General features: G+C 35.8%; 2 protein-coding genes and 1 long non-coding RNA gene across 4 annotated transcripts; all 3 read left to right on the top strand.

Annotated features, from left to right (window-relative positions):
- Nucleotides 1-19,812: 19,812 nt before the first annotated feature.
- Nucleotides 19,813-28,206, top strand: LOC133315475 (uncharacterized). Of its 2 annotated transcripts, none has more exons than XR_009752093.1 (5): nucleotides 19,813-20,272; nucleotides 20,382-20,532; nucleotides 20,962-21,017; nucleotides 21,116-21,636; nucleotides 27,657-28,206. It is a non-coding gene; the product is annotated as an uncharacterized LOC133315475 (long non-coding RNA). The 2 variants fall into 2 exon arrangements; XR_009752092.1 differs by lacking the exon at nucleotides 27,657-28,206 and adding an exon at nucleotides 23,218-23,539.
- Nucleotides 28,207-29,205: 999 nt separating this feature from the next.
- Nucleotides 29,206-35,784, top strand: LOC133315464 (protein STRICTOSIDINE SYNTHASE-LIKE 6-like). The gene is made up of 4 exons (XM_061517091.1): nucleotides 29,206-29,696; nucleotides 31,676-31,983; nucleotides 33,965-34,097; nucleotides 35,506-35,784. Exons 1-4 carry the CDS (start codon nucleotides 29,220-29,222, stop codon nucleotides 35,782-35,784), a joined length of 1,197 nt encoding a protein of 398 aa, XP_061373075.1. The 5' UTR covers nucleotides 29,206-29,219.
- A 26,398-nt stretch (nucleotides 35,785-62,182) lies between these two features.
- Nucleotides 62,183-66,419, top strand: LOC133315465 (protein STRICTOSIDINE SYNTHASE-LIKE 5-like). The gene is made up of 4 exons (XM_061517092.1): nucleotides 62,183-62,617; nucleotides 65,248-65,555; nucleotides 65,743-65,872; nucleotides 66,123-66,419. The coding sequence occupies exons 1-4, from the start codon at nucleotides 62,183-62,185 to the stop codon at nucleotides 66,417-66,419; spliced, it is 1,170 nt and encodes a 389-aa protein (XP_061373076.1).
- The last annotated feature ends 5,670 nt before the right edge of the window (nucleotides 66,420-72,089 follow it).

The following is a 72,089-nucleotide window of genomic DNA, read 5'->3' on the forward strand; positions in this document are numbered from 1 at the left end:
TCAGTAATCCCCATAATTCTGCATCAAGAGGATTGCAGGAACCTAAATTACAATAGAAGCTTCCCAAAAAGGATCCATTGTGATCTCTTAATATACCACCACAACTAGCTTTTTTCATGCCACTAGAAGAAGCTCCATCACAATTCAACTTAACCCACCCTTGCTTGGGGGCTGTCCAAACGCTATCGTTGGAATCACCACGGCGCTGATAAATTCGGGCTTGCAGAATCTGTTGGACAAACATCCAAATTGAAGCTTGCGATTGCTCATCATGACAGAAATGATCTTCATGGATCTCCAAATTTCTCCACTCCCACAAAAACCAACAAGTAGTAAAGAAAATATCCCTCCAGTCCTTCACTTTATTGGAGGTCCACATGTTATCGATATTTAAAGTCAACCAATCCTGCAAATTCGAATTCATAAAGGAATTGGGTATCGAACCTGTAAACCAAGATTGCCAAATTTTCCTAGCATGTCTACAATCACGAAGAACATGAATAATAGTTTCCTCATGATTTGGACAACTTGGACAGACATTTGAACCTCCGCTCCACTTACTGGTTCTGCTGCGCACTGAAAGTTTAGCAAGCAAAGTCATCCACATAAACACTTTCACTCGTTCAGGTCCATTCCACGACCAAACTTTTTTCCATAAGCTAGTGTGAACATCTGCTGGGAAGTTCATAAGATTACAGTAAGCGACCTTAACCAAAGAAGTTGAGTGATGATTATTGATCCAAACTAATCTATCCTCCCCATTCCTTGGAATAAGCCCGAGATGATTTGTTACTGCATCAGCCAAATCTGACTCCAGAAATTGATGAACAACTTCAAGACGGAAACCATCATCCACCATGTAATCTGCAATTGATTTCTGACTCTCCTCCCACGGCACCTGATTGCTCGACAACTGCTGCAAATTTTCCTCCCATCCCAACCAGTTATCAGTCCAAAGCTTTACTTCAGAACCATCTGCTATTTCCCATCTAAGACCAGCAAGGAAATTACTCCAACATTTAGCAAGATCACGCCAAAGTTTAGAGTCATATGATTTTGCCTTTATACCTCTCCTTAAGTCTTGACCTCTACCATACTTGGCTACTAAAATCTTAACCCATAAATCATCTTTCTTAGTTAACACCTTCCACGCCAGTTTATGAATATAAGCTTCATTTTGGAGTCGAAGATTAATTATTCCCAAACCACCTCTATCTTTGGGTTTATACATTTGATCCCAAGCTACTAAATGAGCCCGCCTTCTGCTATCCTGATCTCCCCAAATGAAAGCCCTTTGTATCTGCTCAATTTCATCACAAAACGTTACTGGTAAAAGACCATTCTGCATATGGAAAGAAGGGATTGCAGCAATAACCGATTTCACCAAAGTAACTCGACCAGCAAAAGAAAGGCAATGGCTTTTCCAACCATCCAGTTTTGAACGTATCCTATCCTTGATAGCTCCATAGTCTGCTTTAATATATCTCCCTTGTTTAACAATAGAGCCTAAATATCTGCCAATACTAGAAGTGCGCTTAAAGCCCATTCTGTTGACAATCCTTGCAGCAACTTGAGTATCAGTATTCGGGGAAAAATAAATCAAAGATTTATTTGCACTAACACTTTGCCCCGACATCTCACAAAAGAGATTAATACAATCCATAATCACCTTAGCTTACTCCATATCTGCTTCCGCAAAGAGAATGATATCATCTGCAAATAAAAGGTGGGATACACTCGGCCCTATTCTGCAGACTCTAATAGGCTTCCACGAACCCATAGTCACTTTTTCAGCGATCAAGTGGGAAAGCTTCTCAACACACAACACAAAAATATAAGGAGAGATTGGATCCCCTTGACGAATTCCTCTCTGAGGAACTATGCAATCCGAAGCCACACCATTTATCAAGACCCTCGAACGATTAGAAGTTATAGAAGCCATTATAACACCAATCATCCAATCAGGAAACTGAACTTCAATAAGCACTTTATAGATAAAACTCCAACTGAGTTTATCATAAGCTTTTTCAAGGTCCAGTTTGATTGCCATTGTACCTTTCTTTCCTTTTACTCTCCCCATAGAATGAACCAGCTCCTTTGCTACTATAATATTATCCTGAAGCTGACGATTTGGCACGAAGCTAGCTTGGTAAGGAGAAACTAAATTCTCCATTGTAAGCTTAAGCCTATCCACAATGATCTTGCTCATACCCTTATAAATGACATTACACAAAGAAATAGGCCTGAATTGAGAAACATACATTGGCTTAGGAACTTTGGGGATCAAAGTGATCAGAGTGCCGTTGACTTCCTCAATGCTGGAAGGGTTTTCTGCGTAATACTTGATATCTCTCCAAATCTGTTCACCAATAAATTCCCAGTTCTTTTTGTAGAATGCTGCGGTATAGCCATCCTCCCCTGGAGCTTTCGAATCTTTCATAGAAAAGAAAGCTCGTCTGACTTCATCTTTTGAAATTGGAGCACCTAAGTTAACAGCAGTCTCATCGTCCACCTTTGGCCAAAGAGTCTGGACCCAAGGACGATCATGGTTTTTCTTCAGAAAATAGTTTAGAGAAGTAAGCATTTATTACCCGTGCAATGTTGTGATCTTCTCTAATCAAGTTTCCAGCATCATCTTTCAACTCCAAGATCTTGCTCCTTCTACGTCTAACAATTGTTTTTGTATGATAGTACTTTGTATTCCTATCTCCTTGAGCTATCCAAGTAGCACGAGACTTTTCAAACCACAAAAGTTCCTCCTGTTCTAAAACTTGTTCAAGTTCACCCCTTATCTTGCCTTCGATCTTTTCCAAATGGCTTTTATTCTGCTCAGAAATTGCCCTCTGGATACCTTCAAGCCTACCAATCAACCTGTTCTTCTTATGATGGATATTACCAAACACATCTTTATTCCACTGCTTAATAAGAGGAGTGAAATCACGAAGACTATCAACTGTTCTTTGATCCTGACGCCAGTTTTCCTTGATGAAATTGTTAAAAAATTGATGATCCAACCAAAAAGAATGAAAACGGAAAGGGCGTTCCACCCCATCAACTTTGCTTGGCTCTAAGGTGGGAAATTTATGATCCAACCATGAACTTTCCCTTTTCCTCAAGGATAATGCTAACATGAACTTTAAATATGCTAACATAGTAACATGAACTTTAAACTCATCAGGATTGCAAGGGCATAGAGATTCTTCGAAGTGCATTAAACAAACCGGATTCAAAGATATACTTTGTGTTCATAAGCATGGAAAAAAATTGATAAATTGAAATTGGTACAGCGATTTTTTATTTTTTTTGGAGTAGGCAAATAGGTACAGCGATTTATTTTTTTTGAAACTTAAGCATGGAAAAAAATTGATAAATTGAAATTGGTACAGCCAATTTTTATTTTTTTTGGGAGTAGGCAAATAGGTACAGCGATTTATATTATTTTGGAACTTATCAGGATTGCAAGGGCATAGCGATTCTTCGAAGCGCAGTAAACAAACTGGATTCAAAGATATACTTTGCGTTCATTAGCATGGAAAAAATTGATAAATTGAAATTGGGAATATATGTAATCAACCAAAAAAAATCGAAAAATCTTATAAGGATAGTTGGATTAGTTCCGCGAAAAAACCTGAAAGTTCAAAAAAAAAAAAAAAAAAGAAGCTACACTGCCGTGTGTTCACCTGGCGGCAGACATCAGCGATAAAGGTGGTGAAAAAAATAGGCATAGCGGAAAGGAAGAGAGAAAGGGTGTGGAAGAAATTGAAGAGAAAGAAAGGAAGAAAAATGTTTATTTTATTTTGCGAATATGGACCATTGGATTATATTATAATCGAACGATAATGAAAGAGGTAGGCAAAGGTAAGTAAAATGGAAGTAGGTCCCTTATATTTATCTCATTTTGCATGAGATAACTAAATTTCCTACACACACAAAAGATGAGTGAGTCCCACTTCTTTTTTCTCTCTCTCTTACTTATGGGTCCCACTTGCAATCTTGTTTCTATAATATAAGATAACTATTTTCCTACAACATAAGAAAATTATTTCCCAAAAATATATTAACTTTCTGTTTAAAACAAAGATGCCAAAGTTTCTAATTTTCGTAAATATAGATTAACGATCTTAAATTAGACCTCCAAATCTAATTCTTGGATGGTGTAATTTTTCTTTCTTTTTTTATTTGGCACATAGGACTGTGTAATATTTCTTATACCTTCTTTGAAATCTCGCAAAATTCGGAATTCACTAGCTATTTGATAATGTCGGTTAACAAAACTGATGTCGATTTTTGAGAAGCAACACTAAAGTCTGATTGGGTTTGTAGATTTTTTATTCTTTGTGACACAGTTGGTGCTTCAAATTGTAAATATGAATTTTTAGTGCATCAAATGGGTTTTTAGGTCCCAAGAAAACAGTTTCCAATATTCGATTAGGAGTTAGGACATTATGGTTTGTTTCTGAATTGAGCTGGTGGTTATGCACATAATGTGGCAAAGGGGTATGACATTGACAAGAGATGTATTCTGTTGTCTCTGTTTTCACGCTTTCTTGAACCATGAATAAGGTTTAGTGACGACAGTGTGGTTTTGTAAGAGACAAAGAGAGAGAAAATAGAATACATCTCTTATCATACCCCTTTGCATCTTATGTGGAATTACTGGTTTATTTGTAACGGAATCGTCTTTGTAAGCATAACCGATCTGCTCAATTCAAAAACAAACCACAATGTCCTAATCGAATATTGGAAGCTGTTTTCTTGGGACCTAAAAACCCATTTGATGCACTAACAATCCATATTTACAATTTGAAGTACCAACTCTGTCAAAAAGAATAAAAAATCTACAAACCCAATCAGACTTTAGCGTTGCTTCTCAAAATGACATCGATTTGTTAACCGACTCTATCAATCAGCTGATGAATTCTGAATTTTGCAAGATTCCAACTAAGGTTAGAAATATTACTCCATCCTATGTACCAAAAATAAGAAAAGAAAGAAAAATTACACCGTCCAAGAATTAGATTTGGAGGTCTTTTCCCTTAGCAATGCTGCAGAATCAGATTTAGTGCGGGTTGAACCTGGATTTCTCAACTCACTTTCCGGTCTAGCCCTCTTTTTGTATTATTTAATGCTTTTATTGAATGGTATGAATTATATGTGTGATTAACATGATATTTGCGATAACATGTCATATAGGACACGAAGGTGTCATATTGTTGCATGATCACATGTCATACGTGCATATTTACTATTATGTCATTACCGACTAGTGTGATAGTTTATGCGCGTAGTTTTTGATTTTAAATATTCTCGTAAAATAGAATTATGATTATTATGATTTTAGAAACAAAATCTAGATTAATGGTTATATTAATTTTGTAAATTAATTAATTATTATGATTTTGGTAAAATCTAGAATAATCAAATTGATTATTTTTGGAGTTTTAAAATCAAGCCAAATTAGTAAGAAAATTTCCTAAGAGAATTCTTTTATTTTGCGAGTAATTTATGGGTCTACTAGAATGGTCATGTGTTAAACACACGCTGCATACCACAATCATGTATCATGATTGTGTGAAGGACACGCTGCCTAACATGACCGGATTTTAGGACCTTAATGATTTCAAGATTCAGATAAGCTAAGTGATGCACGTTCATCGGCGCTCTTGCTTACATAGTTTTTGAAATCAAACAAATGATACTCTCAATTAAATAATTCTTGGAAATTAGGAAATATTGTGTATGTTGAATGGAAGGAGATTTAAATTAAGAAATTAATTTAACCTTCAAGCGCATTATAGGACCATTAATAAAATAATCATGTGAAGTCTCATCGAATAAGCATGATTGGATTTTATTAGATTGGACCTAAATAATTATGGGAGGAGATTTAAATTAAGAAATTAATTTAACCTCCAGGCGCATTGTAGGTCTATCAATAAAATAATCATGTGAGGCCCCAACAGATAAGTGTAACACCCCGTATATATTCGATAATATTATCATATCATCGTATTAAGCTACGCTTAATTAAAAATGCTAAATATCTTTTTCTTTTCATTTATGACGTCATTTTCATTACCAACTTGCTTAATTAATCATTTAAATAAAACCATGTCTGAATGTAAATTGCAAAAGACAGCTAACTGAAATACCTCATTAATTAAAATAACAGATATAAGTCTCTAGTCACGGAACTACAACACGTAGACCGGACAACCTACTAAGTTATACAGCTCAACTCAAAGTACTAACATAAAGTGGCATGGACAAACCCCATGCTCACCCAAATAAGGCACAAGCCCAACAGAAGTCTCAACATCAATAGCATAATAAAAGCAACCAAAAACATAACATCAGCAGAATATCCAGCATCTAACATGTCAGCATAATAAACAGCAATATCATCAACTAAGCTCTTGCCTCCTTCCGCTAGAGGCATCAGCCCCCATATTACCTGAACCTGAAATAAGTGTTCCCCAAACGTGGGGTGAGATCTCTAAACAAGAAATCTCAGTAAGACAAGGGGTCCTCAAGGATCTTCCACCCCAAGCTCACTTAAATGTGCAATATAAGTTCAAAAGCTTGTAACAGTATAAGTTCCAAAACTATGCAGTGCAACAGATATTCATGCCATGTGTGTTATAACTATTCTACTAGCCAGAGAAATGCAGGACGTACGTCTACAACCCCACAATAAGTACAAGGAACACCGCTTGCACCTCACTCACAGCCTCACCATCTTGTATGTACCACATACTCAGGCTTACCGTATAGGTGGAACACCACATGCATATCATAAAGGCACTCGCATATAACAGCTCAATCGCATTTATGAAAACAATACATGAAAACAACATCATGCATATAAACCACCCCCCATGGGACATGGTGGAACCAACAATGGCTAAACCGAGGACACGAAAGCTTACCTTGCAAGCTAACAATCCAATGCCAAGAGTCCACACAAGCTCAAAGCTCAAACACAGCAGTATCACAATCTGTTATGGACCAGTAATATATCAACAAACATACTCTACAAGCATACATCATAAAGACAACGCCTTTCCTTTACGTTTTACGTCTTAAGGCTTCTAAACAAGCCACAAGCCCTTAATCGCTTGATTCTGACTTAGTTCAATTATTACAGAAGTCCAACTTCATCAATCTAGGGTCCACAACCCCCAAGAGCCTACTGTATGAACAGTGCAGCTACTGTTCTTCGAAATCCCAGAATATCCGGATATTTGTCGGGGGCATATTCGGATATCAATATTCAGATATCTCTCTTCCAATATCTGGATATCAATATCCGGATATTCAGATCCCCATATACGGATATCAATATCCGGATATCATATCCGGATATCAATATCCATATCCGGACATTTCGGGACATAATGCAGTTCTGCATTTCGCGAGATATCCTTCTCAAAGGTGGTTCATTTCATGCATACAGAAGCTTAAACATGCGATTTAAGGTGTGTTTAACATTACCCAACCCCAAGTTATCAACTTTAGATCATAACATGCATCAAGGCTCTATTTTTAAGCATTAAAACTCATTATCATGGTTGGTACAACTTACCCAAGCTTCAAACAGAAGCACAAGGTGCTCTTGGAGCTCACTTGAAGCTCCCAAAGTCCAGCACACCCAAGGACACGAAAATGGTGCACACAGAAAGTCCTTTCTCTCCAAAGGTTGCTTCTTGAAGCAACAAAATGCCAACACCAAGCTCCCACAACCCAAACAACAAGGGTCAGCCCCTCAACTCAACACACAGCAACTGGACATCCAGAGAAAGGCTACCTCTCACCCTCACAAAGGTATCCATCACTCACACAAGTGTTTAGGATGAAGAAACAACCAAGAAATGGTCACAAGGTTGAGTTTTGGTCAAGAACAAGGGAAGATGGAAATGGAACAGTGCAAGAGTGCACTTCAGCCGCCCAAGCACGTAGGAAATATGTTATGGCCTAGGGTTTTGGGCCAACTAATGTATTTATAGTGTTTTAAGCCTTAAGCACATAGTATTAGCGCTAATTGCTACGCTTAGCATTTCAATCCCAAACTTTGGAATCTGAACCTACTCATTTTTCTAAGATTTATCATATTTTTATTTTATTTTTTGCAGCACCTTTCCGGTACGCGCTTTACATAGCCAGTATCAGATTCTGGCACCAGTTCTCATTATTTTAACTTGAAACTCGTTTTACAAGTCCTACATATTATTCTAGGAATATTCATGCACTTATTATAATTTTCCGGGATACTTCATCGGTACGCATTTATACCGAGTAGCAGAACCGGTATCTGCACTTTTCGTCCGAAAAGCGACTTTCAGCATTCTTAATCACTTTCTATATTTATTTAAGCCTTCTCATAATTATTAAGGTCAATTATGAAATTATTTCCTAATTTCACGCATTTAATTAATTATTTTCCTTAATTAACGGTGCAGGTTCTTACAATAAGCATGAATGGATTTTATTGGGCCTTAATAATTTCAAAATTTTAATAAAGTATTGTACGGTCCATTGTCGATAATACTAAGTTATTAAAGATAATTTTGAAATTAAACAATGAATTCGACAGGGCTTATGAAAATTCTCAAACAAAAATGTTGAATAGGTGAAGGTTTTAAAAATTAATTAATTTTAAAACCTGCGGGCTCTATTTGTGGGTTTATTAGAGAAATGGTTATCGCTGAAGCCCCATCGGATAAGGATAATCAGATTTCACTAGATTAAATCTTAATAATTTCAAAATTTTAGTAAAGTATTGTACGGCCCATCGTCGGCAATGCTTAGACACTAAGGATAATTTTGAAATTAAACAATGGTTAATTACATTCAACTTTGGTAAAATTGTTAACCCTCCCATCGAGACTCTGGCAATGGCACTGAAGGCCCAAATAACAATTTTGGTTTTTACAAGTGACTTGCTCATCGTAAGCCTTGTAAAGATAAACTGAAGGATTGTTAACAATAAACAAGAGTAGTTATGAGAATCTACTTGTACTTCGTTTGTTTATTGCATTATTTGTTTGTAATTGTGTGCTTTATATGTTTTTTCAGAAAATATCTTAGAAATGATTTTGAGTTAAAAACCTCTAAATGGTACCAACTATGAATAAGTGAAAAGCAAATTTTTGATATTGTTCTAAAACATGGAAGCTAAAATTTGTCCTGACAATGCAAGGGCCATAGCAACCTGCAGAGGATGTGTTTAAGGACGCAATACTCAGATTGGAAAAGGACAAATATAGTAGTTCGCTATTATATTTTTGTCAGTCTTTCCAAACACTTGCATAAGCAAATGCACATAGTTAAGAGTGGAGTAGAAATGCTTCGGACTCTTAATGACATGTTTGTTGTGTCTAGCAGCTTTGCTAGACAGAATGCAGTCAACGCGGGTTTTGCTAAAAGTCTTGTTAAATCCAAGGGAAAACCCAAGGGTGGTAACAAGAACAAAATAACTTGGTGATCAGTTGTCAAACCAGTTGCTATGAAAAATCCGCAAGGCAGGTGCTTCAAGAGCAGACTGAATGGACACTGAAAGAAAATTGCCCAGAGGTGATGAAAAGAACCAGACATGGGCATATCAAGGCCTGATCAGTGAATGAATTATTGATTCAGGAATCACTGATTATGTTTGTTACTCTTTGCAGTAGTTCAAACATGGCATACCTGTCAGCAATGGACATAGATATTTTAAGCTTGAAAATGGGAACTTGTGTCTGCATTTGCAGTAGGAAAAGTTATTTATAAGACTATGGTTTTGGGTGACTGTTTATTTGTTCCAGAACTCAAGAGAAATTCAATTATTGTTAGTTGTTTTGATTAAAACATGGGTTGACAATGCAATTGATTCCTCAGTTACATTTCGAAGTTCATCTTCATCTTGTTTGTTCTGGTACATTGTTTAAATAGTCTTTATTACCTTTGTCTTATACCCCCCTAAATTTTTGTGTTGAATGGAAATGATGATGAACAAGGATTTTCACCAAAGAAATAAAAGTTTCAAATGAAACATAACTTTGGCCTTTGTGATTGAGTCACATTATCTCAAGTAGGAAACATGTTTTAGTTAAAAGAAGGATTGAAAGTTCAAGAATCTTTTAACTAACAGCTACATGTTAGTCCTATTTAGAAGGTAAAATGACCAAGCAATCCTACAAGAGCCAAAAAGATTTGCGCAACTATTCAACTGGAACTAGTACATACTAATGTATGTGGACCAATTAGCGTTCAGACTAGAAGAGGTGATGAGTACTTCATTATATGAATGTTTACTCTGGATTTGGACAGATGAACTTAGTGCGCCATAAGTCTAAAGCTTTTGGAAAATTTCAAGAGTTTTAAGTTTGAGGCAGAAAAGCATCTAGGAGTTCAAATCAAACACTTTAGTCTACCTGTCTGGTAAGTTCAAGTCTTACCTGATTTAAGAGGGGATAATTTTATAACTGTCAACTCTAGGAATGCATTAGTTGAATGAAATTGCAGTATGCAAAAAATCAAACATTTCTAGACTTGGTGGAGATCATATTCAGGTATTCATCTTTGCCAATGTTGTTCAAGGGAGATGCCTAGGAGAAGAAAATGTACCTTCTTAACTTGGTTCCGTCAAAGTTTGTTGTAATGACACCTAAAGAATTATGGAAAGGGTGCAAGTCCAGATCAAACCATATTCGGATTTAGGGTGCTACGGCACACGTTCTACAACAGCAGTCAAATAAGATGGAATCTTGTATGAAAGAGTGCATATCTTTTGGCTACCCTAAGAGAACGAGTGATGATTTCTTATTTAGTCTTAAGGACAAGATAATCTAAGTGAGCACTCACATGATTTTCTTAAAGGAGGACTAGATGAGAAATTATAAGCTCTTAAGTAAGGTTATTCTTGATGAGATTTATCTCAGATCAAGAATTTCCAGAATCTCTAGAAGCTTCATCCACTGTTCCCTTGATTATTCAAGAGGGGATAGATATATCTCTAGGTGAACAAACAAGAGAACCGAAATTAGAAATTCAACATGATAATATATAGGTGAAACTAGTAGAAATATTAGTATCACATGTAAAAGAACAATATCAAGGATAAGCAGATCCTCAAGAAATTGAAGATCCATCATTTGACCCACTCTTTGTTTTACCTATAAATACACAAGGTCTAGTGCAGTACATTCGTAGTGGGAGAGAACCTTGTTAACTCTCAAGTTGTCTCTTGTTGAGTGACATTGATCCTACTAGTTACGATAATGCACTAGAAGATGTTGTTGATCAAGTGTTGCTCAAGCTATGAACAATGAGATGAAATACTCGTATTTCAACTCCGTTCGGTCCTAGTAAAAACACCAAGAGGGGTAAAACCCACAAGGTGCATGTGGACATAAAAGGCAAAGAGAGGATGGACAGGAAGGTGAAAACCTTCAAAGCTAGCTTGGAGGCATTTTTTGCCAGACGCTATGCTTGAGTCTATCCAGATTCTCTTGGTTGCTAAAAGTCTCAATTATGATATTTAATTTTGGGAGTTGGATGTCAGGATATCTGCATACAACAACCAAAAAGGGTTTATAGCAAATGGGTAGTAACACACGGTATGCAAGTTGTGAAAGTCTATTTCATAGACTTAAGCAAGCATCCAGGTCTTCGAACATCAGTTTTGATCAGGTTATCAAAATTTTGATTTTGAGAGAACCTTGATAAATGATGTGTATTTGTATGTAAAGGATCCAACGGAAGACAATAGTTTTTCTGGTACTTTATGTAGATGATATGCTCCTTATTGGAAACAATGTGGAGATAATATTGAGCATAAATAGTTGGTTAAGTTAGTGTTTTGGTATGGAAGTAATGGGAAAGCCAATTATATTCTTGGTATAAAACTCTTATGAGACCGGAAGAATAAGTTGTTGGCATCACTTCAGGCTACTTACATTGACAAAACTCTTGCCAAAATTCAACATGAGAATTCTAAGAGAAGAATTATAAATTCTCAGATGTTGAATTCATCTTCCTAAGGAGTAACCAAAGATACCTGAGAAGGAAGAATGCGTGAGCAGGATATCTTATGCTTTGGCAAACGTAGTCTCATGCATATCGTGTTGGGAATTAAACCAGACATCTGTCACGTAGTGGGAATAGTGAGATGGTACCATTTTGGATATTATGGAACACTAAGATTATTGTTAAGCATGTACTCAAGTATCTTTGGAGAACGAGAGATTATATGCTGGTATATTCTAGTGGGAGTCTTGAAAAGCTGAGTTTTCACAAATTCAGTTATTTCAAACGGATATTGACTCAAGAAAATCAACCTCGAGCTATGAGTTTTTCGCTAAACTCAGATAGCATTAGAGGTGGATCTTGCAGACCCAGTTACTAAGAGTTTGCCTGAACTTGTGTTCGAGAGGCATGTTACTTCTTTGGGTCTTAGGAGGATCCCAAACTTGCATTAAGCAAGTGACAGTTATTGGTTTCATTGTGCTCTTGGAGTAAGACGATGAAACAATTAAATCATTTTCTGAATTTCATAAATAAGATTTTATTTATTTATTTTGCGCACTATTTACAAACATCAAGGTCCGGATCAAATTGTGGAGTATATGATCATATGGATACGTTCATGGAGGACATGATCATAGGTTCTCACAATTGATGAATGGAGTCACAGCCGTTAAATAAAGTTGGGCACTTTATTTAGGCTGCAATATTTTATGAAATGATTTTGTCCGGATCATTATAAAATATTGGTGTGAATTAACATTCACATTGAAAGGATCAAGGAGAGATTTGATTAAGGTTGTTTTTCTGTCATAAGGTATCAAATCTCCAGTTAACTATAGTTATGTAATTGCTCTTAATCCTGAGTTTATTATAAATAGGTAATCAAATAGTTTTCATTCTTTGATTTACCAACGAGTGAGGTTCGATCTATTGACGGCCAATAACTCGGTATTTTGGGAGTGAGATTATTTGATTATCGGTATTTATGAGATAAACTACATGGAATTTGTAGTATATGTCCCCTTGATATGTTTCGGTACTTGGATATTAAAGACACTGGCCAGTGCATGTAATCCATTAGAGAAACTATCATAGTCAAGGGAATAAATAATTGATTGAGTTACATAAAACTTGTCAATCAATTATAGACATTCTACAAAGGGGCGATGCATATTCATGTTATAAAGGTCATTAATCTTGGAGTTCACGTTCGGGCTTTTAGTGGAGTAGCACCGAATTAGGTAATCTTTCAAAGATTATCAGGAGCCTTGATGAGTGACAAATGGTAGATCCCCAGGCTAGCTTGAGACAAGGGATAGGTTGTATAATCAGATGATGATGACTTATGGACTACATAGTCTTGGGTTTATGAACTCAAGTTTGTGTCCAAAAGAGCAAGTGGGAGATTGTTGGGTTTAGTATGCTCTTTTCACTTAAGCCCAATAGCTTTAGTGAGAGTGAGCCCAAAGTCCAATGTTAACCCATGAAGCTTAGGGTTAGTTTTGGATTGGGCAGAGTATATAAACTCTCTTTTCTCTCAAGTGCCTCCTAGGGTTATAGACATCAGAAACACACCTAAGAGGCAGACGTTCATCATCTGAACGGTTGCCCACACGACCACCTGATCCCCTTCAGTCAGCCTGGAAGATCAACCGTAGAGCGGAATTGCGACCGTTCGTGGTGCGTTGCTGCAGATCGTGAGGCTTGAGGAGGAGAACTGAACGTGAGAAATTGGCACGCTCGCTGCTTCATCTCATATAATCAAAGCGGTGTTCTTCATTCCTCATCGCATCGGTACGATGCGCTTTCGCGTTTCTGATGATATACCTTTAGCTTAACCAACTATTTATCAGGCTTTTTGACACTTTAGCACAACTTGCAAATAACAGGGTGTTTCAAGTTTGTTCAACACGACTCTTGTCTCCTTGCAGGGCTCATGATGCAGATGATTGTAGTTTTAGCATTGCCTCCTAATGAGGACTGCGGTATGCAGGTTAGCTTTGAATCTCTGAAAGGAACATGTCAATTTCTCCCCTTGCTGCTTACAGATTTAGTATTTTTAGATAAAAACGAGAGAAATGTTTCCGAAAAATGAGTATAAAATATTCCTAATATTCAAACATATTATATTTACACATTCAATGAGTTTGTGAAAAAATTACGATTGAGATTAAGAAAGTGTTAGGACCCATTTGCAAGGCACCAGACATTTACCCATTTGCAAGATTATTTGGCAAAAATTAAAAAATGTTATCCTATAATTTTAGGAGAAAGTTATACTTACAACCTATTTTTATTTATAACTTTTACAATCATATTTTAACCGTTAATTTTCGTCAATCAACGGTTATCATTCATTGCAAATTAAATATTAATTAATGAGTTTTATTTGCAAAAATTATAACCGTTGATTGACAGAAATCAACGGTTAACATATAGTAGTAAAAAGTTGTAACCAAAAATAAATTGTAAGTCTAAACTTCCCCATAATTTTATAGGAAAATTCTGTACGTAAATAAATACGCTTGTTTACAAAAAAAAATATAGCAAGAGTTAGAAAAAGAATTATAGCTAAAGTAAGAAAAATATCGAAATATACTATTTAAAACTATGTTGCATCGACATCGACACGAGACACGATACGACACTCCTACACATTAATTCTAAAAATTATTAGATTTTGACACGTTAGAATACGTCAGAACACGTTTTAATATTAAATAATATTTTTAATTTATGTAGTGTATATTATATTTAATATTCAATAATGTAACAAAAAAATAAAACTAAATTTATAATATCCATCAATTTTATAAAGAAACATAAGATGTAAATATTTACTATTATGTTTTCAAATTAAAAATTTTTAATACTCTCCAGTGAGATTTATTCGATATTCATTTTAAATTTGTATTATATCAGTTTGGTAAAACATCGACCAATTTTGATATTCGTAATGAAATTTCAAATATTACAAATGTCGGAGCGTGTTAGAATATTGGCGAGTGTTGGACACGACACGACACTTCAATGGTGCTACATAGATTCAAAATACCACTATTATTATCTACTTTGAAAAATATATAAAATCTTAACTATTATTTATAAGTACAAATTACATTTTTTTAATATAAAAGAGAATAATGTTTCGTGACACTTTGAAGTTGGCCTATATACGGGGATAAACCACTACAACTTATTTTCTATACGAATTTCCCGTGATTCCTAATTACTTCAGCCTCATCCTTATGTAGGTACCTCCACTTTCTTTCATTGTCACCACATATGATGCACGTACACTGACACGGGAGACGACACGACACGATACGTCGACACGTTAATTCTAAAATATGGCATATTTTGACACGTTGGGACATATTTTGATATTAAATAATATTTTTAATATACATAATATAATTTATATTTAATACATATAACAGTTCATAATAAGTCATATAACCAATCAAATATTCAAATTTAATAACATAAATATAAAAAAAATATAAAAAAAATCGTACCTTGTTAATTTTTTATATCAAATTTTATAACAAAAAAAATTGATTTATAAATACTTTTTATTTATTTTTAGTTAATAAAATAAAATTAAGACTAAAAAAAAGAACGTGTCCGAGGGTTGACCACGTGTCCCAAAAAGTTGACTGCAGACCAAAAAACGTGTCGGAGCGTGTCGGAGAGTTGATCACATGTCTTAAAATGTTGACAGTGTGTCGAACGCGTCTTCGAGCGTGTCGGAACGTATCCGTGTCGGAGACGTGTCCAACACGCATTTTTTTTAAAAAAATGGCGTGTCCGGGTATTGCAGGTCACCACTTACCAGTTACCACTGTATCATCATAAACCAAGCATATCGAAAAACTAGAGTAGCCGGTTATTCGGTCATTTCTAGATCTTCATTTCTTAGATCTAGAGCAAAATTGCATAACAATTATAATTAAGAAATACAATTGTTAAGTTGTTGAGAAATTAATTCTAAATATTATTTTTATAAATATATATTTATAGAGATATGTTATTCTACCTATTATTTTTTTTTGTCTATCTTTGCCTACCACTCTCCAACATCGTTAGATCAGAATCTCAATAGGAGACATAAATGATAAATGTAATTGAGATTCTAATCTAATGGTGTTGGAGATTGATAGACAGAGATAGGCAGAAAAAATAATAGATAAAATAATTTATCCCATATTTATATTATGCATAATGTATGAAAGAAAATTTAAAATTTTTATTTTCATTAAATTTATTTATATCATTTACAACAATTTTAATGCTAATCCATGTTCTATCATAGAATCCATATTTCAGGGTGATTTTAAATCAAATCATACCCTCCTAATTATATGTTTTGCATCTTCTTCTTTTTAAATTAATCTTAACCATGTGATTAAGGATGCAAATAAGACAAATAACCTATCAGGGCCTATTGCTAGCGGTGTAAATGAGCTGAACCGAGCCAAGTTTTAGTTTAAACAAGTCAAGCTTATAAAAAATATTTTGAGCTTGACTTGGCTCATTAATTTGGTACGAGCTAAATTCTAGGCTTGACTTTATAAAAAATTAAATGGTTGACTTGAGCTTGGCTTGGCTCATTTATAATTGTAAAATGTATTTTTTTCAAACTCATATACGTCCAAATGTTGAGACTATAAATGTATGAAATTATGTATTCTTTCGTCAGAGAAAAAATAATCATAGAACTCACATATATTTTAAGATCAAATAATGAGTTCCATAATTTTTTCTTGAACATTGATCTAGCTCATGAAATAGAGAATGTGAAGAAAGAATATTTTAAATATATATATATATAGGGGAGGGATCATTTGACTCCAGAGTAAGATTTAAAAGTCTTACTCTTCATCCCAGCCCTTGATTTCCGTTCATCCAACGGTTATCATTTAGTAATTTAATGCATTAATTAATTATTAATTTCAAATAAATTACTAAATGATAACCGTTGGATGAACGGAAATCAAGGGCTGGGATGAAGAGTAAGACTTTTAAATCTTACTCTGGAGTCAAATGATCCCTCCCCATATATATATATATGTATATATATAATATAATATAGACTAACCTTTAAATTATCATCATAAAAGTCAATCCTCACAAAACAAAATACTGGTATAGTGTCAGGGACATAGTGACTACATGCCATTAGATAGAATAGACTTGAAACTTGAAAGAAACCAATGCTTAATGAAGAGTATAAATTTGATCACTTACTAAACCAAGAGAATGTGTGATCGGGGCAGCTTGCAATGCAGAAACGAATACAAAAAAAAAAAAAAAAATATCGTGCGACAACTTCACTACCAATAGAATAAGTTGTCCAAACTCCAAAGTTTAATATATTATAATCTTCAAGAAGAATAAAGAAAGAGAACTTGATCGAGTTTGGTCAGTTGCTTGAGAAGTTAAAGACAATAGTAAAAAAATAGGGTTACAAAAATAAGATTAATGATTTAGTAAAATAAAAATATCTTATTTATTATAATAATATATCGTTTACTTGAGCTTGACTTGGTTCTTTATAATTGTAAAATGTATTTTTTTTCAAACTCATATACGTCCAAATGTTGAGACTATAAATGTATGAAATTATGTATTCTTTCGTCAGAGAAAAAATAATCATAGAACTCACATATATTTTAAGATCGAATAATGAGTTCTAGAATTTCTTCTTGAACATTGATCTAGCTCATAAAATAGAGAATGTGGAGAAAGAAAATTTTAAATATATATATATATATATATATATATATATATATATATATATATATATATATATATATATATAATATAATATAGACTAACCTTTAAATTATCATCGTAAAAGTCAATCCTCACAAAACAAAATACTGGTATAGTGTCAGGGACATAGTGACTACATGCCATTGGATAGAATAGACTTGAAACTTGAAAGAAACCAATGCTTAATGAATAGTATAAATTTGATCACTTAATAAACCAAGAGAATGTGTGATCGGGGCAGCTTGCAATGCAGAAAAGAATACAAAAAAAAAAAAAAAATGTGCGACGACTTCAGTACTACTAGAATAAGTTGTCCAAACTCCAAAGTTTATTATATTATAATCTTCAAGAAGAATAAAGAAAGAGAACTTGAGTTTGGTCAGTTGCTTAAAAAATAGGGTTACAAAAATAAGATTAATGATTTAGTAAAATAAAAATATCTTATTTATTATAATAATATATCGTTGGGCTCTCTCATGGGTTTTCAAGTCAAGACTCATTAAATTAGGTTTGACCTTGTTTGCTAAACAAACTTTTTTTAAAATTTGAGTCTATTCTATTTATTAAATAAGCTAGACCAAACCAAGCTTAAAACAAGTCAAGCCTTAGGCCCTTGACTAGCCGCTTGACTCATTTACACCCCTACCTATAGCCCAACCTATGTCAGGTCAACTTTGACCAAGTACATTTAGTAAAATAGAATAGACTTATGCCTTAAAAAAATTGTTCTAAAAACAAGTCGTACATCTCTTTTCACAAAGCATGACTTACAAGCCTATGGCAGTCTGTATCGTATTATTTATTTTAATTGAAATAAAAAAGATAATTATTTATATAATTTTCATTAATAAAAAATTTTATTTATATTTTTTCCACTTTTGATAATTATTGAAAGCTGATAGGCTTAAATAAATTAATAAACCTAGGTCAGACCTTTTAATTTTTAAATATTGGCTAAACCAAGTCTATAATATAGCCTACACTAAGCTAATAGGTAAAGTTATACTCAAAACATTTCACATATGCCTAACTTATTTAGATAAAATCTGAATTCGGTCCAACCCATTTATATCTCTATTAATTTGACTCTTATTAATTCACTGTTGTGAACATTGATATTTATCTATAGTGGCAGGATATACTTACCACCAAAAAAGTTTACAACATTTACAACCAACCTAATCACCGTTGATTTCCGTCAATCTAACGGTTATCATTTATTGAAATTAATAATTAATTAATAAATGCGACCCAATAATTTACAATAAATGATAACCGTTAGATTGACGGAAATCAATAGTGATTAGATTGGTGGTAAATGTTGTAAAAAAAATTTCCTTCCTTAAGTAAACATTATAGGTTCCTTATTCTCGATCATAAGTAACCACAGTACAAAAAATTGTCTTTTATTTTTTTTTTAAATAAAGAAACGAACCCATTTTCATTTTCTAATTTTCTTATTTAAAAAAAATAATACAAAAGAATATTTGCTAGTTTTTTATTTTATTTTTTTATCATATTATAAATAGATTTTATTATTCTCACCTTGCAGTAACTAAAATCAATATTTTAATAAAATGGGAAAAGTTCATCAATGCCCCTGTGATTTACTTCAGAATCACTTATGCCTCTTTGGTTTTTTTCTTATCACATATGCCCCTGTGGTTTGTAAAAGGGTATGTTTTTTATCACATATACCCATGTGGTTTCTTATTTTTTACAAAGCACAGGAGCATATGTGATAGAAAAAAAATCACAGGGGCATAAATGATTCTGAAGCAAACTACAGGAGCATTGACGAACTTTTCCCTCTAATAAAATAAAAGAAGTGAAATGAATTCAAAAATAATAATATAATATTATATTTATTATAATTTTTTTTTTTTTTTTGGAGATACAAGAAAAACTAAATGTTATGTTTACGTGTTCCAGGATGAGAGTAATAAACTCCCATCATAAATTGTATGTTTTTGTGGTCCAACTCCAACCATCGACACAGTGCTTAAAAAAAAATAAAGAAATTAAAGATCTTTACTCATGATTTCCACTGCAGGGTTTTACCCCTTGAAATCAACATTCAACAACGTCTGAAGGTGGTGGGGGAAAAGCTACTGATCGAGGGTTCCCGAAAATCCTACAGAAGAAGTATTGATCATGGTGATTGCTTCCGGTGTGTTTCCCTCCACTATAATCTTTCTAATTCCTAAATTCCATAGCTCCCCAAAAGCTCTGCATGTAGGGGTGTGCAATCCCCAATATGATACCAATAGCCCCCCAACCAATTTCCGGAAGGATGCCTCCACAGCCAGCACTATTAGTGTTGTTTTGTATTTATGAATAACTAATACAGGGTGATCATTATTTCTCCAAGACCAGAGGAACCAACTCCAGACAAAAAAGATGGAAATGGGATCATACCCGTCAAGGAATGACCAATTTCTAATCAGGCAGGCAGGCAGGACTTGAGCCAGTCTGAATCTTGAAGAAGGTAAAAATTAGAGTTTCCTAAATTTGGATTCCAGACATTCCATACTGTTTTTGCATACTTACAATCAATCTCTTAACACATACATGAATGAAAATTTCATTTTGGTCAGGACACCATTGGCAGTTAGCACTTCCTCCAGTCCAGATGGTTTATATGCGAGCTCTGGTAGGCAACCGATTAAGTAGCACTAACCAGATGAAAGTCTTTATTCTTTGTGGGGCCCCTTCCACTTCCACAAAAGACTCCAGATGTTATCCGAGGTATGGTAACTGAACCCCCATCTTAAGTTATTGTACGCTGTTTCGACTACATAATGTCGTAAGGACTTGTCCTTCCATTGAATATTGTCTTCACCATCCAGAGCACTTGGAATTAGAGTGGCTCGAATCTTTTCTAAAATATCACGATCTAAGAAATTCTCCAAATAGAAGAAGTTCCAGGAGCAATTATCCTCCTCCACCAGGTTCTTGATCCGCAACTGTTGATCTTGGAGTTGGACATTCACTGTTGAAAAACTCAGATTTAGAATCAAGACCAAGCCAATTATCTGTCCAGAATCTAATTGATGCCCCATCCTCGATCTCCCAAACCTGATCTTACAATGAAGGCTCACAAATTCTTGCTAGCATATCTTCCTTCCAGTATCTTAAGAATCTTTGTTAAAAAAAATTGTTACTCCTTTGTTACAGGCTTTCGTGTCTCTGCCTCACGGAGGCTTTTAATTTCAACAAAAGAGCTCAAACTGGTAAGTAAATGTTTTTTTTTTTTTTTAATATATATTTCTCTAACCCACTTTGAAAGCAAGTACTGAGAAAGACGACCTTATATATACTATAATGACAGGTTCTAAATCAGACAGCATTCTCTTTCTCGAAAAAGCTCTTTTGTGCTGCAATGAACCCACTCGCTGAAACTCCTCATCGCTGAGTTCATCGTAGCAATTACTTGGCAGAAGCGGAGAAGGGTAGACTTCCGAAGCTCGGCCAAATTGGGTGAGGAGGGCGATGGAGAGGACCAAACCCAGGACGAACATAGGGCCAATCCCACTTTTGCTAAAGATTTATGAGAGGAGGAGGATTGTGACAATGGAGATGAAGAGGGCTTTCATTGATCTTTTCATTTTCAGAACTCTATCATGTGCTGCTACGATGGAGCTTTTGATTGGGGTGAAAGACAGTGGAAGGAGGAGCACTAGCGCAACCAGAAAATTCAATCACATGGTTAACCTTTTTATCTTTTGAAAGTGCATGCAAACGTTCATGATGAGCATAAGCATGAGTCCATTAATAAATGCTTCACAAGATTTACAAGCATCATACAATCCCAAGAAGTGTTTTGCGAGATTCCAACAGCCTATTCATTTGGTACGAAGAGGCTTATCTTACAATTCCATATTTAGATTTACTAGGTGTTTGTATGAAGGCTTATATTCGAAATGCAGAGGGATTTTGACTGAAATCATGCACTTGATTTATTTTACTTCCTACAATGCAGCTTGGATTGCTTATATTTTCATGTATTTGAATGATTTTTCATTATATGGGGGGATTTTACCGTAGTTGATATTTATCACTCAAGTTACTGGAATGTTGTGGGCTTCAATCGAGGGCTTAAAATCTTTTAGGGGTCTTTGTTCAGTAGTGGACATTATATAGTTTTGTTAAGATGATTTGTCACCATTCTGCTCTGGAGGAAATTATGTACATGGAAGTAGAGGGTGGTTCAATGCTTTTGTCAGTGAAGCCATTCTTCTACTGAGACCATATTTGGTTCAATGGACATATTTCTTTCAGAGATTCCAAGCTAACCTGCATACTGTTTGCTTTTCTGATCATAATGTGATTGCTAATAGAATGAATCCTATATTACATTTGTAGCGTAATGTTTTATGGCTGCAGAGCTGTACAAATTGCACATAATATATTGGACTTGATCACAAACAACTTAACGCAAGGGGATTTCTTTATCAAACTTTTTTTTATTTTTTTTGTATAAATTCTTTATCAAACTTTTAAAAGCATGCATTCCTACATAGATTAAGTTTGAAGAAGTAGGTCTGAGCGTTTCGTTTAATTATTTGAATAAAGAAAAAGACTAACAATGGGGACAGGAGCAACATGATTTGTTTGGATCTCTTATGATTAAGAACAGAATGCTAAGTCTTTAGGGCTGTATATATGGTGTGATCTGCTAATCATTATATTATTAAAATCATTCCCAGGGTTATGTTAATTTGAAAGAAGTTACTTCACATCAAGAACGGGTTCAGGTGATTGGTTTAAGACAATGATTAGGTTAAGAAAATCAAAAGATGGCAGATCTAAGAAAGCAAAGGTGCATTCAGGCTATTACTGCTTGCATGCAAGCTTTCAGATCGCATTTTAGAAGCTTATATGATTGCCAGCTAAGTTTACATAATACTATTAAACTAAATTGCAGAGTTTTTGCTATATTTTGCACTAGGTCATTCAAGATATATCTCTTTGGGCAGGGCATTGCAAAATGTCATTAAATCAATGTGGAGTGTGCTTAATCTTATAACTTAAGTGCTAAAGTGTAATTGGACAAATAAATTAACATGGCAAAGTGCAATTGGCCCATTTTTTCCCCACCATTTTACTAAACTCATGTTCACTGGATTAGGAGCTCCAGTTATGTCTATTTCTAATATCAATCTTCCCCGCTTCCCAAACAATAGAAAAAAGTGTACTTCTATGCATAAGAAAGTAATGATTAGATGTTGGGTTTTAGGCATCATTAAGTGTAGTGTTTTGTGTAAAAGGTGCTTGAATAATATCTGATAATGATTTGAATTCCTACCTCGCCATGAAAGGCAGTAAATTTGCTCCTTTAATTGCTATAGGCTTGGCAAGTGGAACTATTTCTATCATTATTACTGTGATACCTATACTTATTTGTGTCTTCCAATCCCTTTTGCATGATAGTGTCCAGGCTTCAGCATCAGGTAGAGCACGGAGAGATGCTGCAGCAAGGGCTATGCAGGGTTGGCACTCACAATGTCTCCTTGGCAATGGTGAAGTTAGTGATCCTATTATTAAGTTCTGGTTATATTTTGATGGTGTGGTATATGTTCTCCTCAATCCCTTAACCCTACCCTCATTAGCCGAGATTTGATATATATATATATATATAGGGATAGGATCCTTTGACACCAAATCTTAACCGTTGATTTCCGCGAATCAACAGTTATCATTTATTGGAATAAATGATAACCGTTGATTGGCGGAAATCAATGGTTAAGATTTGATGTCAAATTTCAAAGTTTGACACTGGTGTCAAAGGATCCTGCCCCATATATATATCAACATCAACATCAACAACACCTTTATCCCAAATTAATTGAGGTCGGTGGTAGATGAACCCAAATAAAAGATGCGAAAGGGTTTAGATAAAAAATAAAAATAAATAAATAAAATAGTAATAATATATATATATATATATATATATATATATATATAAAAGTGATAAAAGAAGGGGAAAAGAAGAAAGGGGGGAGATGAAGAGGAAAAAGGACTAAAAAGGGACTATCTGGAACATAGGAATGACAACGGGTCTAACCTTCCACTATGCTTATAGCTTTTCTCCATTTCGTTCTAAGGCACATCGTCCGCCAATCTATATCCCAATCCATTAAGTCTTGCTTTACTACCTTTCCTCAAGTAAGTTTCGGTCTACCTCTACCTTTCTTTGTGTTGAGCTCTTGGTAACAAACTTTTGTTCTTACGGGAGCATCTAGGGGCCTTTTCATTACGTGCCCAAACCACCTTAATCTATGTTCTCTCATCTTTTCAGCCACCGGTAGTACTCCTATCTTTCGTCGAATATCTTCATTTCTCATCTTATCCATCCTCGTGTAACAATAAAACAATCAACCTTAACATCCTCATTTCTGCTACTCCCATTTTATGCTCATGTTGCCTATTTGCTGGCCAACATTCAGCTCTATATAGCATTGCAGGCCTTACGCTATTCTATAGAATTTTCCTTTTAACTTAAGGGGGATTTTGCGTTCACACAAAAACCCAGATGCACTACGTCATTTCATCTACTTGCTCTGATTCTATGATTTACATCCTCATCAATCTCTCCACCTTTTTGCATTTTTCTAAAAGCATCTTTCTTGGGTACCTCTTGACCAAGTAGATGCACGAGATCTTGGTCTTCATCTTTTGCCAGAGAAAACTCACTTCAAATACTCAGTTTTGTTTCGACTTAACGTGGTTCCTTTATATTCCAACGTCCTTCTCCATAATTCAAGTTTTCTATTAACACCGTCTTTGTTCTCATCAATAAGCACAATATCATCTACAAAAAGCATACACCATGGCACTTCCTCTTGAATATCTTTTGTTAGTTCATCCATAACTAAGGCAAGGAGATAAGGACTTAGAGCCGAACCTTGGTGTACACCTACTGTGATAGGAAAATAATTTGATGTTCCATTACAAGCTTTCACACATGTAGTAGCCCCATCATACATATCCTTGATTGCCTTTACATAATTTGATGCTACTTTTTTCTTCTGAAGAACCCACCATAAAACTTCCCTTGGAACCCTATCATATGCTTTCTCAAGATCTATGAACACCATATGTAAGTCCTTCTTTTCTCGATATCTTTCCATTAATTGTCGCATCAAGAAAATGGCTTCCATGATACATCTTCCTGGCATAAATCCAAATTGATTTACAGAAATCTTGGTATATCTCCTCAAGCGATGTTCATAGTATAGCTCATTAGCTTAATGCCTCTATAGTTAGAATAATTCTGTTTATCTCCCTTGTTTTTGTAAATAAGCATAATCATACTTTTCCTCCATGCATCAGACATCTTATTTATCTGAAGAATCTTATTGAAAATATTGGTCAACCATTTTATTGCCACATCACCCAGGCCTCTCCACACTTACTAGGGACACCATCAGGTCCCAAGGCTTTATTAGTCTTCATCCTCTTTAAAGCCTCCTTAACTTCATGTGTATTCATTCTGCGCACAAATCTTCTATTCAAATCATCATAAGCATCCTCCAAGTCCACCTCGCTTTTATCGCCATCCCATTAAACAGCTTGTTAAAGTAGTTCATCCATCTTTCATTTACATCTTTATCTCTCACCAAAAGTTTTTGATTTTCATCCTTGATGCATCTAACTTGGGTGAGGTCTATACTTTTCTTATCCCTTATTTTTGCAAGTTTATGTATACCTTTGTCACCATCCTTGCTCCCAAGATTTTTATATAAATCGGCGAAAACCTTGCCTTTAGCTTCCCGCACTGCTTTCTTTGCATTTTTTTTCACCAATCTAAACTTTTGCAAGTTCTCTTTATTGGGACTTTTATGCAAAGATCTAAAGCATTCTTTCTTCTGTTTAATTGCCTCTTGCACCTCTCCATTCCACCACCATGTTTCCTTTGTATGAAATCCATTTCCTTTGCTTTCTCCCAACACTCTCCTTCCCATGTTCTGAATACACATAGCATCTCATTCCATATTGCATTTGCTCCTCCATCAAACTCCCAAGGTCCTTCATGCAACATTCTTTCATTGAAATCTTTCTCTTTTTCCTCCTTAAGCTTCCACCATCTTATCCTTGGGTTCTGGGCCCTCTTCCTCATTGTGAGTACTTTGTTGAACCGAACCTCCAGGACTACCAGCTTATGTTGCGTAGCGACACACTCTCCAGGGTAGACCTTACAGTCGACACAAGAAGTTCTATCTTCTCTTCTTGCCAAAAAGAAATCAATCTGACTATGATTATGACCACTATGATATGTGATTAGATGTGACTCCCTTTTTCGAAAAAAGGTGTTCGCTAGCATCAAATCGTAGGCTAGTGCAACATTCAAGATATCTTCTCCAGTCTCGTTTCTCATCCCATAGTCAAAACCTCCATGAACTCTATCAAAACCTTCATTGCTTTTACCAACATGACCATTTCGATCTCCTCCTAAGAAAATCTTCTCCTCTCGTGGTATCCCTCTCAAAACCTCCTCCAAGTCTTCCCAAAATTGGCTGTTATCATTTGATTGTAATCCAACTTGGGGCGCATACACACTGAGGATATTCAAGATTAAATCACCCACTACCAGCTTAATCAGAATAATCCTGTCGCCTTTCCTTTTGACGTCAACAACTTTATCTCTGAAACTTTTATCGATCATAATTCCAACACCATTTCGACTCTTGTTTATACCTGTGTACCATAACTTGAAACCAGTTCCATCCATTTCCTTGGCCTTTTCTCCAACCCATTTAGTTTCCTACAAGCAAACAATATTCACTTTTCTTCTAGCAAAAACATCTGCTAACTCCCTCAATTTACCCGTTAAGGTTCCTATGTTGCAGCTTTCCAAGTTGAGTAATTGGCTTACTAGTGCATTCCATATTTCAAACAATCATCTTGGCATATTTTTTGCTCCTACCTTGTATTCGTCTAATTTAAAGAATTTTAATTAATGCGGGTTGTCAGATTGCCTTCAACAATTGATCCTCATCGGACTTCAGCACTGGTGACACTGCATGGACAATTGTTTGTTCGTGTCCCATTTGAACAACCAGAATAGAGATGGCTGATTGATTCATTCCTATCTCATTTACCATGTTTTATAGGATAGTTGATATAACAACCTCATGATGTAGAAATTTTAAAGAGGTTGGGCTGATGCATAAATATGTAATAGGTAAAATTTAAAAATAACAACTTTGTTAAAGTGTGAATTAATTAAAAGGGTATGTTAAATAAGGGTTAATCTTTTCTCATTTTACATGAGAAAAGATTCTCATGTTATACACACAATTAAAATGTGGGTCCCATTTTTATTTTTGTGTCTTTTCACTTTTTTGTGGACCCCACTTATGTATTGAATGTGTAGCATAAGAAAATTTTCTCATGTAAAATGAGAAAATTAATCCCCGTTAAATAAATATATTTTGGTACAATATTATAAATTGGAAGTTGAATGCTATATTGAAAAGGACATCTTAAAAACTTAGCAAAGTTTTGTTAAATGTGTCATATTGTGATTGAAGAATTTGTGAGATTTTGTTTGTAGCAAAATAGAACGTGATACAACATGGCATAAGTTGTTAGTGAATTACAAACTTAAGATTCCAAAATTTAGTATTGAAATTATTATCATAAGAGTCTGGGACGGTGTAATTTGTGTCTCTTTTCTTTTTCTTTTTTGTTACATAGGACGATGTACTACGGCTAATCGTAGTTGGAATCCCAGCAAAGACTTGTTGGTATTGTATGATACTTGTAAATCTTGTGAACCATTTATCAATGGTCTCATGCTCATGCTCTTGAATGTTTGCATGCACTTTCAAAAGATAAAAACGTTAACTTGTGATTGAATTTTCTAGTTGCGCTAGTGCTTCTCCTTCCACCGTCTGCCACCCCCAGTCAAAAGCTCCACTATAGCAGCACATGACAGTTCTGAAAATTAAAAGATCAATGAAAGCCCACTTCATCTTCATTGTCACAGTCCCACTCCTCTAATGGATCTTTAGCAATTGTGGGAGTGGCCTTATGTTCGTCTTGGATTTGGTTGTCTCCATCGCCCTCCTCACCAAGTTCGGTAGAGCTTTGGAAGCCTACCCTCGTCTGCCTCTACCAAGTAATTGTTATGATGAACTCAGCGATAGAAGTTTCAGTGGGTTGTTGAAGTATTCATTGCACAGCACAGAAGAACTTTTTCAAGAAAGAGAATGCTCACATGATACGGGCTTTTGGGGAGTTAGTTTAAGACAAGTGTCTTTTAGTTCAAATTGATCGACATGTTTTATGAATAATAATTTTAGTTGCTGGCATGTGTCACTTCTCTTGTTTGGTTGAAGATTGTTCTGAAGTCAAGTAGTATTATTATTTTGCAATCACAGCCTTCGCAATATTAATTATATGAGTGTTGTTCTGAAGTCAAGTATTATTATTTTGCAATCACTGCCTTCACAATATTAATTATATGCAGTGTTCTCTCATGCCTCCCCTCCAAAATTCTTCATTTATGTCTCTACTTATGTCTATTTCTAATACTCCCCAAACAATAGAAAAAAGTGTAAAGGAAAGTAATGATTAGATGTTGAGTTTTAAGCATCATTGACTGTAGTGTTTTGTGTAAAAGGTGCTTGAACAATATCTGATAATGATTTGAATTCCTACCTCGTCGTGAAAGACAGTAAATTTCCTCCTTTAATTGCTTTAGCCTTTGCAAGTGGAAGTATTTCTATCATTATTACTGTAATACATATACTTATTTGTGTCTTGCAATCCCTTTTGCATGATAAGCGTGTCCAGGCTTCAGCATCAGGTAGAGCAGCAGAGGGCGCTAGTGAAATATTTTATGATTAGTCGAAGAAACAGATATAGATAATATTTTTATTTTTATTTTTATTTGTTGTTAAAGTGAGTATAATTTTTCTTGTATCTTTGATTGGCCAATACCAAATGGTGAACCTGCAATCTGCCAATTTTTTTTTTTTTTTTTTGGGCACAATTGAGGGGCATGGCTCTAGAAAGCAGTCAACGACGGGAAGAAGAAAAAAACAACAGAACCAGGAAAGTGATAAATAAAATGACATGGAAGGTATTCACCAAAAAAAATAAAAAAATAACAAGTAAGGTAAATGATAAAAAAGAAGTCCATGGGGTTAAATAATTTGTAAGCAAACTACATCGGGTTTTTGAATTTTTCAAAAAAAATAAAAATAAAAAAATTCTTGAGGAACCTACAACAGAGGGCGCTAGTGAAATATTTTATGATTAGGCGAAGAAACAGACATTGGTAATATTTTAATTTTTATTTATTGGTAAAGTGAGTATAATTTATTCTTGTATCTTTGATTGGCCAATGCCAAATGGTGAAACAGTCATTCTTTCTACCTCGTTCTGTAGCGTATCACTTTTAATCCTTAATAATTATAACCAGAATGTCCGAGTCAAGCCGTGTCGGCTCAGCTTCTTCTTCATTTCCTGATCACTCCGATTTTCAGAGCCCAACAAAGAGAAGAACAAGAAAAAGATCATGCCTTTTAACAGTGTCCTTTGTCATCACTTTCCCGGTAGTGGTGGCTGCAGTTCTCTACCGGCTCGACCGGTTCGAACCGGCTCAGTTCCCGGTCGACGAGTTGAGCCGGCGAACCGTGACCGTTCCTGCTCGAAACTCGCGCATGCGAAAAGGATCCGAAGTTGTTGCGATGGGAGAGGTGTCGGGACCCGAAGACTTGGCTTACGATAAGGAGAGTGGTGTCATCTACACGGGTTGTGATGATGGGTGGATCAAGCGAGTCACGGTGAAGGATTCCGCGTCTGACTCGGTTGTTGAAAACTGGGTCAACACGGGTGGAAGACCACTTGGACTTGCTTTTGGAAAAAACGGTGACATCATAGTTGCCGACGCCAATAAGGTATATAGCAACATGGTATCTCTCTCATTTAATTTGCTGAAAAGGTTGTTACATCTACCTATCTATCTTTCAATAAAAATTAAAGAAATGAATTTTTATTGAAATTTACGAATACTTATAATTTATAAACAGAGATTGATACAAAAAAATTTAAAAAATAAAATAAAATATTTTAAAAAATTCAAAGGTGTTCGGAATACTAAAAGCATCATAAAAAAATAAAATATTAATTGTTGTTTAATAAGTATAAGATTTAAACTAGAGTAATATTCTAATGAACCGAACAAAGTTTACAAAATCTTTTAAATATAACTTTTTTCCTTTTGATTAAATTTTTAAATCTAGTGTGCGTGTGTATGTGTTTGAATTATTTAATTTTAAAAAATTATTTTTGCAAGCTTATTGAGAGGACTTTTAAAACAATATTCATTTCCCATGATTTGATAACTAAATACATGTGTAATCAGGAAAGAAAATTATTTGGTGTTATGGTAAGTAAGGGTGTAAATAGGCTATACATGTCTAACAAATGTGCTATCCTTATGTTGTTTGCTACAATATTCACATAATGAAAAGGAGTAAAAGACAACACTCAACTGTAATTAAAACTAGTAGACTTAAAACTTGTTATTGCTTCATCCATTAACGTGTGCTTTGCATCGCTTTAGCAAGATTTTACAATTAACTAATGATCATGAGCATCACATGTTAACATACAATTTCAGCACTTTAGACAAGTTTGGAAATTCAAACTAAACATCTTAGACGATGTGTTTAAATTGGAATTTCAAAATTCTAAGGTGTGTAAATTTTATATGGAAAAATTGTTTGTTGTTTCAAAACATACAATATTATGTCGCTTTATTCATTTTAAATAAAATGATAGTGTTTCACTCAATAAGTTAAAAATTCCTCCAATAATCTCTCACTATCCCATCTTTCATTGTATGGCAAATCTCTTTCTCTCAGAAATACTTTTCTCATTGTAAATGTAACTATTTTATATGTAAGCTAAGGCTACTATTATGTTGAGTAGTTTAAATTTTTTTTATTTTTTTTTGAGATATTTTAACCGTTTTATCGCTTTGCGACTAGTCTGATTCTGTGCAGATCCTGGAATTAAAGCTCTAAATCTCTTTCAAAAAACGGTACTGGAGAGGATTAAATACATACTCTTACTCTCTGCTCAATTCTCCAACACCCAACCGAATTACCATAAATTAGTGTGAGTAGTTTAAATGACACTAGTTGCTGGCGAAAATTATACAAGCCAAAATTATATTAATAGAAACACCAGTGGCCAACATGTCTTTTCTGCGTAACTTTTTTAAGTCCAACTTTGAATATATTTATGAAAGTGAAAGGTTCAGAAAATGTTTGATATATGTGAGAATCAATTTTATTAAATTGAAGTTAAATTTAATATATTAGGATTGAATTATGGCTTTTTGACCTTTTTGATGCAAAATATAAGACAAATTACTAGTTTAACTCGTTTGGCAAATTATTTACCAATCTAATACGAGTAAAATGCACAAGGAGAGTGTATGTGTTTAAGTCAGGTATCATTCTCATGCGTTATTTGTACAAAAGTCAAAACACGTCTGTCAAATATCACGTTTTGCAAGATGCACATGACTTGCGTATGCCACTTGAACATGCACTATTGCCCTGATTTTTGCAAGTTGCACATGGAGGTGATGCAAAATGAAATGCACATACATCCTATGCATGTTGCACTTTCATTAAATTGGTAAATAATTTGACAAAATAGTTAAACCAGTCATATTTTACATTTTTGCATCACAAGGGTAAAAAATCCTCGAATTTCTGTATGAATAAACAAATACTCATGTTAGTAATACATTACTTTTTTATTTTTTTCTCTTTATTGGAGTTTAAAGTCGTGGTTACTTTATTTATTGGAGATTATTTGATTATTGGTCTGAATATTATCGGGTATTTAATTAATGACACAGGGACTGGTGAGAGTGACAAGGGAAAAGAAGGTTGAGGTGCTGGCAGATGAGGTTGAGGGCTTGAAATTCAAATTAACAGATGGTGTTGATGTAGCAGATGATGGTAATATATATTTCACAGACGCTTCATACAAATACAACGTAAAGGATTACGTCTTTGACATCTTAGAAGGCAAACCTCATGGTAGATTCATGAACTATAATCCAGCAACAAAGAACGTAACCTTGCTTGCCCGTAACCTCTACTTTGCCAATGGAGTTGCAGTCTCACCAGATCAAAATTTCGTGGTCTTCTGTGAAACTGTCCTGTGAGTAGTGCTAGCTTAAAGTATCCACTCTTACATAAATATACTATGAAAATCATTAATATAAGGTTCACCCAATTAATTAATTTGATAAATTGAATTAATTGTATTATATGGTATTACTATTCAAATTTCACCGTCCACATTCTCTAATAAAAAATTAAAAAATAAGTTTAAATCAGCACAAGAAAAATAAAAATAAAAATAAAAAATGAGTGTGTCAGTTTAAGCTTTTGGATTGATTTGGTTTTTTATACCATTGATTTTCTTTTTATACTAAAGCTTGTGCTTTATTTATAAAAAATCAGTTCAAGCCAAAATCTTAAGACGTTGGGTGAAGCTACATTAATGATTTTATATCTCTCTAACACACCCTCTCATGCAAGAGTTATTTGAGCTTGAAACGTAAATATTGCATAGGCCATTTTTTGGTCTACCTTGTGTGGTACAGGCCCATTTTTTATTTATCTTGTGCTTACTTAATTGCACCACAAAGTGAGAGCGATGAGGATCGAACTCGTGACCATTTGGTTCACTTCGGCTGTTATACCATGTAACTATTTCAACCCAAAACCTTAAGGCAATGGGTTAGGCTGCATTAATGATTTTTATATTTCTCTAACACACCACCTAATGTAAGAGCCATTTAGGCTTGAAGCGTGGATATTGCACATATCCTTTTTTTTTTCATCCATCTCCTTAAGATTTTTGATTAAAATAGTTTTTTTCATGGTATTAGAGCTAAAGTGACCAAGTGGTCACGAGTTTGATCCTTTGTGCCTTCCACTTTGTGATGGAATTAAGTAGCATAAGGTAAACCAAAAAATGGGTCTGTGCAATATTTATGCTTCAAGTCAAAAAGCACTTACACGAAAGGGTGTGATAGAGAGAGATAAAAATCATTAATGTAGTCTTACTCATCGCTTTAAGGTTTTGAGATGAAATAGTTCTTTACACCTTGTGCTGCACAGATTTATTTTTTTGTTTACCTTGTGCTACTTAATTCCACCACAAAGTGAGGGCCGGTGAGGATCGAACTCGTGACCACTAGGTCACTCCAGCTCTGATACCATGTAAAGAACTAATTCAACCCAAAAGTTTAAACTATTGGATAAGATTACATTAATAATTTTATATTTTTCTGACACGTCTCCTCATACAAGAGCTCATTGAGCTTGAAGTGTGGACAATACACCAGGCCCCTCCTATCTGTGCTAAGAAACTCCACAATATTTAATTATATTTTATTTTAAAATAGGAACAGTGAGGATCGAACTCATGATCACTTCGTCATGTCGATTCTGATACCATGTAAAGAATCACTTCAACCCAAAAATTTAAGATGTTGGGCGATACCATATTAATAATTTTATATCTCTCTAACAAAACTTGTATGTGATGAATTTTTCTATAGTTTTATATTATATCTCTATGATATTATTTGAATTTGATCTTAAGTCTAACGCCATGTATAATTCTGAAAGTTATTTGACTATACTTATTTCGGAACAGTAACCAAAATGCTACGTTTTGTCAAATTTTTTACCCAAATACCACGCGAACAGTATTTTTTACCAGACTGTCACGTGTCATAATTTGCTACCATTGGTAGCGAATTTCGTGGGCAATAATTTCGTGACACGTGGTTATATTGCAGACCAAATTCGCTACCAGTAGTAGCGAATTATGACACGTCAGCTTTTTCCTGCGAAAGTGTGCCACGTGTCAAAAAATCATTCGCGAACATAATTTGCTACACAGTGTAGCGAATTACGTCCTGCTTGACACGTGTTCTGACGTGACATAATTCGCTACACTGTGTAGCGAATTATTTGCAAGCATATTTCGCTATACAGTGTAGCGAATTATCTCACGTGGCATTCTGGAAAAATTTACTTTTGACATGGTAAGCTGATAATTTTTTTGACCACGCATGACAAAATGGTTATTGTTCCACTTATTTCCGAGTGTGCTGATTCTGCAGGAGGAGGTGCAGAAAGTTTTACATACAGGGTCCTAAAAAAGGATTGATAAGTGAATTTTGTCGTGACCTTCCTGGCATGCCGGATAATATTCATTATGTTGGGGGAGGGAAGTATTATATTGGCATGGCCACGGTAAAGTAGTCCTCAACTTCATTATTTATACTTTAGTATCATTAAGTAGTCTAATATTCAGTTTTGCATAAAGGAAAAAATAAATTTATGTGTTATGTTCAGGTGTACAACTAAGCACTGCATTACCACCATAACTTAACTAAATAAATAATCATGTCATTTGGTTTGTAGTTATGCAAAATGAAATCCATACTGAACCAAAATTAAGTGGAATATGGTTTAATGAATTGACCCTGGGGCGTTTGGTACGAGAGATATTTTTTTTATCGAGAAAAAAAAAGTTACCGAGAATATGGCATGATTTTTTTTATCTCAGGCAAGTTACAAATAGGTATTTGATAGGCTAAAATTTTTGCTGAAAATATTGAGTTATTTTTATAATGTCATGTTTGGTTGGTTGTGAAATATGTGAGAACGTGGAATAAAATTACAAAAATACCCATTGTGTTTGAATATTTGTTGCCCTCCTCATATCATGGAATACTTTCAAAGCCTCAATGCAATACCCATTCCGAACATAGCCAGCCATCATTGAGTAACAAGAAATGATGTCTCTCCCTGGCATTTCATCAAACAAACTCCTTGCAGCAACAACATCACCAGATTAGGCATAACCATCGATCATAGTTGCCCAACTGACCAAATTCCTTTCTGGCATTTCATCAAACAATGCTTGAGCATCCTCCATCCTCCCATGCTTTACACAACCATCAAACATTTTGCTCAAAGAAACCGAGTATCTCTCAGGCATCTTAAGAAACAAATTCCAAGCAAACTCAAGCCCATCTTCACATCTCAATACCCTCTAATCATTGAATTCCAAGAAATGAAATTCTTCTCCTCTGGTAGCATACCATCAAACAACTCACGTGCTCTTTCAACCACACACCACAATGGCTTTATACCACACTCAAACGCAGTGTTGTTTGCACACGCACTTCGCAGTAACTTGCACTTTGAGCTGCATACCAGGCAAAATAACGAAGACGGAGACGAAGGAGTAGATCTATTTGGATGACCATGAAGTGTTTTTGGCCACAAATTTTATAAACACACAAGGGCATTTCTGCCACAAATTTTATAAGCAAGATTCTCGGTTGATTGGATAAATTAAATACCAACCTTCAAATTGCATTTTTTTTAGCCAGTGTCTAGTTGAAAAAAAATTCCGTGGGAAACATTTTAGACCTGTATTTTTCAACTTATCTCGTACCAAACATGGTAAACATATTTTCTCCACCCCACTTTTTCAACGATTCTATCAAAATCTTCTTACCAAACACCCCTAGATCTCTCCAAAATTATAGTTTTGAGTAAAATTGAAAATCAACTAACTCACTTGACTTGAACCCAAACAGATATTTGTGTCTTGTTGACTGATTAATGTTTTTTGTTGTGTTAATGGCAGTCCTTAACTAGTGAATTGGATTTAGCACTTAGATACCCATTCATTCGGAAAGTTGCTGCAATGGTTGCAAAGTATATAGGAAGAGTACAAGTAGAGAAGAGTGGAGGAGTTCTAGTTGTGGATCTGGAAGGAAAACCAAAAGCACACTATTATGATCTCGAATTATCATTAATTGCAAGTGGGATCCCAATTGGAAATCATATATATTGTGGCTCCATTACGTATCCCTTTATAATACGTCTTGATGTGGATAAATATCCTGCCCTTCCCTCAAAATGAACAACAAAGAACATCTCTGCCAGACGAGATTGCTTAAAAAATGGGGCAACGCTGTGAATTTGAATGTGAAAACAACTTTACTTGTTAAGGGTGGCATGAATTTAATAAAGCCCACCACCCCAAAAACTCTGGACCAACTTGCATGTACTTGTCCATCGCTAGTTGAGTAGTTAGTTATTTAAATTTAATAGGAAATATATTGTCATGTGCAATGATTTTAGTGTAAAACAATTTGTTTACATTAATTATTAAAGTAGTTAAATATAGGCTTGGCAAATAGAAGCTAACCTATCGGGTTGGCTCGTGACCCGGCTAAAATGAGTCGGGTTGGATTAGGAAAAATGAGTTAGTAACTCGAGTCAGCCCGACTCGTTTCAGTTCGAAAAAAACCGAGCCAACTCAAGGGTCAAACGGGTTGGCTCGCGGGTTATGATTTTTTTAATATAAAAGTATAAAAATTAATGAAGGTAAGGTGAAAAGCTAAAAGCTAAAATCTCAATTCCAAAGACCCAAACGAAAATACCATACAGCTGCCAATAAGTCCAAAACTGTGCATTAAGGACCTTTTTTTATAGTATGTGTGACAGTGTAAATGCAGTGTCAACTGCCAATAAGTCCAGTTCAAATGTAAAAGAAATTTTCTATGGTTTACCTGTATAATGTTTTTGTATTGAATGAATTAATAATTTAGGGGGAAAATTTAGAAGTTATAACATCAATAGAATTTTATTTTATTTTTTATTTTTTCGAGTCAACCCGCGAGCCAACCCTAACCCGACTCGGGTCGGGTTGGGTTGAGTTTTCTGGTTCGTTTATTTTTCGAATCAACTCTAACCCGGCTCATTTTTTTCGGGTTGAACACGGGTTAGGTCGGATTGAATCAGATTGGCCCGTTTTTCTAACCCTAGTTAAATATAAGATGATGTAATTTTTTACATGATAAAAGTCAATTGAAATGGAATCGGCTCAAAATACCTTAAATAGAATCTCGCAAATTCTAACTCGGTGCATATTATTAAGATCTTCATATTTCTCCTTTATATTTCTCTCTCTTTTTACATTATCTCACTATCATGTAAAGTTTGTATTACAGATCCATTCTAAAAAAATGCAATGGTAGATTGGCAATCATTAGAGTCACTAACTGTTGTGGTCAGCGCAATTGGCTAGTCCCATGATCTAGGCCCAATATGATGAACTCATACTTGAGGCATACGGAGAACAATTTCCAAGGAGATAAGTAGTGTCTCCCCGGGGATATTTTCCTTGATTTTCCATGCACAAGCAGTTATTGTATGCTGACAATGGCTACAGTGCATCTTGCCCCAGCAAAACCAGGTCCAGGCTATGTTGGTACGGTTTGCCCCTTTCTTTCTTATTCTTTCTCCATGATGAGAAGGTCAAATCCCATTTATAAATACCGCTTTCCACTGAGAAGGAGGACTATTTTATTATTTCTATGAGCTGTTACTACGTCAAAGTGGAGAACTACAATAGCCACCCAACACCACCTCCCAGTGTCATACAACATCTGGGAAGCTCTGCAAGAGCTTTATATATACCATTGCTTCTAAGAGTATCCCTAAATAAATATTATATACCTTTCATGGGATACAAATACGGTTTTCTTAATCACTGAACAGTTCACTATCTATACTAAAATTGGGAATTCATCTGTTCTTTTTATATGGCAATTCTATCAAAGCTCCTCCTGCAATTTCAAGTAGTTGGTAGTCAACAAATGCATCTGTGCATGTAATTGATCTAGTGGCACCAAAAACTAGTTGCAATATGGTGAGAATTACGGTAACTTATTTTGACCTAATATATATGCCTAAAGTCTAACTTACTCTTTCAAAAATGTTAATTTAACAAAGTAAACTTTCAAAGCTCCCTCTTGCAATTTCAAGTCTGAATTTTATGCCTTTTAAAAAATTACTTATTTAAACTATCAAGTTAATTTATTTATCTATAGTTTGTATGATCAAAATAAAAAATTTACAGTACTTAAATATTTCATTAATTATATAAATATAATATTTATCTTTTACATAATATAATTATGTTATTTATGTTTTACATTGTTCATTGTACAAAATAAAGGCATTTTTACTGAGAGTTTTATAAGAGTTATGTTGTAGGAAAAATGATTGTGTTATGTTATAGAGATTCATTTTGCGTGCCATAATTTTTTTTTCTTCAAAACATGTGGGTCACACAAAATGTTGTGTGTAGAAAAAATTTTGTGGTCATATTAAATGATGAATGCAAACCCATGTAAGAAAAATCTATCTTCTTAAAAAGTGCCTTGGAATTAAAGAGATACTTTCTCGCTTTCACAACAAAATTGTATAACAAACGGATCTTAAATCTATTAAAATTAAAAAAAATTAAGCTTCGTATCAAAATATTTTTTAAGTTACAAATTATTATTTACTTTTTAAAAAAAATTATTTCAAGTTAAAAAAATGAGAAATTTTTTTGTCCTTTTAACAGTTATAATTATGTACTACGAGTAGTACATAGTTATAATATTAAAATTGTATTTTTTTTCCTCTCTCTCTCTTCAGAAGTTATCTGCTGACGTGAAAAATGAAAAAAGTACAACCTTAATATTATAACTATGGACTACCTATAGTACATAATTATAACTGCTAAAGGACAAAACCTCGTGCCCTTTAAAAGAACACACATTAAACCCTAAAAAATATAATAAATAATAAGTAAAAGCTGTCATTTTACAAAATAAGGGTTAATTGTGTTGGTCTCATATGAAGTTAAGAGGGAAGTGAATTGAGTTGTATAATTTTATATAATTAAACCAATGCAAATTTAAAGATAATAATCATAAGCAATTAAGAGTAATTCGAATAGATAACACAAGTGTTTACCAGTTAAAGCCCCCTAAGGGAGGAAATAAAACTCACGACCCTAATTTGGATACTTCTATCCATTTGGAAGGCAAATCCAATAATATGATCCAAGCTCAACTCAAAGTACAAGAATGAAACTTATTCTACCCTTGTTCGTATTCAGCCCCAAACAGAGTTGATGATTCTGTCACTACAAAAAAACATACATTTTGCGGCGGTTCATTTTGGTATACGCGACGGTTACAACTGTCGCTAAATTCATTTTTGCAATTAGGGGCGATTGTAACCGTCGCGTATACCAAAAATGAACCGCCGCTAAATGCCTGTTTTTTTGTAGTGTGTAATGGTCATGTACTGGATTTATCACTGAGACTTAATGAGTGTAGCGCTTGTATAAGATGCAAGAAATAAATAAATGAGGAGCAGTTTTTGGAAATCAAAAACTAAAAATAGAACAATGAATAAAGAACAAAAAGAATTAATGTCTTTGAGGAAATAAGAGCAATTGCAATAGAGAGTAGAATAAAAGTGAAAAGAGTATGAAGAACACAATAGTCAAAGTGTAGACTTGAGATAGTATTTTCGCCTCACTAGATTGCTCTCAAGACTCAACAATGCTCCCACAATGGGTTTAGCTTAAGGTGCCTTTCATTGTCTTGAATACAGATCCCTCTATCATTCAAGTTTTTACTGCCTAAGATGGTCTACGCATATCCCTATGCCCCAAACAACCTTAGGACTTAGGAGTCCTATTATGTTAAGATCCAAGGAAGATTGTGCTTGCCTCTTATCCCTAAGGTGACATGCAGAAGTTTCTATAAAGAAACTCTACACACAACAAATATTTCTAGGTTCGGGAATCCTTCTCGCCAGAGAGCTAATCCCCCGATATTTTCCCTTAACGCCAGTTAATCAGAACAGTAAAATTGAAACATCACAAAATCTTTTAATGGCAACAAGCTTACATTAAAAGTTCAACCTAGAAGGATTCCTTTACTTCTCCCTTGCCTACTAAAAGAAATCAGCTTATATTGAAGAGCATATTACATAAATCAGAAGAGTAGGACGTGAGGTCCTCTCCTTTATGCCACCAAAAGTCTTTTATCATCATGTTCCCTTCTGCATTAAAAGTGTCCTTCCTCTTCTCTGATTGGAGGAGATCGAATGTGGAGGTGTTGAGAATTGCAATTCATTTTCTCTCCACTAATTTCCTGCAACATAAGGCACTGCTACAATTTTCCCAAACAAGGGGGAGCGCATTAATAGCATGGAAAGAAAGATACTAAGCCAGAAAATCAACATAAATTATCCCAATAAACAAACTACCAAGTTTAAGAAAACAAAAAAGTAAAAAGATATCCTTAAACAAATAAATCTCAAGAATTTTTTTTGAAAGAAATGGAAGAGGTGTTAGAATAATATAGGAGATGTCTGACCCAAGAAAAGATATATCGTCTTTTATTTTAGTGAAAATTATGCTTGAACACCTACAAAGCCAACAAACTTATCAACATTAATGCTAAAACTAAGCAAATGCACACTCTTCTCTCACAAAACATTCTTAATTTCTTGGGGGAATTATAAATTATGATGTAGAATTTAGTTAGGTTAGTAATAACCTAAAAGTTTTGAAGTTAATGTATAACTCAGAAAGAAAAAAGATAACGAGGATATATAAGTAAATACAATAAAGTGAGTGGATATTCTCTTGTCAAAATTTAAATGTGACTAAAGAAAAGAAGAAAAAGAAAGCTTTTCGTTGCTCTTTCTCTCAGCTATTCGTTGTTGCTCATTTGGGAGAAAGACACACCTCTCAAACAAAAGCCCTCATTGTTTTCAAGTTGGTTTCTCACTAGGTTTCCCCATTGCTCATTGGTTTTCTTATTGCTTCATTGTGCAGGGTTTTGCCTGTTAAGCAATGTCTACATTTGGGGTTGCCGCTCAACATTCATTCTACAGTCCTATATCTATTCCTAGAAACCACAATCAGGTTTGGTTTATTGGTTTCAAAAATGGTTTATCTTATTCTTTAGTTGGTGCATTGCACTTTCCGGTTTTGTAATAAGTAAAAAAATTAAAAGTCTAAAAATGAAAGACCATATTACTATGATGAATTTCGGAAACATGCTTGATGAAAGAGGTTGAATGAATGTAGACACTACTACTTTTACACTTTTCTATTTACTTCCTATTTTCGTGTGGGACTAGCAAGTTGTCTGTTATTTAACTGTGTTTATCGGGTGTGATTGTGTGTGAGATTCTTATCTCCCAGTTATCCGTTAAACAGTCGTTATGCTGTCCGTAAGACTCTGGCAGGAATGACACTTGTGGTCATATTCGGTTAGTCAATGGCCACTAATACTGGCTAATGGGATTAATTAGTAGATATATGTTTTAGTTTTACGCTTTCGCAATATCTCATGTGAACGTTTTTAGAAATGCTTTCAGAAAATGTTTTGGAAAAAGTTTATTCGTATTTTTACAAGACGTCTCTTTAATTATTGGGTTTAGTGTTTGTCATTTAAAATGATGGTCCTTTTAGATGAATGTAGTATGTTTTTTTAAATTTTAAATTACAAATTTTTTCCTCCATTCTCTCTCCCCATAATTTGTTCCTTTATCTCTCTTAAAAGGATATAAGTGTGTGTCCTTTAAAAGGACACACACTTTTCCCTTAATTATTTAATAAAATTTTTTGTTGTGTACGCTAAATATCATGTATGTTAACAACCGGAGTACTACAGGGTGTTACACATATTCACCCCCAAAAAGTTTTGCATCTTCAATGTCGAGCAATTCTTCCTCCAAATCTAGTGAAATTTCAAATTGTTCAACCATGATGTTAATAGTACATCATAGAGAACAAAAACAAAACAACACAAAAAATAATTAAAAATTTATCAAAAAATAAAATAATAAAAATAGAATAATAAAAATAAAATTTCAAAAAATAAATTTAAAAAAAAAATATTAAAAAATTAAAATTAAGAAAATAAAAGTCCAATCTTAAAGATCTAAAGCTACGAATAATATTGGCGTAAATTAATCTTTGGCAACGGCGCCAAAAATTTGTTGCGAAATCAGTAAGTATACCGATCGTTTTAAGTAATAAAGTGATGAGAAAAGATCGTTCTCACGAGGATTAATGCACCAATTATTATCCTAACTAGTCCTTTTAATTTGGAATATCCAACTTGATTTAGAAAATAAATTTTGAATTAAAAGAAAAATAATTGAAAGTAAATTTAAAATCAATCAAGAACATTCAAGAAAATCAAGAACGCAAGAAAAAGAGATAAATAAAGATTGTAAAAGGAGACGGTAGCCACGATACACTTCACCTTTGATCTTCCTTTAGAGATCTGAATTAATTCTTATAATTAATTAACTCATTAGAGATAAATAATTATATAATGCTTATAATTATATTTTGTATATAAAATATAGATAATATATAAAAAATATAATTATTTAATAATTATATATCTTATTTTATATAATTAATGATCCATTAAAAATTTATAAAAATCTGTAATTATGAGCATTATTTTTACTTTTTTAGTAATAAAAATAATTATAACTTTAAAGAAAATATGTTTGTAATTTTCCTCCTTTTAAAAAAAAATTCAGGCTCAGTTCATTGCATAGGATATAATTTGAGAACTAATTCATTTGCTGGTACACTTGCAAGTACCTGATGACACATTTTTATTGGAAATTATATTATGTACCAGGTGTTCAATTTCAGCAATGGAAGGATAATTAGTAAATTAGCATTTGACAGTGAAGTTACCTCTGTGGTCGATTATCATATAGCACATCTCTTTCCTTACCTTTTTCATTTCTCCTTTTTTATTCTCTATATCTTTTTACAAAATAAATTTTGCTACCATATCCTTTGTATCCTTTTTTCTTAGCCTCGTAGGGAAGGAAAGAAAGTGCACAAAACATGTTATGCTAGTGCCATCGCAGAACATGACAAGACCAATGGTGTAGGTATTTTTGAAGGGATTGTGTGTCCCGTCAGCTTGGTGATGGGGCTGGGAGTGTAACACCCCATATATATCCGGTAATGTTATCATATCATCGTATTAAGCTGTGCTTAATTAAAAATGCAGAATATCTTTTTATTTTCAATTATGACGTCATTATTCATTACCAACTTGATTACTTAATCATTTTCAAAACATCGCATATATGTAAATTGTAATTAAACAACTAACTGAAATACCTCATTAAATTAATAACATAAATATGTCTCTAGTCACGGAACTACAACACGTAGACCGGACAAATCCTGATAGGTTATACAACTCAAACCAAAGTACTAACATCAAAGTGGCATGGACAAACCCCGTGCTCACCCAAATAAGGCAACAAGCCCAACAGAAGTCTCAACTGCAGTAACATAATAATATAAGGCAGAAAACATAAACAGCATCCAAATCCAGTCATGCATACATCATAAATATAATCAACTAAGCTCCGGCCTCCTGCCGCCAGAGGCATCAGCCCCCAAGTTACCCGAACCTGAAATAAGCATCCCCAAACATGGGGTGAGATCTCTAAACAAGAAATCTCAGTAAGACAAGGGGTCTTCACGGATCTTCCACCCCAAGCTCACTTACATGTGCAATATAAGTTCAAAAGCAGTTTATCAACATCATTTCCAAAACAGTGCATAATAGCAGATAATCATATCATGTGTGCCAATGCTATAATCTATTGGCTAGAGAAATGTAGGAATACGTCTATTATCCACACAGTACGCGCCCTGCCGTACCTACCCTTAGGATTCCATCCCATCGGGTGAACACCATATACATATCATAAGCCATTGCACATATCAGCTCAAAAGCATTTCAAATATCAAAGCATGTAACACAGCATGCATATAACCATACCCCCATGGGACATGGTGGAACCAACAATGGCTAAACCGAGGACACGAGAGCTTACCTCTTAAGCTAACTATCCAATCCAAGAGTCCACACAAGCTCAATGTCCAAACACAGCAGAATCACAATCTGTTATGGACCAATTAACATATCAATAATCAACTCTACAATCATACAATATAAAGACAACGCCTTTCCTTTACGTTTCATGTCTTTAGGCTTCTCACAAAGCCACAAGCCCTTAATCACTTAGATTCTGACTTACATAATTATTACAGAAGTTCAACTTCATCAATCTAGGGTCCACAAACCCCAAACATCGATTCTGGATGAACAGTAAGCTACTGTTCTTCGAAAACCCAGAATATTCGGATATTTGTCAGGGACATATCCGGATATCAATATTCGGATATCTCACTGCCAATATCCAGATATTCAGATCCCCATATCCGGATATTTTGCGACAGAATACAGTTTCTGCATTTCGTGAAGATATCAACCAAAGGTCCAACTTTTACTATTTTAATACGTCCAAGGATCCATTTTTAGGCATATATAGATTCATATATGTGTTGATTACTTCATATTAACATATTACATGCCAAGACTAAAATTTTAACCCAATAAAACTCATGATCAAGTTAAAGAACCCCAAGGCTTCAAAACAGAAGCAAAGGCTGCTCTTGGAGCTCACAACCAGCTCCAAAGATTTTGACTTTGAAGGTGCATGAAAATGGCACACAAAGATGAGTTCTTTCTCCTCAAAGGTCACTACTTGACCTTGTAAGAACCCGCATCGTTAATTAAGGAAATTAATTAATTAATTATGAGAAATTAGGAAATAATTCCATAATTGACCCTAATAATTATTATGAGGCTTTAATAATTATAGAAAGCGATTAATAAGGCTGAAAGTCGCTTTTATGACGAAAAGTGCAGATACCGGTTCTGCTAGTCGTATAAATGCGTACCGATGAAGTATCCCGGAAAATTATAATAAGTGCATGAATATTCTTAGAATAATATGTAGGAATTGTAAAACAAGTTTCAAGTCAAAATAATGAGAATTGGGTGCCAGAACTGATACTGGCTATGAAAAGCGCGTACCGGAAAGGTGCTGCGAAAAATAAAATAAAAATATGATAAATCTTAGAAAAATGAGTAGGTTAAGAATCCTGAGTTTGGGATTAAAATGCTAAGCGTAGCAATTACTGTTAATACTGTGTGTTTAATTGTTAAGTGACTATATATACAACTTATGCACAAAACCCTAGGCCATAATCTGTTTTCTAGGTTGGTTTTGGAGCTGTGGTCAGCCTCCATTCTGTTCATGCTCTTCTCCCTTTGATAAACCACCAAGTTGTCACTTTTTTACTTGATTTCTTCATCTTCCCCATTGTAAACACTTGGGTGTGAGCATTGGAGAGTGTAAATTGCGCATGTTTCTGAGTTGAAGGGTCAATTGTGTTAGTGTGAGGTGCTGACTTTGAGTTTTGAGAGGGTGTGAACTTTGTGCTTGGTTTTGTGCTGCCATAGAGTCACTTTTGTGAAGAAAGAACCCATCTTTGATTGCATTTTCGTTTACTTTATGAAGTTAGAACCTTGGGAGCTTCAAGTGAGCTCCAAGAGCCTTCCTTTTTCTGAGTTTGAAGCTTGGGTAAGTGGTTGAACCTTTAATCATGAGTTTAATGGGTTAAAGTTGGTGTCTTGGCATGTAATTTGTTAAAATGAGATAACCAACACGTTTATGAACCTGTATATGCTTAAAAATGGATCCTTGGACATTTTGTATTGGTAAAAGTTGGACCTTTGAAGGATATCTTGATGAAATGCAGAAACTGCATTCTGTTGTGAAATATCCGGATATTGATATCCGGATACGAATATCCGGATATGGATATCCGGATTTGTGTTTCTGGATATCTGGAAATTGATATCCGGATATGTCCTCGAGAAATTTCTGGATATGGATATCCGGATATGTTCCCGAGGAATATCCGGATATTATGGGTTTTCGTGGACAGTGAAGGTATTGTTCATACAGAATGGTATTCTGGGTTTGTGGACCCATGTTTGGTCCAAGGGGACTTCTGTAATAATTAACCTAAGTCAGAATCTAAGTGATTAAGGGCTTGTGGCTTTGTGAGAAGCCGGAAGACGTAAAACGTAAAGGAAGGGCGTTGTCTTTAAATCATATGTTTGTTGTGCATAAATATTGATAATATTGTTGGTCCAAACAGAATTGTGATCTTGCTGTTTGTGGACTCTGAGGTATTGTGGACTCTTGGCTTGGATAGCTAGCTTGCAAGGTAAGCTTTCGTGTCCTCAGTTTAGCCATTGTTGGTTCCACTATGTCCCATGGGGGTATGGTTTATATACATGATGTGTTCTCATGTACTGTTTTATTGAAATGCTATTGAGCTGTTAAGTGCAAATGTTTTATGATATGTATGTGGTGTGACGCCTACACAGGAGGCCATGGGGCGATCCTGTGGGCGAATACAGCATGGGTTGATACTGTGTGGGTAATAGACATATTTCTGCACTTCTCTTATCAGTAGAATTGTTAGAACACACATGACATGAATATCTGTTGCATTGCACTATTTTAGAACTTATATTGTTAAATGCTTTTGAACTTATATTTCACATGTAAGTGAGCTTGGGGTGAAAGATCCTTGAGGACCCATTGTCTTACTGAGATTTATGTTTAGAGATCTCACCCCACCTTTGGGGCACATATTTCAGGTTCAGGTAATGTGGGGATTGATTCCTCTAGTGGCAAGAGGCCAGAGCTTAGTTAATATATTATGTTGTATGCTGACATGACTGGATTTGGATGCTGTTTATGTCTTCTGTCATTTATGATTATTGAGCTGAGACTTATGTTGGGCCTGTTGCCTTATTTGGTGAGCATGGGGTTTGTCCATGCCACTTTGATTTCCGTTATGTTTAAGTTTATCTGTGTTGTATAAGATAGTAGGTTGTCTGGTCTACGTGTTGTAGTTCTAAGACTAGAGACATACTTTTGTTCTTTATTTAATGAGCTATTTCAGTTAGATGTCTTTGCAATATATATATATATATATATATATAGGCGATGTTTTTATGAAAACGATTAAGTAATCAAGTTGGTAATTGAAAAGAAAAAGATATTCCGCAAATTTTAATTAAGCGTGGCTTAATACGACGACATGTTAACAAACCGGGTTAACACGGGGTGTTACATTTTATGGTTTCAGAGCACTTTTTAGGGAAAAGCCTGTATGTATTGCAATAACTTAGGATGTTTGGTTGCGAGTCTGTCTTATGTGTTTTCTCTTGCGGGTTTTATTATGATAATGCATGTGTGACCACATTGCGTGGGCCTGATCAACTCATTCTTTGTGTAACTTGTGCAGAGTGGTGGTACTACCTCGGTGGAACCGAGACATTAGTTAGGATCAACCTGATCCTGTCCTGGCTGCATTGGCTGAGATGTAGGCAGCACGACTTGCCGACCAGGAGGCCATGAGAGTGGCAAACCAGGCTATGTTGGACGCCGTCAGAGAGGCGAACAGGAAAGCCACTGAGGATGTACTGGAAGCAAACAGACTGGCGAACATGACTATGATGAGGGTCATGTTGGAGGCGTTGCGGGCTGGCCGCAATGACGGTCAGTTCCCACCGCCACCACCGCCTCCACCTCCACCTAGTCTGCAGGACAAGAGCCAGAGCCATGTTGAGGGCACTGGTCATGCTACTGGGGTGATGGAACCCTATGTGGAGCCTGCTAAGGACCGTGATGCTTTAGACCGCCGGCTTAATGCTTTCCGTAAGCATAAGCCACCTTCCTTTGATGGGTCTTATGATCCCATTGCTGCTGCGAGATGGCTCCAGGCATTGGACAAGATTTTTCGGGTCATGCATTTATACCCGGTTCTGCTAGTCGGTATAAATGCGTACCGATGAAGTATCCTGGAAAATTATAATAAGTGCATGAATATACTTAGAATAATATGTAGGACTTGTAAAACAAGTTTCAAGTCAAAATAATAAGAATTGCGTGCCAGAACTGATACTGGCTATGAAAAGCGCGTACCAAAAAGGTGCTGCGAAAAATAAAATAAAAATATGATAAATCTTAGAAAAATGAGTAGGTTAAGAATCCTGAGTTTGGGATTAAAATGCTAAGCGTAGCAATTAATGTTAATACTGTGTGTTTATTTGTTTAGTAACTATATATACAACTTATGCACAGAACCCTAGGCCATAATCTGTTTTTTACGTGGGTTTTGGAGCTGTGGTCAGCCTCCACTCTGTTCATGCTCTTCTCCCTTTGATAAACCACCAAGTTGTCACCTTTTTACTTGATTTCTTCATCTTCCCCATTGTAAACACTTGGGTGTAAGCATTTGAGAGTGTAAATGGTGCATGTTTCTGAGTTGAAGGGTCAGTTGTGTTAGTGTGAGGTGCTGACTTTGAGTTTTGAGAGGGTGTGAACTTTGTGCTTGGTTTTGTGGTGCCATGGAGTCACTTTTGTGAAGAAAGAACCCACCTTTGATTGCATTTTCGTTTACTTTGTGAAGTCAGAACCTTGGGAGCTTCAAGTGAGCTCCAAGAGCCTTTCTTTTTCTGAGTTTGAAGCTTGGGTAAGTGGTTGAACCTTTAATCAAGAGTTTAATGGGTTAAAGTTGGTGTCTTGGCATGTAATTTGTTAAAATGAGATAACCAACACGTTTATGAACCTGTATATGCTTAAAAATAGATCCTTGGACGTTTTGTATTGGTAAAAGTTGGACCTTTGAAGGATATCTTCGCGAAATGCAGAAACTGCATTCTGTCGCGAAATATCCGGATATTTGGACAGAAATATTCAGATATTGATATCCGGATACGGATATCCGGATACGGATATCCGGATATGTCCTCGAGAAATTTCTTGATATGGATATCCGAATATGGCCCCGAGGAATATCTGGATATTCTGGGTTTTCGTGGACAGTGAAGGTATTGTTCATACAGAATGGTATTCTGGGTTTATGGACCCATGTTTGGTCCAAGGGGACTTCTGTAATAATTAACCTAAGTCAGAATCTAAGTGATTAAGGGCTTGTGGCTTTGTGAGAAGCCTTAAGACGTAAAACGTAAAGGAAAGACGTTGTCTTTAAATCATATGCTTGTTTTGCATAAATATTGATAATATTGTTGGTCCAAACAGATTGTGATCTTGTTGTTTGTGGACTCTGAGGTATTGTGGACTCTTGGCTTAGATAGCTAGCTTGCAAGGTAAGCTTTCGTGTCCTCGGTTTAGCCATTGTTGGTTCCACTATGTCCCATGGGGGTATGGTTTATATGCATGCTATGTTTTCATGTACTGTTTTATTGAAATGTTATGGAGCTGTTAAGTGCAAATGTTTTATGATATGTATGTGGTGTGACACCTACACAGGAGGCCATGGGGAGATCCTGTGGGCGAATACAGCATGGGCTGCTACTGTATGGGTAATAGACGTATTCCTGCACTTCTCTGATCAGTAGAATTGTTAGAACACACATGACATGAATATCTGTTGCATTGCACTATTTTAGAACTTATATTGTTAAATGCTTTTGAACTTATATTTCACATGTAAGAAAGCTTGGGGTGGAAGATCCTTGAGGACCCCTTGTCTTACTGAGATTTATGTTTAGAGATCTCACCCCATGTTTGGGGCACATATTTCAGGTTCAGGTAAAGCGGGGATTGATTCCTCCAGTGGCAGGAAGCCAGAGCTTAGTTGATATATTATGTTGTATGCTGACATGACTGGATTTGGATGCTGTTTATGTCTTCTGTCATTTATGATTATTGTGCTGAGACTTATGTTGGGCTTGTTGCCTTATTTGGTGAGTATGGGGTTTGTCCATGCCACTTTGATTTCTGTTATGTTTAAGTTTATCTGTGTTGTATAAGCTAGTAAGCTGTCCGGTCTACGTGTTGTAGTTCTGAGACTAGAGACATACTTATGTTCTTTATTTAATGAGGTATTTCAGTTAGATGTCTTTGAAATATATATACAGGCGATGTTTTTATGAAAAACGATTAAGTAATCAAGTTGGTAATGATAATGACGTAATAATTGAAAAGAAAAAGATATTCCGCAAATTTTAATTAAGCGTGGCTTAATACGATGACATGCTAACAAACTGGGTTAACACAGGGTGTTACCTTTTATGATTTCAGAGCACTTTCTAGGGAAAAGCCTGTATGTATTGCAATAACTTAGGATGTTTGGTTGCGAGTCTGTCTTATGTGTTTTCTCTGGCGGGTTTTGTTATGATAATGCATGTGTGACCACATTGCGTGGGCCTGATCAACTCATTCTTTGTGTAACTTGTGCAGAGTCGTGGTACTACCTTGGAGGAGCCGAGACATTAGTTAGGATCAACCTGATCCTGCCCTGGCTGCATTGGCTGAGATGTAGGCAGCACAACTTGCCGACCAGGAGGCCATGAGAGTGGCAAACCAGGCTATGTTTGACGCCGTCAGAGAGGCGAACAAGAAAGCCACTGAGGATGTACTAGAAGCAAACAGACTGGCGAACATGACTATGATGAGGGTCATGTTGGAGGCGTTGCGGGCTGGCCGCAATGAGGGTCAGTTCCCACCGCCACCACCGCCTCCACCTCCACCTAGTCTGCAGGACGAGAGCTAGAGCCATGTTGAGGGAACTGGTCATGCTACTGGGGTGATGGAACCCTATGTGGAGTCTGTTGAGGATCGTGATGCTTTAGACCGCCGGCTTAATGCTTTCCGTATGCATAAGCCACCTTCCTTTGATGGGTCTTATGATCCCATTGCTGCTGCGAGATGGCTCCAGGCATTGGACAAGATTTTCCGGGTCATGCAGTGTACTGATCCGCAGAAGCTGATGTTTGCAACCTACATTCTGGAAGGTGATGCACATGAGTGGTGGACGAACACCTCTCACGCTTTTGAGATAGAGGGTCATATTATGACATGGCTATTCTTTGAGGATTGCTTTCTGGGTCGGTTCTTTCCTTATGATGCGCATGAGAGGATGCAGGGGGAGTTCGACAGGTTGGTGCAGGGCTCGTTGTCTGTTGACGAGTACCTGGCAAAGTTCAATGAGCTGGTTAAGTTCGCTCACTTTCGGATAGAGAGGCCTACTCCTATCTTCTTGGCTGCTAAGTTCCGTAGGGGACTTAGTGAGGATATTGCTGGTTACCTTGCGGGGTCTGCGTCTAGAGACTTCGGGACACTGGTGCAGCAGTGTCGGGACATTGAGGATTTCTGCAACTCGAGTAAGGCCAAGAGGGCCAAGATTGCTGATACAAAGGGAACTGGTAGTTCCACTTCCTGGAAGGACAGGAAGTTTGCTGGGAAGGGCAAAGGGAAGCAGTTGGCTGCTAGGCAGGCGCCAAATCAATTCAAGAGGACTACTACTACTCAGGGGTGTGCAGCGGGACCTCCTACTCCCAGATGCACGGGATGTGGGAAGGTTCATCTTGGGCCGTGTGCTACCGGCCAGACTATCTATTTCCTGTGTGGCAAGGAGGGCCACTATGCTAGAGAGTGTTCGTCGTCGACGGTAAGAGCTGCAGCAGTTCAGGCAGTTCCATTGCAGATGGTTCCCCTTTCACCTACAGTGCCACCTGCCACGGGGCGAGTTTATACACTGGATCGTCAGCAGTCGAATAGAGCTCCGAACCTTGTTAGATGTACTGTGTCCATTGGTGGATCTTCTGTTGCTGTTTTATTTGACTCTGGGGCTACGCACTCTTTTATTGCAACCCCGATTACCGTGGGGCTTAAGTTGCCCATGTCTGTGCTTTCTCCACCGTTGCGGGTGACCACCGCCTCCGGAGAAAAGTGTGATTCTACCACTGTTCATCGAGATGTCGTGTTTCGGTGGGATGGCCGTGGTTACTCGGTAGATCTGATATGATTGCCGATGGCTAACTTGGAGATTATTCTAGGCATGGATTGGTTGTCCAGGAATTGTGTGATGATTGACTGTTGTGCCAAGAGAGTAATGATGTCTCCGTGTGACTCCACAGCCAGTTCCTTGTCTTATATATCATTATTGCAGGCTAGCAGAGCCTTGAGTGCAGGGGCATTCAGATATGTTATGTTGGGAGGTTTGGTGAGTGGGGCACAAGAGGATGTCGCTGGCATTCTTGTGGTTAAGGAATTCCTCGAGGTGTTTCTTGAGGAGATTCCTGAGTTCCGCCACAGCGGGAGATAGAGCTCTCCATTGACTTGTTGCTTGGTGTGGGACTTATTTCATTAGCTCCATATTGGATGTTGCCACAAGAGTTGGCGGAGCTGAAGAAGCACATTGAGGACTTTTCAGGGAAAGGCTTCATTCGGCCGAGTGTGTCTCCATGGGGAGCACCGGTCATTTTTGTGAAAAAGAAAGATGGGACTATGCGATTGTGCATCGACTACAGGCAGTTGAACAAGGTGACAATCAAGAACAAGTATCCCCTTCCTCGTATTGATGATCTGTTGGATCAACTTAAGGGAGCTTGTGTGTATTCTAAGATTGATCTCCGGTTCGGATACCATCAGATTCGGGTAAAGCCGGAGGATGTCCCAAAGACCGTATTTCGTTCGAGATACGGTCATTATGAGTATTTGGTGATTCCGTTTGGACTCACCAATGCACCTACTGTGTTCATGGATTACATGAACAGGATTTTCCAGCCGTATCAGGATCAGTTTATGATCGTCTTCATTGACGACATTTTGATTTACTCCAAGATGGAGGAAGAGCATGCTGAGCATTTGAGGATTGTGTTGCAAGTGCCGAAGGAGAAAAAGCTTTATACTAAGCCTTCAAAGTGTGAGTTTTGGCTCAAGTCTGTAAAGTTCCTTGGGCATGTTATTTCTGCAGAAGGAGTTGCAGTGGATCCGAATAAGATCGAGGCCGTGCTTTATTGGGAGAGGCCTAAGACAGTTACTGAGGTGAGGAGTTTTCTGGATTTGGTAGGGTATTATCGAAGGTTCATCAAGGGATTTTCCATGCTGGTTCTGTCATTGACTCGCCTTACTCGGAAGGAGACTCTATTTGTGTGGACTCACGAGTGTGAGTAATGCTTTCAGGAATTGAAGGAGAGACTGACTACTGCACCTGTGTTGGTCCTTCCTGATCTTGCTGCGAAAGTTGAGCTGTACACCGATGCCTCTGGAAAGGGGCTCTGTTGTGTATTGATGCAGTTGGGCAGAGTGATTGCCTATGATTCTAGGCAGTTGAAGCCTCATGAGGAGAATTACCCGACTCATGACTTGGAGTTGGCGGCCATTGTCTTTGCTTTCAAGTTTTTGAGGCATTACTTATTTGGCATGAAGTTTGCAGTGTTCAGTGATCATAAGAGCTTAAAGTATTTGTTTGATCAAAAGGAGCTGAACATGAGACAGAGGAGATGGATGGAATATCTGAAGGACTACGACTGTGAGCTGAAGTACCATTCTAGCAAGGCCAATGTGGTAGCTGATGCTTTGAGTCAAAAATCCGTGAGTCTATCAGTTTGACCATGGGTGATTATGATATCATTGAGCAGTTTCGAGATATGATGGTGACTTCCTTGTTTGGAGGTGCACTTCTCGAGATGGAAACCTTGCAAGTTGAGAACGAGCTTATGGAAAAGATCAAAGAGGCACAAGTGCAAAGAGAGTGCCTAGATTATGTGAAGAACCAGGACAGAGTGTCTTGGAATGAGGATGGATTGTTGACCTTTTAGAAGAGGATTGTGGTTCCTCGAGGTCCTTTGACTATTGAGGTGATGACAGAGGCTCATAAAGGTCAGTTTATTGTCCACCCTGGTGCTACAAAGATGTAACAGGACTTGAAGAGAAATTATTGGTGGCTGGGCATGAAGAAGGACATCGTTGTGTTTGTGTCCAAGTGCTTGATTTTCCAGAAGTGAAGATAGAACACCAGAAGCCTTCTGGTAAGCTTCAACCTCTTGAGATTCCGGAATGGAAGTGGGATAGCATTTCCATGGACTTCGTGGTGGGTTTGCCGAAGACTCAGGCTGGTTATGACTCTATCTGGGTCATTGTGGACAGAGTGACGAAGTCTTCCCATTTTCTTCCAGTGAAGGTGAGCTTCACTACTGAGCCGTTGGCCAAACTTTATGTTCGTGAGATCGTGAGGCTTCCCGGGGTGCCCGAGAGTATCATTAGTGATAGGGACTCGAAGTTCACATCTCGGTTCTGGGAGGCGCTACATGACGCTTTTGGTACGTAGTTGAGACTGAGTACAGCCTATCACCCTCAGACTGATGGACAGACTGAGCGGATCATCCAGACATTGGAGGACATGTTGAGGGCTTGCACGTTGGAGCAGGGTTCAACATGAGATAGGTACCTTCCGTTGGTTGAATTTTCGTATAACAGTTTCCATGCTAGTCTGAGCATGGCACCATACGAGGCGTTATATGGTAGGAGGTGTCGGACTCCTACCTGTTGGTCTGAGCTTGGAGATAAGGAGTTGTTTGGCTTGGACTTTGTCCAAGATACTACCCAGCAGATTCAGATGATCAGAGATAAGCTGAAGCAAGCGCAGAATTTCCAGAAGAGCTATTATGATGTTAAGCATCATCCACTGGAGTTCAGTGAGGGTGAGCACGTGTTTGTGAGACTTTCACCTGTCACCGGTGTTGGTCGGGCACTCGGAGTGAGGAAGTTGAGCCCGAGGTTTATTGGGCCATACCAGATTCTTGGTAGAGTAGGACCTGTTGCCTACCGGCTTGCCTTGCCTCCGAACTTGGCCAACATCCACGACGTGTTTCACGTGTCTCAGCTTCGGAAGTACATAGCAGATCCTTTGCACGTGGTGCAACCGGATGATGTGGAGGTTCAGGAGAACCTAAAGACTCTCGTCGGACCACTCAAGATTCTCGATCGAGGCGAGAAGCAGTTGAGGAGCAAGATCATTCCAATGGTCAAAGTACAATGGACAGGAAGAACTCCAGAGGAGTGTACTTCGGAGCAAGAGGACAAGCTTCTCCGACAGTATCCCGACTTCCGAGATAGGTATGTTTCTTATTTTGAGGACAAAATCCTTAAAAAGGTGGGGTGAATGTAAGAACAACCTGCACCGTTAATTAAGGAAATTAATTAATTAATTATGAGAAATTAGGAAATAATTCTATAATTGACCCTAATAATTATTATGCGGCTTTAATAATTATAGAAAGTGATTAATAAGGCTGAAAGTCGCTTTTCTGACGAAAAGTGCAGATACCAGTTCTGCTAGTCAGTATAAATGCGTACCGATGAAGTATCCCAGAAATTTATAATAAGTACATGAATATTCTTAGAATAATATGTAGGACTTGTAAAACAAGTTTCAAGTCAAAATAATAAGAATTGGATGCCAGAGCTGATACTGGCTACGAAAAGCGCGTACCGGAAAGGTGCTGTGAAAAATAAAATAAAAATATGATAAATCTTAGAAAAATGAGTAGGTTAAGAATCATGAGTTTGGGATTAAAATGCTAAGCATAGCAATTAATGTTAATACTGTGTGTTTAATTGTTAAGTGACTATATATACAACTTATGCACAGAACCCTAGGCCATAATCTGTTTTCTACGTGGGTTTTGGAGCTGTGGTCAGCCTCCACTCTGTTCATGCTCTTCTCCCTTTGATAAACCACCAAGTTGTCACCTTTTTACTTGATTTCTTCCTCTTCCCCATTGTAAACACTTGGGTGAGAGCATTGGAGAGTGTAAATGGTGCATGTATCTGAGTTGAAGGGTCAGTTGTGTTAGTGTGAGGTGCTGACTTTGAGTTTTGAGAGGGTGTGAACTTTGTGCTTGGTTTTGCGGTGCCATGGAGTCACTTTTGTGAAGAAAGAACCCACCTTTGATTGCATTTTCGTTTACTTTGTGAAGTCAGAACCTTGGGAGCTTCAAGTGAGCTCCAAGAGCCTTCCTTTTTCTGAGTTTGAAGCTTGGGTAAGTGGTTGAACCTTTAACCATGAGTTTAATGGGTTAAAGTTGGTGTCTTTGCATGTAATTTGTTAAAATGAGATAACCAACACGTTTATGAACCTGTATATGCTTAAAAATGGATCCTTGGACGTTTTGTATTGGTAAAAGTTGGACCTTTGAAGGATATCTTCTCGAAATGCAGAAACTGCATTCTGTCGCGAAATATCCGAATATTTGGACAGAAATATCCAGATATGGATATCTGGATACGGATATCCGGATATGTGTTTCTGGATATCCGGATATTGATATCCGGATATGTCCCCAAGGAATATCCGGATATTCTGGGTTTGTGGACCCATGTTTGGTCCAAGGGGACTTCTGTAATAATTAACCTAACTCAGAATCTAAGTGGTTAAGGGCTTGTGGCTTTGTGAGAAGCCTTAAGACGTAAAACGTAAAGGAAGGGCGTTGTCTTTAAATCATATGCTTGTTGTGCATAAATATTGATAATATTGTTGGTCCAAACAGATTGTGATCTTGTTGTTTGTGGACTCTTAGGTATTGTGGACTCTTGGCTTGGATAGCTAGCTTGCAAGGTAAGCTTTCGTGTCCTCGGTTTAGCTATTGTTGGTTCCATCATGTCCCATTGGGGTATGGTTTATAAGCATGATGTGTTTTCATGTACTTTTTTATTGAAATGATATGGAGCTGTTAAGTGCAAATGCTTTATGATATGTATGTGGTGTGACGCCTACACAGAAGGCCATGTGGCGATCCTGTGGGCGAATACAGCATGGGCTGATACTGTGTGGGTAATAGACGTATTCCTGCACTTCTCTGATCAGTAGAATTGTTAGAACACACATAACATGAATATCTGTTGCATTGCACTATTTTAGAACTTATATTGTTAAATGCTTTTGAGCTTATATTGCACATGTAAGTGAGCTTGGGGTGGAAGATCCTTGAGGACCCCTTGTCTTACTGATATTTATGTTTAGAGATCTCACCTACGTTTGGAGCACATATTTCAGGTTCAGGTAATGCGGGGATTGATTCCTCTAGTGGTAGGAGGCCGGAGTTTAGTTGATATATTATACTGTATGCTGACATGACTGGATTTGGATGCTGTTTATGTCTTCTGTCATTTATGATTATTGAGCTGAGACTTATGTTGGGCCTGTTGCCTTATTTGGTGAGCATAGGGTTTGTCCATGCGCCACTTTGATTTCCGTTATGTTTAAGTTTATTTGTGTTGTATAAGCTAGTAGGTTGTCCTGTCTACGTGTTGTAGTTCTGAGACTAGAGACATACTTATGTTCTTTATTTAATGAGGTATTTCACTTAGATGTCTTTGCAATATATATACAGGCGATGTTTTTATGAAAACGATTAAGTAATCAAGTTGGTAATGATAATGACGTCATAATTGAAAAGAAAAAGATATTCCGCAAATTTTAATTAAGCGTGGCTTAATACAATGACATGTTAACAAACCGGGTTAACACGGGGTGTTACAGACCTCAAATGCCAACATCAAGCTCCCTCAACCCAAAACAAGAAGGTCAGCCCCCTCAATAACCCAAACAGTGGTTGAACAACAAGAACACAGCCCCTTTTTACCCTCACAAGGATCCTTCTCACAAACCCAAGGTATAAAGTGAAGAGAAATGGAAGAAAAGGGTCACAAGGTTCACAAAATGGGTGAAGAAGCCATGGAATAGTGTTTAGAGAAATTGGTCAGCCACCCTTCCACGTAGAAAATAACAGAATGCCTAGGGTTTAGTGCAAAAGTCATATATATAGTCAGTTTAATCTCATTGTATTAGCGCTAAATGCTACGCTTAGCATTTTAATCCCAAACTCAGGATTCTGAACCTACTCAATTTTACAAGAATTATCATATTTTTCTTATATTTTTCGCAGAACCTTTCCGGTACGCGCTTTTCCATAGCCAGTATCAGTTCTGGCATCAGTTCTCATTATTTTAACTTGAAACTTAAAATCACAGTCCTACATATTATTATAAGAATATTCATGCACTTATTATAATTTTCTGGGATACTTCATCGGTACACATTTATAATGAGTAGCAGAACCGGTATCTGCACTTTTCGTCCGAAAAGCGACTTTCAGCATTATTACCCACTTACTACAATTATTTAAGCCTCATAATAATAATTAGGGTCAATTATGGAATTAATTCCTAATTTCACATAATTAATTAATTAACTTCCTTAATTAACGGTGCAAGTTCTTACAGGGAGCAGCTGACGTGGAGGGTGGTCCCGTAATCTGAAATGACGGGACTGATCCCATAGAGTCAACTGATGTGTTTGACTGTATTAGTTTGGCACAACTTATCAAACCAGCTTTTACCCAAAAAATCTTTTGAAAAAATTTCTTAGTACGATGCTTTTGCCAATTTTGCAGACATTGCTTAATTCAAACTTTTGAGAAGCTGATATATGAGACTGAGATTTTTGGATTATAGATATAAAATAATGTTATAATCAGGGGGAGTAAAATATGTACTGCACTCTTTTTTCTTCACCAAGATTTTGTTTCATTGGGTTTTCCTAGTAAGATTTTTATTAAGGCAGCTTACGATCCATATTATTAGAAATGTATATTCTTTTTCCTTCATTATGATTTTTTTCCCCATAGGGTTTTTTTTTTCCTAGTAAGGTTTTTAATAAGGTATAATATGTTAATGGATATCCAAAGGAGAGTGTTATAAATAATATTATTGTGGATGTCCATAACTTCCAATTAAAGAAATAATGTGTAACTTTTGTAACTTCTAATATGTAATTAGGAGGATTCATTGTTGTCATTTATTTTATTGTAACTCATTATAGTATAGAGTCTATGAATAGAGACAATGTACAGATCTTATAAATGGTCAATCATAATACAATGAAAACTACCTTCTTTCTTCTTGTTCTCATTTTCTCTCTTTCTATTGTATTTACTATATTCCTGTTATCCTTTAGTTTCATAACAAAAACAATGTAATTTAAATTCTCCCATTTAATAAACCGAAAAACTATGTATTAATGAATCTTGAGAAACTAGAGTGGAGGTAATTTATTTTTAAAGGATCATGATTCCAAAATAATAATAAAATACTTAGGAAAAAATATATTCCACACTAGACAAATGACTGCGTCCGTACAAATTTTAAAGAACTAATAAAAAATAAATGTGACTGCTAATAATTGATAATTTAAGTGGTAAAGAACTTTTTATCCTTAATCGAGATATTATGATTTTAATTAACAAACTAGTTAGGTTTTTAATCAATCAATAACACAACATGTTTATTCTTTACATGTTTTTGTTTTTATAGCACAAAACTTTATTACTCAAGTGGCCTTATGATATTCATCATGAATACTTTGCAAGATTCATTATGACAATTTGTTAGGAATTATGTTCCTAATTCTAAGAAAATGAGAGAATAAGAGTAAAACTCAAAAGTGCAAGGTTCATTGATTCCAAAACTTTACATGCATTACATATTGGGAATTAGTTTTCTCATTTCACTGTAGATAAACCCTCGTTCCCGCGGACACAGAAAAATGCAAGGCATTAAAAAAAGAGTGGCACAAAAATCGATGTGAATATAACATATAAGAGAACAATCTGTAGTGAAATGAAAAAAGGATTTCTGATACTTATTTATAGTATATCACATTCCTATTATGTCTTTAGTTATTCTCAACTGTATGTAGTAAAAACCTGCAACTACCTAATTATTCCTTCATATGCAACTTACTACTGTTAATTTTACTAACAATATTCTAACTACTCGACAACCTCCTAATTGATCAGTTACGTAACACTTCTAACCCTCGAAATGGACCTTCTCCTCAAGGTCCTTTGGAAAGAGAAACTTGTGGATCCTTTTGGGCTCCAAATAATGAATCTCACGACAAAAGGCAAAATGTAGAACATAAGTCATCCTCCAGGAATTGATGAATGGATAGAGTGGCATTGAAAGGATCCTTGACAATATTAGAGAAGGTGAACACGCCTTCTCAGGGTCTTTCCTAGTCTTCGAAATGAAAATGGTCTTATTATACTAAAAGTTCTTTTCTTGGATATAATGGTGTCATTGCGATTTGAAACTATAACTTATGCAAATTACACAAATATCTTATCACTAGACAATCTAATGGCATATTCTAGTAATAGTTCTGATTATTCTAGTAGTAGTTTTTGCCTCACCAATTTGGACATTTAAGTTTTGGTCTTGAAACTCCAACGCAAGCAAGACAATCCTACTAGAAAAAAAACTTATTTGCGACGAAAAATTCCGTCGCAAATTTTGTCACAAACAATAATTTTCATCACAAATGATAAAATTCCGTTGCAAATAAATTTGCGACGGAATCCCATAGAATTTCGTCACTAATCAAGTTTTTTTTTTCTAGTAATAGCTCATGGTGGTGAAGGAACACCCAATCCCAAAAGATGTAACAGAGGATGCTTTGACACCTATGTCGAAACATACAAATGATTATCGTCAATTAGCAAAGGAGGTAGCACCACAGAGGTTGTCACAACTGTCGGAAACATAATCGTGGAGGCTGGTGAGTGAGAAAGAACTCGATGGCTGCGAGGCTAGTGAATCTAAGACTGAAACGACAGTGGTAAACCCAAAAGAGGGAGAAGAAGGTGGATGAGTGGTTTCGAAAGAATGGTGAAGGCAATAACGAACCTAAATTTTTTTTTTAATGTCTGCACACTTAGAATAAAAGAATAAAGTAAAAAATTTTTAAAGAAAATTTTAAATATATTAAAATACAAAAGAATATATATAAAAAAAAAACTTTAACTTAATATAAAAAAAGTAATCAAGAGTCAACTAAACTGTTACAATAGAATATTTTGGGTTCTCAACAAAAATTACGGGCCTCAATTTAATCTTTTAGGGAAAAAAAGTCTACTCGTGATCCCTCAGAATTCAAAAATAGACCCAGATAATTAAAATTATGGTCATCTGAAATTCAAAAAGATCCACTTTAATCCCTCAAAAGGACTAACATGGGTGTATTTTGGATTTTAAAGGGATCACGAGTTGACTTTTTTTTAAGAGATTAAATTGGATTCTATGATTTTTGTTCATGACCCAAAAAAAAAAAAAAAATATATATATATATATATATATATATTTTTTTTTTTTTTTTTTTCTCCACCAAATTTGTAAGTGCACTTGCACACGCTAAAACATACATAGGTCCGCCACTGGGTGAAGGTGTTGATGTTAGTGTCTCCAGGACTCTCTTGAACGAGCATCCATGGCTAACACAATATTGTGGACTTTCTGCACGTAAACCATAAGAAGAGCAATTTGATTTTGGTAATTATCAAGGCTGGGTTTTAAGTGCTATATTAGAGTTTGATTGACATCGAAAGGATTTCTAATCGTTGCCGAAATAATCGAAAAGCTTTTGCAAGATCTTGAATATGGTGATTTGTTCAAGATGAAAGTACCCCTGTTGGGAATTTTGTTCTAACTCACACAAAAGAGAGATAAGAGGAAAAATCAGAAGTAACTGATTCATTGATTCCAAAATTTACATGCATCACTTATTATTTTATAGTGCATCAAGTTCCTATTCTGCCTTCAGTTATTCTCACGTGCATGCAATCACAAAATTGCAACTACCTATTTAATCCTTCAAAAGATATATAAGATGAAGATGTGTAACGTTACTACTGTTAAGTTTCACTAACAATATTCTAACTACAACCTCCCAATTGATCTGTTAGGTAACACAACGATTTTTTCTCATATATATTTTTTGAGTGGATCCTCTTATGTGCTAATTAACATGATCATGTCATGTGAGACAATCATAATCATACATGGATGAGTTAACGGTGATAAGGAAGGAAAGAGAAAAAATATAAGGATAGGAAGTTACACAATCATCACTGTTGATTTAATTATTAATAGGTTAAGATCTTCTCACTTGATATGATCATGTTAAATTACACCTGAGAGAAGAAGATCCATTTCCTATTTTTTTTTAGAGATTACAATGTGAAAGAAAAAATGGTTAACGTATTGACAAAAATATTATAACACACGAAGAAGGTATCATATTCCATTTACGTTAGGCCAATTTCTATTTTGGACCCGCATGGATCAGATCCATTGATAAGGCTGAAATCTCGGAAAATGCACGATAGCAACCCCGCCACCTACGATGAAGAGTGTGGTTAGGACTCGATTTTTCGGAAAGAAAATAAAGACCGAAAAGGAAAAAAAAAAAACATCAATAGAGTTTGGAAACTCATATAAACGCATTAATTTAAAAAAATAAAAAATATTATGCCGCCCGGGCAAGTTGCCCTTCATAAATCTTAATAATCATTTAAAATAATATATACCTGACAACCACAATGCAAGTACGTCAGTTTCTGACCACGGGTGTAATTTTAAAAAGGTAAAATAGAAGAGAACCACTACCTTGCATTATAGTTTCCATCAACTCCAATGTCCATTTCAATTATGATAATATTATTATATTTTCATGATTGCATCGCGTTTATGCTTATATATCTTTCCAAGAACTCCAAATGTAATTAAGGAGCACTCTATTCTTATCCTTGAAGCGTGAAACTGGCCAACAGTAAAAGCTTACAAGTTATCACCAACTATAGTCTATAATCTTATATACAATGTCCGAGTCAAGACATGCCGAATCAGCTTCACCCCACGATTTTGACAAAACTAGTAAAAGGTCATGGTTTTTCAAACAGTTCTTTGTTATCGTTCTTCCTGTGGCGGTGGTTGCGCTTCTCTACCGGCTCGACCCGTTCGAACCTGCTCGGCTACCTGCCCAAGAGCTGAGCCGGCCCACCTTAGCAGCCCCCGCGCGTTACGAGCACATGAGACGAGGATCTGAAACTTTGTCTGAGGGACACGTGGCGGGACCTGAAGACTTGGCTTACGACGCTACGGTGCGTGTCATTTACACGGGGTGTGAGGATGGGTGGATCAAACGAGTCGGGTTGAATGACTCGGGGGTTGAAAATTGGGTCAACACTGGAGGAAGACCACTTGGGCTAGCTTTTGACCAACATGGTGCGCTCATTGTTGCTGACGCCGATAAGGTGAGTGAGTCCCTTTCATGAATTATTGGATTTGATTAAGTGATCCATACGACAAGCAAACTATATATATATATATATATATGAGGTAGGATCCTTTGACATCAAATTTGAAATTTGACGTCTCAAGCATGTGATACCATTGATCTTTTTTGATCTAACGGTTATTAGATGAGGTGTCAAATTTGACACCGGTGTCAAAGGATCCTACCTCTATATATATATATATATATATATATATATATATATATGTTTCTTAACATTGAGAAGTTTGGTTAGTTATTTTTCATTATACTATAATGCGTAAATACTGTTAGAGTCTCTTTGTTTTAAACACCCACTTCACACCAATGATTTTGTGTCCATTTGGAAGATCAGTTAACTCCCAAGTATCATTCCTCTCAATTGCATCAATTTCAGCATCCATTGCTTTTCGCCATTTTTCTTCTTTGACAGCACTCTCAAAAGTCACGGGATCACATTCTGAAAACAAAGCAAAGTGAGTAATTGGATCTTCAATTCCAGTTACCTCATAATCTTCCATCCAAGCAGGCCTTCTTCTAACACGACGAAGAGATTGAGTTTCTTCTTCGTTAACTCTAACTACTGTTGGTGAGGATTGACTAGCTGAAGAAGTTGCAATAGACGAATTTTCAGGCATACTAGATGCTGAAATTTGCTCTTGTTCAGAATCAATATCACAAAGAACTTCGGTAGGCTGCTGCATATTCCAATCCCAAGTGTTTTCTTCATCAAAAACAACATCCCTGCTAACCACAATTTTTTTCGTCAGTGGATTAAATAATTTATATGCTTTAGATGTATCACTTACACCTAGAAAGACACATTTTTCAGCCTTGTCATCAAGTTTTTTTCTTTTCTGTTCCGGGACAAGAGCATATGCAATGCATCCAAAAATTCTAAAGTGATCCACATTTGGTTTTCTCCCACTCCAAGCCGCTTCTGGCGTCATATTTCGAACTGCAAAGGTTGGACTTCTGTTCAAGACATGAATACACCAGTTTACTGCTTCTGGCCAAAACGTCTTTGGAACTCTTCCTCTTACCAACAAGCTTCTAACCATGTTGAGGATGGTTCTATTCTTCCTCTCTGATACACCATTTTGTTGTGGTGTATACGCAGTTGTAAGCTCTTTTCGGATGCCATGTTCTTCACAAAAAACTTCAAATTCTTTTGAGCAATATTCACCACCACGATCTGTGCGAAGTGTCTGAATCATCCTTCCTGTCTCATTCTCCACACGAGCTTTGAAATTTTTAAATGTAGAGAAAGCTTCTGACTTTTCCTGTAAAAAATAAACCCACGTTTTTCTAGAAAAATCATCAATAAAGGTAATTAAATATTTTTTACCTCCATTAGAAATTGGATTTATTGGACCACAAATGTCTGAATGCACCAATTGCAAAATTCCCTTTGCTCTCCATGAGTTCCCTTTTGCAAATTCAGAACGATGTTGTTTGCTAACAACACATTCTTCACATACTAAGGAATGATATAAATATCAAGTATGTGCAACAAATATAATGTATGTGCAGTTTTACATGCAATTAAGATCATTCTCTTATGGGTTAACTTTTTGTACAATTACTTTGGATAAATTATATGTCGCGTGATTTTAACTATGTGTTATTGGTAAGACATAATTAAAATCACATGTTGTAAAAAAGATTATGTAAAGTAACTTTAGAAATATTTGTTCCTTCTCTTATATGAACCATTTTCTTATAAAAAAATAAATAAAAAGAAGAAGATCATTCTCTTATTAAATAAAAATTCTTACATGAACCATTTCCCTTTTTTTTAAAGAAACAAATTATTTCATGTTTTTATGAAAAAGTGAAAAAGAAAGAATAAATTTATATTATTGATATAGGTTCTTGTTTTGAAAATTTTAGATTGACTAGGATGAAAGCTATAAGTCCAGAGTAGGTTGAGTTAATAATCTTTTTGTTAATTCTTGGAAGTACCCTAATACCTTTTTGAGGTGAGTAAGCTCTCCTTTATATCTTTATAAACTTTAACTTTTTGAGCTAACTATGAGATTAATTCGAAGTGCAGCGCAGGTCATGGACACACTGTCCTTAATCCTTGTTTTGCTTGCTTGATTCAAATAAATGAAATGACAACACTGTTCAAATTAAAATAATAAGAGGACCAAAATTTCTTAGATGCACTCAAATTAATAATATAAGAGATAAATAGTTTCAATTAGTAAACCAAATAGATCAAAAGTGAAATTAAGCGTATTATGAACAAAGAGAAGCTTAAAATTATTTTTACGTTACTGTTAATCACGAGTGATTGGTGGAATTAAGCGTATTATGAACAAAGCGTATTAATAACAAATACACTTTCAATGGGAAAGTCATTGGTGGACCACTATGTAAAGAGATCGAAAGAGATCGATTATGCAAAATCTGAGTGCTTCAGAATCTGTTTGTGTGAATAACTCCACTTTTTTTTAGTTAGCTCGTGACATTACCTTTTTCTTGGGGATAAGAGTTTAAATTCATTATTCCTTGATTTAGTTCGAACGTTTTTTAATTCTTGTGTAGAACAATATTACTCTGATTATGGTTTGTGAGCACTCACGTATCCACTTAATGATGCAGGGACTGCTAAGAGTGACAAGAGAAAAGGAGGTTGAGCTGCTAGTGGATGAGGTTCAGGGCTTAAAATTCAAATTAACAGATGGTGTTGATGTAGCACATGATGGTACTATTTATTTCACAGATGCTTCATACAAATACTCAATAAAGGAGTCCCTCTTCGACATCTTGGAAGGCAAGCCAAATGGTAGATTCTTTAGCTATAATCCAGCAACAAAGAAGACAACCCTACTTGTCCGCGACCTCTACTTTCCCAATGGAGTTGCAGTCTCACCGGATCAACATTTTGTGGTCTTCTGTGAAACTGTCCTGTAAGTTACTTGCTGTTTGATAAGAGGAAATCAAATTAAATTTTGTACATACTCTAATCAACCATCTCTGTGAAAATAAGGCACTTAACTGAGTAAGTAAAGGTTATTTGAATATGAACTTAAGCCCAAACCTCTTGCATAATTCTGAAAGTTGTTTGACTTATTTCAGATTGCTCTGATTGTGCAGGATGAAGTGCAAGAAATATTACATACAGGGCTCTAAAAAAGGAAGCATAGAAAAATTCTGTGATCTACCTGGCATGCCTGATAACATTCATTATGATGGACAAGGGAAGTATTGGATTGGAATAGCAACGGTAACGTAGCCCCCAACTTCATTATTTATCTATACATCAATTAATGGTCTAGCATTCAATTTTTTAACCAAAGGGGAAAGAAAATTATGTTAAAATTACTATTTTTTGAAAAAGTAAATACTAAACCAAGGGCTTAGGGAATTTGATTTATGAAATGACTCTAAACTATCACTCTCCAAAAGAAAAAGGAAAGTGTTGGATCTTTCTGCCTTGTTTACTCATAAATGTTGTTTTTGTGCATTACTGGCAGGCCTTTACACCTGATTTGGATTTCATAATTAGATACCCTTTCATTCGGAAGGCTATAGCAATGGTTACAAAGTATGTAGTGAGTCTACCTTTGTCGAGGAATGGAGGAGTTATAGCCGTCGATTTGGAAGGAAAACCAACTGCACACTATTATGATCCCGAATTATCATTGACTAGTGTGATTAAAATCGGTAAACATATATATTGCAGCTCCATTCTCTACAACTTTGTAATACGTCTTGATATTGAGCAGTATCCTGCTCTGCCCACAATTTCAACAACAAAGAACATCTCATAAGTTGATGATTTGATAGCAAATTTTTAGTTTCTCCATAGTGTCTTGTTGGTGGCAAAAATTGGGATTCATGTGGAAATTTCATTCATCACTTACCTATATTTATCATAATAAGGATGGGATTTCATGTAGAACACCTATCCTTTTTATTATTCTCTTTACTAACTTGAGCAATCAAATACAATTCGTTACAATCTTGGGTCCAGAAATGCTGCCCAAGTTCTCCCTTGTAATATATTTCTGTATCTTACCTGTTTATGTAATTGGTAGATGTCGAAAAATAACTGTGTTATGAGCCAGGTAATGGGGCAGATTGTCCCTGCAGAAGTTGATTATTTCATTAGCATTTGCATCCAATCCATTGATACGCACGGTAGGAATTCAAGCTGGTGGATACGTTGGGTAATAGCATGACCCACAGTACAAAAGCGACAATATTATAAAAATGCTTATATAAAAATACGACAATAATATTCAAAGCAATGTTATTAAACTTGAAATGTTCGTGTACTCGATTAGGTTATTAGTTATATATTATGATTTGGATAGATATTTATAAAAATTTATATTTTATATTCAAAATTTATTTATAATAATTTTTATGCTATCTAGCAAAATTTATATTTACGTCTATTCAGAATTATCCATAATTATATATGAAAATAAATGCAAAATAATTTGCGGAAAAAAAAACCTTGGCATTGAAGAGGATATTATCATCTTCAACTAACCTTTTCCTCAAATGATTAGTTTATTAGATCAAAATATTTAATAAATATGCATTAACATCACACATATATTAAAAGTAAAATATCAATATATTTACGTACGTAACAATTATATTTTAAAAATTTATCAAATAAAATTTAATATAAAAAACATAAAAACTTGAAAAATTAATGAGAAGAAAATTATGCATATGATGTATAAAAAAAGTGCAAGCGGCTAAAGAAATATGGGCTGTATAGCCGATCGTAAAAGTTAGAGAAGGGATAAAAAAACCCTTGAGAAAAATTATCACCAATTTGACAATTTTACATCATGTCAGCAACCATTTCTCTTCTCTCTTTCTCTGTCAAAAGACTCCAAAAAAGAAAGAAAAAACCTCTGTTGTTGTATTGTCTGATTTTCTCTCCAAACTGAAGTGCGACCGACGAGTGTAACCTCGCCAGAAAATCCCTCTACCTTTGCTTGAAGTTTCAGTTTTTCCGAGTTGGGTGCAAAACGTATTATCTTTTACACTGGCACTGTAGATAGAACTGTTTTTATTTCAATTTTTTTTTCTTTTTGCTTCCTCTAGTTTTAACCACGGGGTATTACACTGCATATAGATGTTGGTACCATAAGGGATTGTTTTGTATGGAGATTTTAGTTGGAATGACGAAAAAATGAGGTGGATAAAATTTCTTTACCATATTTGGTATGAGGAAAGTGAACAAAATCCCAACATAATTATTTCCCCATCATTTCCTTCTTCAACTACACACACCTAAAACAGAATTTCACCCAAGCCATGGGATTTTTTTTTTTCATTAACTCGAAATCTGAATATAACATTTTGAGACCAAAATACCTTGGTGTATTATATGAGTGCATGTGTAAAAAGATTTACCAGAGAAGCACACCATCGTCAGATCTCGTGCCTGGTCTTCGTCTGCTCCAACTCCGTGCGGTGTGGCTGGTAGGTGGGTTGTAGGTGCTTCAAACTCTGGGTTCTGACTACAACTTGATTTTGTCTGAAAAACGATATCAGGAATCCGACAAGTGTGGGAGCATCTAGTTTAGTTAGTTATTTTGCCATTTTTGGTGTTTTATTGATGGGGAAGATACCTGTCTTACCTAGATCATTCTCAAGGGTTTCATTCCCAAAGGAATTTGACCTTCTGAGCAAAGGTCATTTCCTAGAAGGTAGTGAACCCGCTATTATTTTTGCTAAATTCGATTATTTACTAACCCTTTTTTGTTGTTTTTCGTTAGTTTCAAGGCATATCCTGTATTTTTGCACTTGTTCGATTTGCTCAATTGACCCCAAAATTGGTGAGTCAAAGGAGACAGATCATCCGATCAAAAGTCATTAGGCCTAGCCTTATGATGTAGGCCATGGTTTGACCAAATTCCATCATTTAGACCATCTTTTTAATTTTTGAAAAAAAAATATATTTGATTTTTGGATTCCTAGATAGGATTACACTTTTTGTGTGGTGGTCCTATAATTTTTAAAAATCATCTGATAGTGTTTCTGTATTTATTTTGATTAATTTCTATTGTTTTTCGTAAGTTTCGTATGTTTTCGTAGTACTTTTGCATACTGCCTATGCCTATGATGTATGGCTCAGAGTAATCGAATTGTCATGATCTGTTTGCATTTGATCTTGAGATAAAAAGAATATTTCATGCTCATAGAAGGGCTCGTAGGTTAACATATAGTGGTGTTGTTGAGCTCAACCCTGTTTGTGAGCATACTGAACATTTTGATTTAGTTGATCTTATTAATTTTCCTAATTTTTTTTATAGAGAAAACTTTACTTCTTCTAGTAGTTCCTTAATTAATTCTGAAAACATAGATAGCAGAAGTCTTAAACAGTTGACTTGACTTATGTTTATAATTATCAACCTTTATGCATTTGTTGCAAAAGTTTTATGGTTTTGCAAGTGAGGATCCTAATAAGCGTCTGAAGGATTTCCATGTGTTGTGCAATACAATGTGGCCACAAGAAGTTGATGAGGAGCAAATCAAGCTGATAGCTTTTCATTTCTCTCTGGACGGTGGAGCTAAGGACTAGCTATACTACCTTCAACCATCAATCTATTGGAAGCTGGAACAATATGGAAGAACTCTTTGTGGAGAAATTCTCCCCTTCTTCAAGAGTCACTTCGATCAAAAAAGAGATAAGTGGCATAAGACAAGCGAACGAGGAGAACCTATATGAATATTGCGAGAGATTCAAGAGGTTGTGTGCGAGTTGTCCGCACCATCAAATACTTGATCAACTGTTGATTGTTTACTTTTATAAAGGCTTGCTTTCCATAGACAGAAGTATGATAGATGTAGCTAGTGATGGAGTTCTAGTCAACAATACACCTACTGCAACCAAAGAATTGATAGCAGACATGGCAGCCAATGCTCAGCAGTTTGGCACCAGAGCAAACAGCAGTGCAGTGTTCCAAGTCCAAACTCCCCCAGTCCAGAATGCAGTAGTAACACCAGCAATAGCATGAAGCACAGATAATCAGAGAATAGAAAACAGACTTGACGAGTTGACTTCAATGGTGAGACAAATTGCAGAAACAGAATTAATTAGCAGAAAACACCGATAACCCTAGCTAGAAGCATCACCCTAATCTAAAGTGGAATCAGAATCAGAACTAAAACTAGCAGAGTTTTCATCCTTACCTACAAAGACAATTTGCACCTCCACAACAAGTGCAACGACAACCACCTACATAATAGAAGACTAGTGGCGATCCTTCACTAGAGGATTTGGTGAAAAAACTTGCGACGAGCAACTTGCAATTCCTCATGAACTCATGAGCTTTCTTCTTTACTTCTTATATGTTTGTCACTTCATGTCGGACTAACTAGTAGGCAAAGGCTCCTCGTCATAAATCGGACAGGAGGATGTGAACCTGGACCTTAGGGTCAAGACCATTAATTAACAATGCTTCCTTGCCAAAATGGTCGAGGTATAACCTAAGGGATTCTCTAGGTTGATGGCGTATCTTCTCAAGTGAGTTAATGATCTTTGGTACTGGTCTGCTTGGTAAATCATCCCATAAGGAAATGCTTTCGGTTGTCAACTTGGTGTACCAGGTGAGAGCTCTTCCGCCTAGAAGTGTAGGGAAAGTTCTGCATATGAGGAGGTTTGTTTCTCTGTTCAAAGTCATAACCTCTTCAAACTTTTGGATCCACTCAAACAGATCAGTATCTCCAACATATGTGGGGATGTTGTTGAAGTCAAGTATGAGAGTGAGTCATAGAATATTGGTTAGAGGCTTGTTACGTCTAGAGGGGTTGGAGGATGCATTATGGGCGGCCAAATATAATCCACCTTGGAGTTAAGAGCCTTCATGTTGAAGGGGTGGTTGCTGTATGCTGGATCTGTAACACCCCGTAGTACTCCGGTTGTTATTATTATGATACTTAGCGTTCACAACAGAATAATTTATTTTAAAATAATAATAAATCATCTTAAGAAAATATGAATAAACTTTTTTCAAAACATTTTATGAAAACCTTTCTAAAAACGTTCACTTGAGATATTGTGAAAGCGTAAATCTAAACATACATCTACTAATTAATCACATTAGCCAGTATTAGTGGCCATTGACCATCAAGATATGACATCAAGTGTCATTCCTAACGAAGTCTCACAGACAGTATAACAGCTGTATTTTGGATAACTGGGAACATGGTCCCACACGTACAGATAACCTAATTGATACAATAATTTAAACAGATATCTTGCAAGTCCCACACAGTCTGCAATCCCCTCAATGGGTCAATACAAACAATAAGGCTTCATACCCAAATTAACTGAATACATGCATCAAGTCTATATTAATTCAAAGTATAAAAGCATTAGTAAATTATCCATGGCTCTAAGGATACAATCATGAGCCTAAATAAATACATACATTAATCTCCATAAAATAATTAACCATGGTAACAAGTCTACATGTCAACATCAAGTTCAATCATAACATAAAATCATCAGTTGCATCATCAACTACTCCAATGCGGGGGCCTTGCCCCTAGAAGCATCACCACTACTCTGGGTACCTGAAATGATGTCCCCAAACGGGGTGAGATAACCACATCTCAGTAAGCTCAAGGTTCATAAAGGATCCTCTAATCCCCAGAGCCCACTTACTGTATGACAAGTCAGATATAAAGCATATAATACAATCATACAACATAAACATAGCATCATCATATCATCCTTGTGTAATCCCAAGGTCAAAGCCATAGACGATTACAAATGTGTAACTTCCAGGGTCAAGCCATAGATAGTTACACCTGTGTGACTTCCAGGGTCAAGCCATAGACAATCAACACAACCTCTGTATGATACAGGCCCTAGAGTCAAGTCATAGGCAGCCTACATACCATAATCACTGGCCAAGATCCCCATAACATATATCAGCAGTGCATCATCATAACATCAAGATCATATAACATTTATATGAATGTGAATGAATGCACATATACATCATACCATTTACTTTCATACAATACAACCATAATGTACACCATCATGGTGGGGCCACAAGAGAGAGGAGTCAACTAGAACTAGGAGCTTATCTCAGGGAGCTTAGCACAAGCCCACACTCCAATATAATACGTATGCTCCAACAAAATCCTCAAGTGCACGGTTCTCTAGGCACACCTAGAGTAGGAACCATTCACATAATTAATTATATATTAATTAATCAAGTCATATCCACGACTTAATCATTTAATGATTCCACTTTTCATACTCATATGCCAATAATATGCCTATTACAAGTCTAGACCAATTATTACATAATTACGTATTTTAGTGCCTTATTACAAACCACCTAAATCTTCAATTACTTACATAGATTAGAATCACATGCAAGGCTCACTTAGGTAAATTAGATTATTTTCAACTCATCCAAGCCATATATATGATTATTATAAGTTACTAAGGG

Source organism: Gastrolobium bilobum, unplaced genomic scaffold (assembly GCF_033153095.1).
Source record: "Gastrolobium bilobum isolate Gb01-03AN ecotype WA unplaced genomic scaffold, APGP_CSIRO_Gbil_v1 utg2803, whole genome shotgun sequence".
Classification (NCBI taxonomy): domain Eukaryota; kingdom Viridiplantae; phylum Streptophyta; class Magnoliopsida; order Fabales; family Fabaceae; genus Gastrolobium; species Gastrolobium bilobum.

Excerpts from the sequence above, each read along its gene's own strand:
- LOC133315464 (XM_061517091.1), top strand. The coding sequence starts at position 29,220 with ATGTCCGAGTCAAGCCGTGTCGGCTCAGCTTCTTCTTCATTTCCTGAT. Across the intron at positions 29,697-31,675 it reads TAGTTGCCGACGCCAATAAG|GGACTGGTGAGAGTGACAAG; the intron begins GTATATAGCAAC and ends TTAATGACACAG. Across the intron at positions 31,984-33,964 it reads GTCTTCTGTGAAACTGTCCT|GAGGAGGTGCAGAAAGTTTT; the intron begins GTGAGTAGTGCT and ends CTGATTCTGCAG.
- LOC133315465 (XM_061517092.1), top strand. The coding sequence starts at position 62,183 with ATGTCCGAGTCAAGACATGCCGAATCAGCTTCACCCCACGATTTTGAC. Across the intron at positions 62,618-65,247 it reads TTGTTGCTGACGCCGATAAG|GGACTGCTAAGAGTGACAAG; the intron begins GTGAGTGAGTCC and ends TTAATGATGCAG. Across the intron at positions 65,873-66,122 it reads ATTGGATTGGAATAGCAACG|GCCTTTACACCTGATTTGGA; the intron begins GTAACGTAGCCC and ends CATTACTGGCAG.